The sequence below is a fragment of the Polyodon spathula genome, chromosome 26 (genome assembly GCF_017654505.1).
Source record: "Polyodon spathula isolate WHYD16114869_AA chromosome 26, ASM1765450v1, whole genome shotgun sequence".
In the NCBI taxonomy this organism is placed as follows: Eukaryota; Metazoa; Chordata; class Actinopteri; order Acipenseriformes; family Polyodontidae; genus Polyodon; species Polyodon spathula.
The window spans coordinates 10,795,197-10,867,285 of NC_054559.1; the positions used below are offsets into that span (position 1 = coordinate 10,795,197).

Sequence of the window (72,089 nt, forward strand, 5' to 3'; positions counted from 1 at the left end):
GTTTTTCTTTGCATGAAATAAATAAAATTGAAAAGGAAACCATGAAGGATTCATTTTTTTTTTCTGAAAAATTAGTCTACCTATGGATAGACAAACCTGAAAATGAAAGGACAGAAGAGTAGCTACCCTGGCTATTGGAGAGCTGCTTGTGGTGGGAGCAGAGCCTCCCACAGGGAATTTGAAAACAGGTGGAAGGCAGAAGGTTAGTTAGGACATTAAACACTAAACACATAGCAGGCTAGGGCCCAAGTGGAAACAGGAAAAGAGAGAACTGAGCCTCTGATTTAAGATAAGTAATATAGCATGAGTTGCAAAAGGATCGGTGTGGCTGGGGGTCCCCGCTGACTCATATGATGAGAACCTCCCCTTATCTGAAGGCAGAGGTAAAATAGTCTAACCCAAGGTCGGGGCGGTGATATCACTTGCCCCCCAAAAGAAGGACCCCTGGCTCATAGAAATTTCCTAAAACAGTGCGACAAACAAGAAAAAGACCACCAATGCATAGGAAAAAACACAAAAGACAACGATAAAAGGGGGTTAGATAGATGTATGGATTATGTGTATGTATGACTATACCTGTATCTCTAGCTCAGTGGAAAGGAAACCCTCTGGTGTTCCAGGCAAATAGATTGCTCCCACTCTGGGCAAACTAGCGATACTTTGTTGGGAAATGTCAGAAATGGAAGAGTGAATGCACAAATCAACTGTTCAAGAAGACCAGCAACCCAGACTCTTAATGAGATGCTTGCTGATTCTCAGCTTGGCTGCCGATGTTGCTGCCCGGATCCTGAAGGAGTGAGGGGTGTAGAACTGGGACGGGAGGCCTGCCTTGGAGATCAGGGAGGCCAAGTGGGAAGAGAACCAATGTCTCGATACGACTGAGTGGGAAAGATCCACGAAGAATGGGTCTGATGGGAGGAAGGGTTTCCTGTGCATGAGGTATCTAGACATGGGGCTGTAAGGGCAGAGAGGAGAGTTAATCTTTGACAGCAATTGAAGGGGTGAATGAGGGATTTCATATGTCCTCGAAAATGCTGCTGTGAAGCTTAAAGATTGGATCTGTTTCGATTGAGTCTCCATGATGCTGAACTGCTGTGCTGGGAGAGGAGGTGGCGACCATAACTGGAGAAGGAGGGTGGTGGCGGCTGTCTGTCCTGGGACTCTGGGCAGGCTGAGCTGCAGGATTGATTGCTGAAGCATGCCTGTTGCAAGGAGGGAACATGGATGTAGCAGATACAAAGGTACAGTAAATATTGAACAGTGCCATGCAATCGCTTCCATGGGAGATGTTGTCATGCAGGGTTTTAAGACTTTGACGAGTGGCCAATCCTTGTAAAATAGCTGCTCAGGAGGCATTTTGATCACTGTAATACCGGGGCAGAAGATTTACTTGCTGGATATAGGTCAGCATAAGAAGTAGCAGGTACCGTGTTTCCATCGGTGAGATTGAATGAGAGGGTTTGAGAAGAATCCAGCAGGGAGATTTCCTTGTCTTAATCAGAGTTGTTGAAAATAAAGATTTTAATTTAGGCAACGAATGGGTTGCGGCAGATGCAGAAAAGCAAAACACTTGACAAGGGAGATGTGACTAAGCTTTAAATAGGATTGAGATGATGATTGACATAGGAATTAATGATGAGTCACAGGCCGAACTCTAGCTCCCGTCTCCACATAAAGGTTAATATAAGATGAATTTCTCCAGTAGTCCATGGCCATTAAAACTTCACTTATTAGAGGAGATTAAATAAAGTATTGCAAGAAAAACATGAAACTTACAAATATTCTCATTTTACAGTTTTAGGCAGATGAGCATGGCTTAGCATTTATTCTTGCTTCGCACTTTTGCGGAAACAGGATAATCGCTGGCCAGACTGCATGACATTATAAGTGTGTGTGAAATCGCTGCGTGCTTCACTTTATAAGGCCACTGACAGAGTTCTCACCTGCCTGCCTGGAACAAGAGGCTTTACTCTGAGCGCCCTGGGGCAAGCCATTACTGGAGTTGGTAAAACTGTGCAGCATTATGCCAAGGATATTTAATGACTGCACTCAACCCTAGCATTTTATCTGATGTTTCCTTAACTGTAAGTAGCCTGGGCTACATAAATTCTAGAGGGAGGGGTTGAGATCAGAATCATTGACACAGAAACAGTAGTAAGCTTTAGTTGTAGCTTTGATGAGAGTTAGAGAAGTGACATGATCTCTGAGGTGTATTGCTAATTGATAGCAGGATTATTTGGAAAGATCCTAATCTCTTGTTTGATCTATCTTACTTTCTTATGCACGGGTGCTAAGCTCACCAGTTAAGCCTGTAATTATGCCATATAGATGACTGTCCAGGGTTGTTTCTTAATGCTAAGATAATGGTTCATACTCTTCACTGCTAGAAGCTGTTTGAAACCAGCAGTAAATGACAAATGAAAGAGGATCATTTTCTATTCATGTTGCTTATCGTTTCTCTCTGAATGACCTTTGCTTTCAATTCAAGGAGGAAGATTATATTTGGGCTTTATGGAATTTATTTTACCAAGGAACAAAAATTGAAGAGAAAATGGGTTTGAACATGTGAACAGACTGTAATGCAAAGCAGAATGCTTGAACAAGTGTGCAGTACCTTCAGCTGGCCATGGGGGCAGCATTAACTTCTGGACACCTTCACCACCAAATGTAATAATAACTGGAACTGAGTCTGACTCTCTAGTGAACAAGGACTAGGATTCCAGACAGCAAACAGAAGCAGAAAGCACTTTTAAAACACAGACGACAAAACATTTGCCATATCTTTATTGCACTTTCACCACGTTGCAAACAAATTCCACAGAAACACTGCAAAATAAATTGAAGCCTATGGCTGCAGAAAGCAGCATTTTCGTTGTCCAACTATTTATATTTATTTACATAGAGCTATGAAAATCAGACAAGAAAGACAACCAAGGAGCAACTCTACTGCCACAGTCTAAATGAAACCTGCAACCACTTTTTGTTTCCCTATCCAGATGTACATTTCATATCACATTTAGTGAGCCCAACATTCAAGTATGTGTGTCATTACACAGGCACTATGTTAACTTTCAGTTTTATTTTTCTTTCTTTCTTTTTCTTTTTTTTTAGCATTGCACTCTGCTGTCCAACAACATTGAAATGTACAATGTACTCTCTAAAGTTCAGCATGAGATTGACAACCGGACTTCAAACTACACTAAAAACAAATCTGATCATCTTCTTTATATTTTTATATTTAATAAATAACAACAAAATATATAGAATAAAATAAATGTATAGACATGTTTGTCGTTGAAACGAGTTGTTAACACCCGATCACCTGTATGGGATGATATGATTAGATGCCACAAAATGAGTTTCTTAAAGTATTAAAGGAAATGGAAAAAAAAAAAACACTTGGAGGATACAATATTCATGCATTAGTAGTCTGAAAACATGAAGAAAATAAAGCTTTTAAAAAAAAACAGACTAATTTTTCTCCATGGGTCTTTAAAAAATCTGTTTAATTTCTTACAGTTAATTAAGGAAGTGTCTGGCACATATAAGGAGTACTAGAAATCTTCACTCAGATTTTTGACATTTTGACTTTCTAAGTATAATATTCAAACCTGGTACTAAGGGACTCAAGCTGTCCTTGCCATGTACTAATACTGTACTTACAGTTCATGTAACGTCATCTTATCTCATTGGAGAGGCAAATGGGTCCCTTTTCACAAAGCTTCAATGATTTATTTAAAGTGTTGGTATCTTTAACATACCCATATATGTATATGCATTTAATTTAATCTATTACAAACTTTGGTGAACAGTTCCCAAACTATGTATACAAAATTGTTCACAGGCCAAATCAAAAGTGATGGTACAATAGATTATATTATTAGCACCACAATACAGATGTATGTGAAGTACACTCTAAATACCTTGCCACAACGTGGGTTCAAAGTAAGTACTGTGATTAAAAAGTGTTTTATAATTTAATCAAATAAATCATGATTTTTAACAAATATAATAAGTGAGGCTGCCATTTCCAGTCATCTGGGTTGGAGACCATTGCGATTACTCAAACATCTGGTAACTACCCAGAGCTGTAACTCAATAATAACCACTCTGAATATTTGGAAATGTCATGAAGAGATACTGTAAGAGATAAGCGGAATCTAAATATATTCTTGTTGATAACAGCTTTCATTTTTATGTGGATGATTTTGTTTTCTCAGTTCTTGAGGAGATGCTTTGGGATTTCTGGTGGCTTTCATGTCAACTCACTGCTTGGTGGCGCCGTATTTACAGGAAATTCTACTCTCTTTACACTGTTCAAATTTTTTTGTGACTATTTACTGACAAAACAAAACAACATGGCAGATTACCGGTGCCAGTAAATCTGAAAACAAACAGAAAACAGCTTGCTACGTACTATACATTATTTCCACGTATAGCCCAACTGCGGTCTTTTCTGACTCTTTTAACAGCTATCAAGTAGCATGCCTCAGTTCAGTCAGGAAGTTTGTGGCTGGGCTGAGATATAGAAATGTCAAAGGCAAATAGGATATCTAGCTTTGGTTTTAGGAAATATAAAGCAAAAAGAAAACCAAAAAAAAAAACAACACTAGATGATTAATGTGCATACCTTCATGCATAACACCTTTCTACATAATAAAACATTTGAATAAAAATGTATTTTTCATGAAATATGTGCTAGCTTGCATGCCAAAGTGCAGTCACAGGTAGGTTGTGCAACATCACTATTTTAAAGAGAGGCATTAAACCAGTTAATCAGATATTGTTGGCTTTAATTAAACTGCAGTCACGGCTTGCATGACCATACACTAGTTTTAAATGATCAGCGATAACACAAACTAACGTCCAAATGTATGCATGCCCTGAACTAAGATCATTAACATTTCCATATGTTGCAGGCCTCCCCTGTGCCCAGTTGTCAGCAGATTTATTCAAGTACAGGCTCTAGGATGCTATAGAATCGAGGATGAAAGTTTAAAGAAATGTGATTTTCAGTACAGGGGAATGCAAAATGATATTTGAAATAACACTTGGAAATGTAATGCTGTGTGAATTGTTTCAGCCACTGTGTTCAAGGAAGGCAGTAAGAGTCATTTCCAGCTTTAATTACAGAACTTATACACACCTAAACATCTTACTCAGAAAGTGTGGCTAACTCATTTGTAAACACTGTAATGGCTCAAACTGCTATGCAACATCAGTGAGTATCTATTTTTAATTGTGTCAGTAAAAGGTCACAATTGCAATGATAAACACATAGGGCAAAAGTGAAATAGGTAGAAAATGACCAATAAAAAAGATACAGAATCTGAATTAAATGGTCACAGATTGGGATTATGTCGGAGTCACCATCAGAGCAATGCCATTCCAATGTTCTAAACAACAAGCAGCACCTTCTCACTTTACATTCAGGACCTAGAGCAGAAATGTTTGCCTTTCATCCATTTCAAACAGAAGACATATTAGACAGGCACAAGCCTTGATTCCAATGTGAAAATTGGATTACAGTCTGCAAAATCAACAACTGAGAACCGACATCTTAAAAATGTCAATAGAATTTGGGCAAAACGACCCACTGAATATTGAACATCCACATACTGTTGCAACGGATAAGAGAGCTGATTTTCTGTAGTAGCTAATTTTTTTTTTTTTCTGTTCTTAAAAGGCAAACATTTTTCAATTCACAGAGAAACCTGAAATAACCAAGGACTGGCATTGTTCAGAGCTGTTCCGTTTTTTTCTTCGAAGAAAAGCAAAACTAATGATACTGAAACATCTTTCTGCAAGTCTGGAACACTTTTTAAGTCTACAACAGTGAAGCATAATGAAGAGGCAAAGTGTACAAAAAATGTTATTCATTGAGATGAAGTATCTGAAATTAAGTTAAAAGCATGACATGAGTAGTGTTATAATGAGCAGCTCTGTCATGAGAAGTGCCTTAAACCAGTGGAAGAGCAACTCCAGTAATCTGAGGGTTTACAATACAGTGGCCATTCTCATATATTACAGTAATTTGGGATAAGAAATGCAGGAATTGTATCATTTCTATATGTGGTGCTAATTTCACTCCTCTTGAAGACAGGTTGTCCCTTTGTAAGGTGGATCCAGTGAGTGAGCTTCCTTACAGTTTTATCACTACTGTAAATCATGTGATTGAATTTTTTAAGTTATGGATGGACTGGATTCCCTACAAAACTCCAAAGGTAATGCTTTTGTAATTCTGACTTAAACATTACAGTCCTGCTTGCTATCAGACCCGGTCCTATGTTTGGAATACAAATTGTGGTTTTGTGATGTACTGTGTATTTATTTGTGTATTTATGAAGACTTTACATCATTTAATTTGGATGTATGATTTGTATTGATTATACTCCGATGAGTGCTTGTGCTCATGTGGTTAAAATGGGAGCTGTTGTGTGACTTGTTCCTGCTTCAATATATGTATATATTCAAAAAATACAGAAGAATGGCTGGGGAATGGAAATAAAAAAAAATGACAGAAAGAAACAACATTAAAATCTTAGCAATTAATCCCCCCCCCTCTATGTACTATTAAAATAAGCAATACAACTTTTATTTTAAAACACAATTTCTGTTTTGTTTGTGTCCTACATATTTTACATGGTTAGGGGATAACACAGAGGCTCTGAATTCATTGAATTCAAAAAGTGGCATCAATAGTCTTTTGCAAGACTTTCCTTTTATATTAATCATAATAGTATTCTAGAAAAAAACACACTCCTGTTGGACGCTACTACCTCGTGCTTGTGATCGTGTTAGCAGTGGCACTGTCAAGGTCATTTTCCACCACATTGTTATAACCATCCCTCTCAATGCAGTCACTTAGCACTTTGAGCACCACCCGCAGCCTGCGGTCCATGGCTTCCAAATGGGGTTTTATGAGGATGGGCATCAGCTTGTCTCGCAGTAAAGACTCTTCCACCAACTCGCTCAGCTTGTACTCCTCCTTAGCTAGGAGCTGCAGTCGCAGGTGGGTAGATCTCTTTACTCTGGAAAACAAGACAGTAATTCGTAATTCGTAAGACAGCAATTCGGTCTGACCAAGATCTTTGCAGCAGGACACTTCCTTGTTCCTCCTCATTCTTCATGGATAACAAACATTAAGCTTCAAGAAGACCTACCTGCAGCATTGGCTTAAAGGCACCAGTATAGACATCTCATCATGGGAGTGTTTTCCGAACCTGTGCATGCAGAGGGAAGACAGTGACCACTTTAAAGCTTTCAGCAGCAATAACTATGACACAAAGCCAGATTTCTTTCAACTTTGGCTGTAGCCCTGGGCTACTATTTATTTTAGGTTACGCACCCTCTGCCATTATCCAAGTGGATGATAAAAGTTTCATTTCCAAACTTCTCAAAGGTTTCGTAGTGATGTCGATCCATATTTCCTGAGGGAACAAAGTGATAAAGCATAAAGAGCTGCTTACCCCATCATCATTCCACATGTACTAGAAGCCTTTCGACATTGACATGTGCCGTATGTTACGTACCCATCAAGAAATCAAAGATGGTCATGTCCATGATGTCCAGGAGCCGGGTGCCACTGTCATAGGGAGGCGTCTGTTTGACCTCCTCACAGTAGTCTGGATCTACCTCCCATCTGAAGATCAAAACACACACACACACACATAGATTGTCACACATAGACATACGCGACGTGGCAAGATGTGAAACTTCTAATCCATCTTGTCATTGGAACTAAGTAGCTAAGAAAATGCAGTAGTTTCAAAATGTAATGGCAGCAGTTTAGAAAAGGGAATGGCAGATCTGAATTCACATCCTTTTCTAAAAAAAAATAAAATTATAACCCCCCCCCCCAAACAAAATAAAAAAAAAATAATAATAAAAAATACTGCATTTAATATATTCATCCCTGTAGCTTTGCCTCCAGACAAAAACTGTATTGGGTTGCTCAAATCTTGTTGTAGCGCTTTCTGAATCTTTGCTGCTTAGCATCCACCCCGTTCAAGCTTAGTAATTCAGCCATGGGAGCTGCAGGGATTACTCTGAAATGGGATTCTGTACAGGGATAAGGCATCATCTTAGCCGATCAAATGGCACGGTTATTAAAACTAGTGGTCACTCGGGACCTGGCAGTATTGATGGGATGAAGATTTAGTTATAATCTTGCAGCTTCTTTAATCACACAGGAATTTCTTTGTTTTCCTTTCTTTGTTCTAAGATCCTTGAGTTAGATTGCAAATGCTAAAAAGTGGCAAGTATTTCTTATGCAGGTTACTGGTTTGTTCAAGCTACGGTACTTAATAACTTTTTTTAGTTGGACTTTAATCACCCTTCTTTGACCATCTGCTGGAGACGGAGCAGTAAAGGAAAAAAAAAAAAAAACACATGTAAAGTAATGAAGAGTGCTTTTAGAAGACAGCGTTTGTCAGAGAAAGACGACTCACTCTGCTTTCTTGCGCTTGTGGTAGGAACGCCTCCAGGGGTTCCTCCAGGTTTTCCGCTTGGCCAAGGCCAGGTCTGGGAGGAAAGCAGCCAGCGAGCCCTCAATCTGATCTGGCTTCCCGCACAGAGCGTGCTCCGTAGAGCAGTAATACGAGCACTCGCCGTAGAAACAGATATTATTGGCTATCAGGAACAAAAAAGAAGCAGCGTTTTATAAACCTGATATTCATCCATGAATTTAACTCCATCATAATATATATATATATATATATATATATATATATATATAGACACATAAAGAAACTTGGCAATAAAGCTGGGCAAATATTTCGGTATATACTTTTTATATACAGTACATCAAACGTATTAAGATATTGACTTCTAGTTTAAAAAATAAGTCCCATCTAAATCTAAATCCCTGTTATGAGGTACCTGGTGAGATGAAGAACGTTCTCCACAGTTTTTTGTCCCGAGTCACATCTTTGATTTCTTTAGTCATGTTGACAAGCCTGCCTGCAACTGGAGGCACACGTCGGAAATCCAGGATCCTGGCAAAAAAAACCCCACAAACAATGACAATAACAATGGCATTATTAAAAGGCATGCAGACTTATATAAAAGATGACGACCATGGTGTTGTCATATATGCTTAATTTCTTCTTGGACTCCTATGTTATAATGTATTTATAATTAAGTTCAGTTACAGTGAAGTTAACTGGCCAACAAAATTGTATGCCACTGTTTTCCGTACAGTATGTATTACTATTAGATCCCACTGCCTTCCAAAGAACTTACAGATTCAGAAATGGATCTTGCAAAAAATGAGCGTTGCCTAGCTGACCAACCCCCAGGTCAGGTTTCACTCTCCCACATGCAGCCAGGACCTCCTGCCAACCTGCCGTATCAGGCATTGGAAATGCATGCCTATCAAAGACCTCAATCATCATATTTAAAACTTCAATCATTCCCAGGATACCCTGTTTGTGTTTCAAAGAGGCCAGAGATGAGCACTTACAGCCAGCGGGCACTACTGCTGAAAGATCAGTCAGTTTCCTGGGAGCCATGCAAAGATATTGAGCAAGTGGCTCCGCTTTGCAACTGGACGTGGGAACCAGAAATTGCTGATCTTTATCTCAGGAGAATTTACGGCGTCGACCACCATGAAACCGTGTAATTTAATTTTTTGGTCACTTTTGGTGTAATTAATTAGGTTTTTACCAAAAGGAAATTCTATAAACTTACGACCTTCACTTCCTCCAGTACACGACATGTGTTTTGTTCACCTCACGACCTAAAACTGTCATACCACCAAGATAAATAGAAGACCTAAAATAGGAGTCCTCTTAAATGCTACTGTGGTACTGGCAACTTATTAAAACCAGTGAAAAACAAAGTTCCAAAGTTTTCCTTTAGAAGATATAGTAATGCTGGTGAAGAAGTCATTCTGACCAACAGAGGGCGCTCCTGTTCAATTCTGTCTATGTGAGGGTTGCTTCACCTGCTGCACTTATTTGGCAGCATACCTGGACCCTATTCTTTAAATCATAACCACTTTCCAAGACATGAAGACAAAACATACCATGACCAAATATAGTCACTGCTACTTCCTCATTAAAAATATGACTATAAATATAAGGATATACTCTACACATAGCCTACACCAGGTAACATTTGTAACAATTGTGAGAAGGGACATCCTTACAGAGTTTCACCACAATTGGATGAATGGCTCTGATAAAGCATGTGTGAGTGTGTCAAAGGCTTACTGGCATAGAGCTATCTCCACTAACAGATGTCATTGTAAAGTGAATTACAAAGGCATTTTTGTGCTTGCTGCAATCTCCCCTTGAACCCCCCAGCATTAAAATCTTAAGTATCATGGTATTGAGTTTTGTTGTGACTGCACTGGGTAAAAGTAGGGGTTAGATTTCAATTAAAATGCTGACTTGCATGACTGTGTTTTTTTAGCAATGTGGTTAATTACCACTATTTATGGATTTCCCTTTTGATAGATGGTACTTTGCTAGGTTTGACCAAACGTGAAGTATGAGGAAGCTTTTTGCTTTATGTGTTAGGGACACGGCAGCTCCACACACTGAAGCCATTGTTTCCCAGCCAACCCTAATTTATAACAGAAATAAAGCATGCTTCTTGGAAGTCATGGATAATTCACATAGCTTTACATTTAGTAACATTGTTTGCTTTACACTCTGTTTGCTTTACACTCAATTCAAATTCTACGAGTATTCTGAAATATGTACAGCTCATCTATCTGACAATGACTTTGAGTCTTATTATGACAAAGCATTGTGACAAGTGGATTTGCTTTATATTAAACATTAACCGACAAAGTTAGATTTTAGGTAGGTGAGAAATTAAAAGCACCTTTTACAACAGGCAAGATCAGTGCAACCCACATGTACAGCATACCATGTCATTTGAAGTTTATTTTATTTTATTTTATTTTTTAGCTAGTAACTTGCTAGTTACTTATTTAGGTTACATCTATTATGTGCTGCCTTTTCTCCAGTCTTAACACTGGATTCAACATCTGTGTGAAACGCCTGCAGGAACCTGTCTTCAGACAGTGATACAGTCCTCTCAGACAGGCAATGCCCTGTTTCACACTGTCGGAAAAAGTGATGAAATCCTATTTGAATATACTGTAAATTGCAATAGTGGGAGCTGGTGATACTGTCATATACATATGATTCACTTGCACCTTTTTTTTTAACATGTCTCAATGAAAAGTTATTAACAGCCTACAGTAAACAACAGCAAAAATTCCTCTGGTACAAAACGACAATGCAGAGGTCAACAGTTAATCTATCGGAATGCTATAGTTATATTGTGACATAGCAGCATCTGTTATTCTATACTGGCTTAGGTACTCAACAGCAAATCATAACTAGCCAGACTTAAAGAATCATTGCCCAACTCCTTTCTGCATCATGGTTATTTCCAAATGCAAATTTACAGGGTTGAGCATTAACTATTTCACAATGACAAAAACTGCAGTATTGAAGTCCCCCTTTCATCTCACCACACAACAATATAGCTGTGTCTCTCTCTCTCTCTCTCTCTCTCTCTCTCTCTCTCTCTCTCTCTCTCTCTCTCTCTCTCTCTCTCTCTCTCTCTCTCTCTCTCTCTCTCTCTCTCTCTCTCTATCTCTCTATATATATATATATATATATATATATATATATATATATATACACATACCACATACCGGTGGGATGGAAAGCATTTCAGCTGGCACTTAAAGGTTTCAGACCGGCACTTACCTATCGAGGTGAAAAGCTGCGATCTCCGCATTGTGCCTCTCGAAATCAGAGAAGTAGAAGAAGTCCGGGGGTGTTTCCTGTTCCCTTGTTTGCCTGTAAAATGATAGACAAAACATGAATGCCTCCTGAGAAAGGGTGAAAATGTATTTGTTGTTATGTATTGTTTACACTTTATAACACATTTAAAGATATATTATTATTAATTTAAAGCAGATCCTCAAACTCTACTGTTAACAGAATAGTTTGGGGTATTTGTATTTATTGTGTTGTCCCTTTCTCTCCAACAAAGAAATGTTATCTAATTCAAATAACCAATACTTTCAGACAGGTCTGCAGAGCCCATATCCAGCCAGACTCTGAAATGGTGACTGGTCATAATCTTGGCAAAGTCTCGCTCACATTCCCAGCTAAAGAAGCTGTTATTGTTCCAGACTGCTATTAGCTTGACATATGGACCGATCATTACAGCTCAGCATGGGATCATGCAGCTTTCCTACTTATACATTCCAACTTTCCCTTCTTAATTCCCTCTAGCTCCAGGCTCTGAGACTCAAATGCTTCCGAACTATTTCAAAAATAATAAAAATGTTTCAGTTTACCGACTTAGATTTATAGGTAAATGCAGCCCAATCACAAATGCATAGTACTTTATTCTAGACCACTCTGGTTTTTAAAACTCTAAAACCATTTTTTGTTTGTGATGGCTGACAGAATCAGACACGTGGTGTTGCCTAATGTGTTACTCGATCCTCTGTAAGTTCACCTCTACTGCTCTGTAAATATGATGGAAATGTACTGCCCACAAACTGTTACAGACTGACTGGGAGACCAAAGCTCTCCGTTTGCCAGGCATGACCAGGCATCTAACATGATCCTCAGCTTCGATCAATTGATGTTAAGTAAATCAAGCCAATTCTAAAGAGACACTTTTGCGCAAGGCCTGAACAGAAGCACTGACAGGTACGGTTCCAGTACAATACAGCCCTTGAGGGATTCTAGGTACTTTTTCTCTGAAGCCGTTGTGACTCACTGAAACTCTAAACCCCTAACCTGAACGCTGCTACTCCAAAAGGGCAGGCTCCCAGACAATACACACAAATAATGACTTTAATACACATGGGGGACTGATCCTCACTACAGAGTTTTCTGTTACCCAAACCTACCTGCCTTAGGGAAGCTACAGGCTGGCTCTCAACATGCAGATTAAACTCATATGACCTTTATTACACAGGCTACACTTATACAGTGATGACCTTTCTTAGAATGCACATTCATCACCTCCTTAGAATACATTATGACGATGATAATGGCTGCTGACTCTTAAAGTATGTTAAGGTCAAAACACGTTTTATTTGGATATGTACAGAATAAAAAACTAGAACAGCGTTTCGCTTTAACGGAGGGGCCGAGTTACAACTGAATGACTGTTTCTAAAGGCACTTGTTAGTTTTTTTAAAGACTATGCATTGAACATATGTGTTAAAGTCCATACATTTCCATAAGTATTAAAAAAAAAAAAAAAAAGTATTATAATGTGATTTTTGTATGGAATGTATTTCTTGGCTATTCTTAAAGAAAGCTGCACTGCCTGCAAACTTAATTTCCTTTCCTGATTTTATTTATTTATTTATTTTTACAAACCAATGTCAGTAAGAAGATGTAGCCTGATTCTTTTACTAGAACAAAGGTGTATGTACAAATCTGTTTGGCTGAGGGAACTGCAGCTTAGTCAATGGGGTTCATCAGATTTCAAGATTTCAGTCTTCAAATGCTGAGATCAAAGCATCTCAAATACAATAGGCAGGATAACTCTGACTGTTGTTACACTACATAAAAAGTATTGTATCAATTCAAATACTAACCACTGACTAATACTGGGCCTTGCTATATCTTAATAACAACATATCTAAATAATGCTGTAGTTTTGTATTTTTAGCCTGTAAAAATAGTTCTGCTGCTGTCTAGAGATTGAATATGCCTCACTGGGTTACAGTTGCTTTTGTGATTATAAATTGCCTTATTTTAACAGTCCTTAGGTGTAGGCTGATTTAATAAACAGTGCAACAGAACACCAGCCTGTGGTGTTAAGAGGGTGCACTGTTTTTGTAATTGGAGAAAGAACCAGTTCCCAGACTGAGACGTCTTCCAAAGGATCTTATTACAGAGCTGGGAACCAACGCAAATTTACAATAGCTTGCAAACCGCTTGGCTCACGAGGACTCAGTAACAAGCCAGGAGGAGAGAGCAGCTCTCAGCAGTATGTCAGCCTCGGCTCAGGGTGCTAAAACGATTTCAAGAAGCTGTCTTCATGCCAATTGCACAAAGCTCTTAGAAATGTCCCACTGCTGCAGAAAACCTCTTGCAGTGCACTTTAATCAAGCCAGTATTAAAGGTTTGTTTCTTCTCCACCCCTGTTTCTTGCATCACAGGTAGAATAAAAAGTAGAATAGGTCTAATTGTATCCTGGCTTACAAAAGTAGGCCTGTAATGTGCTCTGAGTGACAATAAGGACCCTAAATCGGTCAGCCGTTTCCTGTTGGTGACCCGAATCCTTTTCTAAACTCCTTTATTGTGCTGACCCTGTGGCTGATCTCTTACTCCGGTATCCTGCAGGGCTGCAGCTAATTTTGCTTTTAGGAGACTTTGCTAATGCTATCCTATCGAACCACTGAACGGATCTGCCAGAGCGGGTAATTAACATGATATACATCTGATATAAGTGCCAATAATATAAAGTAAACATTATTAGTCCGACTGCCAGATTGTGCTATTGAATCAGAACAGGATGCTTATGACAACTGTGTATCAAGCATTAGGCTTACACACATCACCACATCCCTTAGTCTAGTGAGGCACTTGAGAAATAAAAATCCAATTTACTACCATTTAAGAGGGAAGATAGCTCAGCCAGTCAGGCGTCATACAGATCATGATATCATGAAGATCATATGCCAAGAGTTTTACCACAAGAGAAAGACGTAAAATGTAAGGGTGATGTGTACCACTGTACCTCCACTATATCCACACACCTTGGAGGGAAACATTTAAAGAATGCTATTAAGGAATCTCATTTTAAGTAGTAGGAGAATTATACTGTAAATACTGTAAACACTCTTAGAAGAAGGACCACACTGGAGTGAAGCCATAGAACACGCGGTTACTGGGGTCTGGAATAAGACGTGCTGTGCTGGTTTTTCCCCCATAATGGATATTCTGTATCTACAGGTGTAACAGGGGTGTTCTGTTACTGCATGGTTATCCACTGATTGACAAAAGAGAGACACAAAAGTTGAAGTTGAAATGCCAATCAGGCGTTCAGGTTTTATATACAATTACACAGTCAGGTGTAGTGGTTGGTGGCTGCCACTAGGGTACCAGCAATGGTAGCCCTAGTGCGGGAGGACATACACCCAAGAGTACATGAAAATAATAAATACAAAAAGGCAAAACAAAACACAGTGGGATAAAACAGCCAACAAAACAAAAGATGTCCAATCACCGCTCGAGCGCCCACTATAAGGGAAGTCCCACTCCAGGAACCTTTCCCCTGACACACACTGAATAAAGTACTGTGGGATTACAATCCTCTAAACGAATTCCTTTTTCTAAATGCCAAGGATCCTGGTTACACACGCGATGGTTCTCGGTTTTGGGTCACACACCATGGTTCTACACACAGTCACGAGCTTCAAGCTGGTGAATGAACAAAGAAGAAGAACAAAGGACTGTCTTTTCAGCTCCTTTTTAAAGGCATATGGCCAGGGTTAATTGATAATCAATTAGTCAATCAACACCTGGCCACCTGCACATGGATTTCAATTAGGCCAGGAGGGAATTCGAACCTCCCAGCCCTGCTACATCTAGCACAAACTTAATTTCCCAAATGAAACACATTTTATTTACAAACCAAAAAAAAACAGAACGTATTTACAGGTGCAGGGCCTAGGCCTTACCGCAACTGGATAAACACAATACTGGTATTTACATTCTTTCACAATGCAACCTCTTGGTTTACATTCAAATGAGTCACTCACTAACAGCAAATATTCCTGTTCTCTGTACGTACATGTAGCTACAGCAGGCATGCAACAACACCACCAGCCTCTTGCATCAGCAGCTGGTTCTGGACACCCTCACGATGATGTGCATCAGTTGCAAATGTTTTAAACAATTCCTTGTGCAAGAAAAGACATTAGAAATACACCATTCCAGATAAGTTCTGTTATCAGAATAGCTTTTTATCATTTGAGAAATTGCCAAATCAAAATCTGCACTGGATGCAAGGGATTCAGAAAAGTTCGTACATGCATTTATAACGCCTCGTCTTGATTATTACAGTACTTTGTTTGTTGGTTTACCTGCTACTAAACTCAGAAGGCTTGTTCAGAACACAGATGCCAAACTGCTTCCTCATACTCATCGTTCTCAAGACACTACTCCAGTGCTTAGGTCATTGGTTACCAGTGAGTTACTGAATTGATTTTAAAAGTTGCTGTAATAACTTATAAGGCCCTTCAAGGATTTGGGCCATCCTACCTCCAAGAACTACTAACTCTGTATATTACTAGATGTTCTTTGAGATCATAAAATGCAGAACTTTTAATTGTTCCAAAAAGTCATCTTAAAACAGCTGGAGCCACATCTTTTTGCTATTGTGCTCCTCGGTTGTGGAATTCTATTCCGATTACCATTAGGCAGGTTAAAAAACTGGATTATATTAAATCTAAATTGAAAACATACATTTTTAAACATGCTTTTAAAAATAAGTGCTTATAACTGGAGTGTATTGTATACATGAGCTATTTTATTTTGGTTTTAACTTTGTACAGTGCTCTGGGATGCCTTGGCATATATAAAAATACATTTGTATTGTATTGTATTTTATTATTCCAGATAAGGGGGTTACAAGTGTTAATGGTCCTTCGGACTTGTCACTTTTTTCCCCAATTATAACTAATGTAAATGTTATTTATTGTCCTCCTAACAAGAATATAATGCTCAAATAGTGACTTATTTTTTTTATGACAGTAGGGTTTTTTACATTATTAGCAGGTTTTTAAAACAAATGAGCAAAATAAATTAATAACAATAACACGTCTGAAAACCGCCTTCTCTCACACAGCGGCGCTGTTGAGCTACTCTCTGTACTTGTAACAACAGCCACATAGATAATGCTTGATTGCCTGCCAAAAACAAGTTAGTGACAGACTCAGATTAGTAAAATGATCATTATATAAGTAAATAGAAGTGTCAAAATACCCTGAAAACCCCTTGTGTGCAAACTACTTGGAGAAAGTTTGACAGTGTGGCAGTTGTTGCCTTGTTGTTCTCTAACACATTAGCACGAGTGTTTATTGAAATCAGCCATGGATTTCCCATTAGGAACCTTTAGAATTCATAGCAAATACACACACGCTCACACACAAATCAAATGATTCCTTTTCTATGGACGATGAATCTTTGACGCTGAAGCATAATTATTATTTTTACTCCAGCTTCAAAATCCAAAACAAAACAAAAAAAATGTTGGGCTGCTCAAAGAAAACAGTGCTTAACAAGACCAGGTTTTGATGTTGCTGATTTCCAGTGATGATGGAGGGGAGTGAAAAATAAACATATTTGTATGCTCTGTGTTAGTCATTACTAAGTTCCAGTTACTTTAGAGTTTGCACCTCAGCAAAATGGGGATAAAAATGCAGCTGCAGTTACTCTAAAAAGCCACATACATGGCACAAATTGTGAAATACAGCTGAATTGTGAAACGATGTGAATAGAATGTTAGGTGTTGCTGGAAACAGGGAACAAAACCCTAATACATCCAATTCAATACAGTGCCAGTTCGGGCCAATGCATGGTAGGAGTCAGTGATGGCATCCGTTTATAGATGCTACTTAAAAACAAAAACAATTTGTTGCTTGTGCTGGATAAATGGTTGGCAGCATTTTCAAAAGCAGCAGCTTTGCTTGCAAGATCCCTGCAGTTTTAGAGCCTGCTGGTTTGGAACAGATACCGTTTGTTATGTTTTTTTTTTTTTTAGCTAGTTTCAGTGCTGCAGCTGGGGGTACCTATAATAAAAACCTAAAAATCACCCAGCTGCCTGTTTCTCAACTTTCACTTTACAGCTCCAAGCTGCACAGGCTCACTTCGGAAGAGGGATTTGTACTGGTGGTAAAACTAATTTTAATAACGGTGTAGTTAACACATGATGCTTTCAGAGTCGCTCTGAAAGAGACTACTACACATAGCCCTTTTATGCTGACAACTAGCTCTGGCTATCTTGTTGTATCTGAAATGTATTTTAGTCCTTGCTGTTATTGATCACTAATGATGGAAGACCATCAGCAGTATAACTTCTTGCCTATGGTTTTCATCTAAGACTATCAATTTACTGAAATAGCTGGAATGTAAACAATATATTAATATACTACGATACAATACAGTGGTATTATTTAAAGAGATGGAGAGAACTTTACATAAAATAAAATGTACATACATTAGAAAATATATACTTAGACACGATAATACATTAATGATTAAATGAAATACAAAACATTTCATTTAAAGTATCAACAAAATAACGTACCCAAGGTGATATATAATTTAAAAGTAGTAACCATTTGTATTTTAATAATTAAGACTAATGCTAAAATCAAGAAATAACGCAGCAAAAACGGATACCCAGTTCCCCTCATGCAGTTGCAAACTGAAGAGATGGGTTTTTAATAGGCGTTTACATTTATTTAAACTGTCAGCTCCTCTAATGCTTATGGGCAGGTCGTTCCATAGCAAAGGAACACCCGCCCAAAGTCGCACATTAGAAGCGGGGAGGCACAAGGTAGTTCTGTGCACTAGATCCGAGACACCTGGCAGGAACATGGTTCTCCAGAAACAGAGAGGTAAGCAGGGCAAGTACTGTTTAAGCCCTGCATGTTAACAAAAGGGTTTTAAATGTAATCTGAAAGAAGACCGGAACCAATGCAGATCCCTGAGCACTGGGGAGATATGCTCCCAGCAGTCCTTGCCTGTCATGACTCTAGCAGCTGCTTTCTGCATTAAATGGAGACGATGACTAGGCGTACGAGACAGTCCAGCATACAAAGCATTACAGCAGTCAAGCCTAGAGGTTATACAAGCATGACACAGAATCTCTGCATCCCTTTGATTTAAAAAAGTGGCATGCACGGGCAAAATTTCTTAGGTAATGAAAAGCCGACCTAACCACCAAAGAGATATGCTTCTCCAGTCTATTGTAAGACTAGTATCCAGGGTGACCCCCAAGCTTCTCACAGGAGAGGAAGGTATTATAGGGCAGCCAGCAGAGTTAAGCACAAAAGTGTCCAAACTGGCCAGCTGTTTTTTTTGTGTCAACAAGAAGTAGCTCTGCTTGCTAGCACTGAGCTGAAGAGTTCATCCAGTCACGACTGTGTATAAGACAGGCTGCTAAGGAGCCACCAGTAACACTGACAGGGTAAGACATTCAGACACTTGCTGATTATACAAATAGACAGTAATACTGCTATTCTGCCATGCAAACATACAGTACATTACAGACAGTCTGGAAGACAGGCAGAGGGATAAATACAGAGTATACACCTCAGCTGAGGCACTTGAAGATAGAAAGGCCGGATAAAACACTGTACATATTATAGATAGAGCACAATGACTGATGCAAGATAGTCATGTCATATCTATCTATCTATCTATCTATCTATCTATCTATCTATCTATCTATCTATCTATCTATCTATCTATCTATCTAACATTGAATATGTGTACCGTAGCTACATTAGATACATTTTTGTACAATAATCTTTTATCACTTAATAGATGAGAATGAATGAACAATGGATAAATAAACAGGCAGATAAACAGCAAGATCAATACCATTTTGTTATCTACTGCATGACGTTTTCCTGGATTGGCTCTCTCTGTCTCTCCATATACTGCTTAACACAACAAAGTAGAGATAATGGAGAAGATGGGCTCATCCATTTAGTGCATTAAAGTCACTGAAATAATAAAGAGCAGCAGCAGCAGCTCTCAGAGCCCCAGACAGATTGCCATGGCAGCGGCAGAAAAGCCTGATTGAAGGACATAACAGCGCTCACTCTGATAATGATGCTGCGCCAACTGTAGTGCCGAGGTCAATATCAATATTAATACCTTGCCGGAGCTCAGGCTTCACAGGTCTTAATATGACCATTCACTCATTTCTTTAGAAATTTCTTGAACTCTTCCAGAGGTTTTTTTTTTTCCAATTACTCACATCTATAATAGGTGTGAGTAATTGATATAATTATGTATGACTAAGCTCCAAATTCCAGCTGCAGGAAGTCAGAATCAACCAAGGGAACATTACCATGTTGGAAAACAGAAGAGATTGTTTCGTCCATTGAGACCTGTCCCTTGCTCCACTGTGCGCACACTGTTAGCCTCGGGGCAGAATATAATCGTTTCTTGAATTACCCCCATCGTTTAGCTGTCAAAACTTCACCTGGTAAAATATTCAATGCGTTTCAACCTCCTGTTCTGAACGTTCTGCTCAACTCAGCTTCCCCCTAGTCCTACAGTACCTCCAGTATTAAGTTAAAAAAAAACACGATTCACAAGCTCATTTTAGAGACCCTCAGCCCAGCCGGATATTAATCCTCCAGCTGGTTGCTCAGTATCACCTAGACAAGAGTTTACATCCTCTTGATTATTCATTCATCACCTCGAGCACATTGGCTGCCCAGCCTGTCTTCTGTATTCACACTGGCTCTGCGCAGAGACAGATTAGGAAATAGGTTTCAGCTACTGAACCAGACTTGATACACATCAATACAGCTTATTGATACACATCAATACAGTCGCTATTGAGAAAGCCTTTTGGAAAACGGCAACACTTAAAATTAACATTATCATTCGTATAGTGTGTATATACACGGTATAAACATAATTTCAAATACATAAAAAACAGGTTTGTTCTACAAGGCTGACTTTCACACTGATTGACAGCAACTGTGTTGCGATATGCTTATTGACTTTGCAAAAGAACGTGTCGTTCACCTGTCAATATCTGAGGATGCAGTAAAACTCTTGAGCTGTGAGCAAGGTGAACATTTGTGACTATTTCTACCAGAACTTTTAAAACTGATAACGATTGCACTTACAATCCCAGTGTCCTCTTGTACATCGGAAAGGCCATTCTCAACCCTTGTTAGGATTAAGACCTACCTTCGATCAACCATGGGACAAGCCAGATTGAACCATGTAACCTTGCTACATGGTCATACACACCTATCTTGGGAAATTAATCCAGCAATCAGCTTCCATGCGAGCCACTTTCAGCATTGAAAATTAAGCTTGTACCTCATATTAGGTAAGCACTGTGTAGGCTACATATTATGCAAATATGTGGGATTGTTCTATACTTTGTAGTAATATATATATATATAATCTTCACTTCACTGTCAATCCTGCCCCTTTTCAAAGGAACGCCTTTCTCCCTTGCACTCCTCACAAGAAAAAAAAAATGACTGAACACTGATTATGTGACTTAACAGAAAATTAATTATAAAACATACTACAAAAGAAAGATACACCAAGCACTAAAATGGTGATTAAAACGCCACTGTCGCTGTTTTCTGACTTTCTGAAATTCAAACGAATTCAACTCGACGAAAACAAACATGATGGACGGGATATAAACTGGATTATGGAGCAGTCAGCAAACCAGATGGAGACAGAGAAAAAACTATGATAACTATAAACATTCAAAAACAGTTTTTATTACTTAATTATGTTATTTATTTATTTACTTATGCTGTATCAGCTATATTTAAACAAAATATATGTCAGTATTTATTTACATATGTTGTATCAGCTATATTTAAACAAAATATATAAAGTCATATTTACTATCCAACCCTGCCTCACTTATTTTCTTGACTTATTCATATATTAAATAAGTACTGCTGACAGCCATAGTGGAAAATTAAATACCCCTCGGGAAGACTATTGTTACCTCCAGGGTGTAATGCCCTCATAAACCTTATAAACCTTTGTCAGTAACAGTAGAAGACAAGCATTGAATTGAAAACAGAACTGGCACAAGGCACAGGTGTCATTGTCCATCAAATCAACAGTACAATGTTCACTCTTGAAATCAAGAGTTAAAGGCTGTGTTGCAGTAGGTATACCCCTGTTAAGAAAGACTCAAATATGCACAAGAACTCAGACATTGGATTATGGAACAATGGTATGTATACCTTGTGGTGCTTTGACCTTTCTGTGTTTCCTGGTGTGCAAAAAATGGGGCTACTGGGATCTGTAAAAGCATTTGTAGGGATATGGTGGGAGATTATATTTCTGAGGATGAGGGTTAATCACACTAGAGCTTTACCAAACCTTGAGATTTGCTTATTTTGTTTACCCTGAGGAAAATTCTGAAATGTCTCACATGACACCTTCAAAGCAGCAGCACAGTTTAGCACCTGGCATGCAGGTCCCTGCTTGGAGAACACAGCAAATTTCAAAGCCAGTTATTCAGGCCAAAATGAAACTTTGCACTATCGCTGTCTCAAATCTCACTGCATTTTCTGCCTTAGTGGATCTTGGCTTCATCACCAGGAACATTGCCTTTGGGACATGTAACACAGTGGGGTTGGACAAAAAAAAAAAAGGAAAACTCTTTCCACAATACTGACACTAAGGCCACCATGAGGGCAGGCAGTACACACACACACACACACACACACACACACACACACACACACACGAAAAATAATGTGGGTGCTGTCTTATTGTAATTTTTTAATTTAATCTCCCCCTATTATCAAAATGACACGCACCTGGAGGAAGCAGCCTTTATTACAGAATTCACGTTTTCTCTGCATAACAAAGGTATAGACCATTTACACAAAAGTACATGCTATACATTGTATGTGTTTCTCAGTGTTTCGTCCAGATACTCAATTTTAAATCATACTGCTACATAGCCCCATTCGTGATTTAACAGCAGTCAGGAGATATAAGACAGACATCATATAAAAATGCAATTGTTTCTGAAAAGAAAAGCAGTAAAATGCAAGCAGTGTAATGCTGTCTGTAATAGCAGCCCACGTAGCTGTGGATTGTTTTCCTCACACTGCAGCCTGCGGAGTGTGCAGAATGAGCACTCTCACAGAACTGTAATTGTCTAGCCTGTGCACAGCGCATAATTTATACCTCCAGTCTTAAAATGGCTTCCAAATAGATTTCCTAGAAGGTATTAACAGTCGCATCTTCTATCTGATCTGTCACAGCTGACTCGAGAAGACAAGGGATAAAACACATTCCTGGTTTCTTTAATAAAGTAGAAATATCTTTTATAGATAAAAACAGGCCCTGGATTGTAATTATGTTATGCTGGCACAGATGTTTTGCTGATAAGATGATTTAACATAATTGTTTTACAATACAACTGTACTAAAAAAAAAATGTGGGGCATAGCCTAATTATGAGTTAATAATCTAATTCCAAACAAAGACAATTACTTTTTTTTTTTTTTTTTTAATAGATTTTATGCATATCTGGTCTTATCTTATGAGTAAGATAGGTATCATATCATGCTATCATCCAGAATAACATGCAACAATACAACACTCTTTACAGTGGACCACAGCCAAATGCATTATAAGTAAAATTACATCTTTAGAATGGAGAACTGTAAAAATGTCTTTTGACAAACACAATATATAATATACGACAAAAACAGTGGAATGCCTATAATAATTATATTGATTTTTTTTGACAGTACGTTACATTGTATGAATTAGGTTGACTTCTAGATGCTGTTTTCACTTCACTGCTAGCAGTTCAAGCTAAATATGCTCCAGATTGAGATTTCTTAGTGGTCACAATCAAAATGCGTGTTTTTGTTCAAGCTATATGCCCAATATTGATCAGGATTAAATTGCAAATACTTCACTGATTGAATTACGACTGTAGAGTGAAAGATCTGAGGCAGGCTTGGTAAGACTGATGACCTGAGCATGAGCAAATAATACAAAGCAGCGTTTAACAACCGAAACATTTAACTTGGACCAGACCTGTGGGTTTTCATTTGTATTTCAGTAACACTGGTGTACTGACCTATAATCTAAGCACTTAGAGCATTACTACATAACCTAATTCTTAACCCATCAAGTAGACACTAATAAGTACAAACACATACCTGCATCACTGCCTCCCCTTCTGATTTCTTGCTGGGAACCAGAATGGTTTTTGACCCAAATTGATAACTTTTCCCATCCACCCACTAACAAGCATCTGTTCGCTGCAGGAGGCCATGTTTTGGCAACATTTTTAACCAGGCATTAAAAACAACATAATGCTTGGTGCGCCATGGGGAGAGTATTAAAGGAAACGGGATAGACAATGCCAACAAAGTATCCTAGAATGCCAGTAGTGATTTATTCTTTTTAGATAATAAAGTATCAACATACAGGAGATGCACACAATGAAAGCTTCCTTTGTGCCTGCTATGGGAATGGGATAAATACTTTATAGGAAAACAGGACTGTAATATTCCAAAGAGAACACCATTTTTAACAGCTGGCGATTTCATTCTTGTACTAATTAAAACTGCATGTTATACAAAGAGTTAATTCTGAAAAAAAGTCAATTCTGAATGTTACATTTATGACAACAATGATAACCATGGGGATCAAAGCAATTCTTTTAAGCCTTGTTTCTGCAGCATAAAAAATCTTCATTTTGATCAAATATTGTGTCTCAAAAAGTCCATGCTTCCTGTGTGGTTTGAAAGCAAACTAAACCCCACTTGTTTTGGTTTCAGATCCATGCTATCTGGATGCAGTAATGTAACTTGCCATAGGTGCCCACTACGGGGTGCCCCAGGGTCCCCAGCCTCCGCTGGAACTGGGACTTTGATGAAATTTGATGGATTTTGATGAACTGTACACTTTATTGGATGGAAACCATGCTGCAGTAATTAAATACTGGTTTAAAAAAAATCAATTCACCATATTGGTGTTTTAAGTGCTTATCTCAACCAGAGAGTATGAGCGGAGCACAACAAGCTAATTTTATATGGCATGGGGGAGCGGACTGGGGTAGTTGCTGGAGCAGAGCGCAGAGTGAACATTTCTGGTCTGCACTGTCAAGAACTCAGCACAGTTTAATTTTCTTAAATAAATAGAGTTTGCACAAGAGAGTTATAAAAAAGGTGACAGATAGTCACTTTACAGTATTTTCCATCATGCATAATTTTCCAGTTTCAAACCAAAATTAGGCACTTTTATGTTTTGCACTTGACTTGAGAATTGCATTTTTTTTTTTTTTAAAAACGCTATTCTTTTCTTTTATATTCATTGGCATTGGCATTGTACTTTATAATTCATTATGGGTGAAAAATATATATTCTCCCGATTGCAGAGCTGCATTTGTGCCATATAAAAATGTGAGAAACATCATCAGTGTGTCCACCTGTCTGTGGTTATTACATAACCTAAATTGTTCTTATACAGCTCTATGGTTATGCACCCAATACAGCACTGAGAACAGGATTTATATTTTCTGCACTCTTAAGGTTAGTTCAGGGTGGTCCGTTAGCCCCGTTGAGACTCGTGGGTTGCTTTGAGCTCCCTATGAGATATTCAGATACAAAATCTAATTTGATATGAACCACATGCAAAGTCTGAAGTAGGTGAGTACACCATACAAGAAATCGTAGGAACCTGTTAATTGCAAGATGATATTTCCTAACTTTTACTTTATTTTCAGTGTACTCATTTTTTTCGGAACCAATCAATAATAATCAGAAAGCATCTTCGAATTGAATTAGATAACTTCTTTGGGCACTTTATGTTGGATTTTTTTTTTCACAGCTGGGGATCTTTTTATTATGAGTGGTGAGAGGAATTTGGTCACCGTTCCGCTCTGCTCACATTCTCTGATTTCAGCTGACTGATGTCACATCAATCGTTAGTTTTCTTAAATATGAAAGAAAAACTGAAAAGGCACTTACCAGTTTCCAGAATCTCTTGCTATCTCTACTATAGAAGTTTTAGCGTGTATTATCAACATGTACTTCAAGTAATAAATTCAGTGTGTTAGACGTCGGTCTGACTGAATTGCAACGGATTCATGTGTCATTCCATCACCATATTTTATTGATAACCACATCATGTGACAAAACCCATTGTTAGGGGTATGTAACATAGTGATGTTGAATGGCTATACTAAAAAGTGAAGCGGTGTAAGGATCCTCCTGCTATTCCATTAAAAATAGTAGTTTGTTAACTGTATTCATCACGGATACATTTCTAATTAAGAAGCCAGGTAGAAGTTCTGCAGTTGCCAAAGGAAGAACTGGGGTTAGTTGCAGCAGGACTGAATCAGCTTGGTCAGTTATTGCCTGGTCTACTGAAACACAGAGATATCGCCCCAGAGTGAGAGGGAAACGCCACAGAGCGGGAACATTACCACAGAATCGGGTTCAACTACACCAAACACCAATCTTGGTAAGGGTAGTACTGTTGACAAGGCTCATAAAAAAGGGGGAGACTGGATCAGTCTAGTTGAAGGAGTTGCTTAGATTAGCTTTCTTACGACCAGAAAAACAACAGTTTTTTGCGAAGTTTGTTGTTCCGCTGATAAAATGAAACTCCCACTTCCAAACACCTCTAGAGAAAAAGATTCAAAAATTCAAAAATTCATTGTCGATGCTGAAGCATTAGAACGTTCATGTTAAACAGCAACAGTATGTTAATGGTATGTTACATTTAAGTTCCCAATTGTGTTTTCAGTGGTCATTTTGTGTCAAAAAAAGGCTTTCATTTGCTCTTAATAGTAATGGATAAAGTGAGTCCTACTTTTTGTTTAAGGCAGTTTGAACATTGCAGTCCAGCAGACACAACTTGCAAATATTGTTACACTGTTACCGATATCTGATTTGTAGAAGAAAAAAGCAAATCCTCACGTGGCATAATTCTGTTCAAAACAATAATCACATTTCATTGCTCTCTGTTTACAATTAGTTTTATTTACACATTTATTTACACAAATAAAACAGAAAGCTAAAAATATCAAAATTCAGAACAAAAATGATGAGGGTAATGGTAAACATTATTAATACAATCTTATATTTACAGATTTAAGAATAATGTTTAATTTATTATATTGAAAAACAATTTATCCTGTTGTTGCGGATGAGACTGCAGACATTTCTGTCAGGGAGCTGCTGTCATTTTGCTTTTGAATAGTTAAGCAGAATCTTGAGGAGGAGGAGTTTAGGGGCTTAAGGCGTTCCGTGTGGAGTCCAGGATGCGCCCTATAGCCTGGAGATCACAGGTTCAAATACAGACTTTGTCATTGCCGACTGTGACCGGTTGTTCCTAGGGGCTTGCGCACAATTGGCTGAATGTCGCCGGGGTAGAGAGGGATTAGCTCAGCAGACGGCTGATAGGACGCCCGCAGATATGTAGTGGACCCATTCAGATCTATGCTGTCCTCCAGCACTATAGGTCTGGTGGCTTCGCTGTGGATCCACAGTATGAAAAATGATGGCTTGGCAGGTACATGTTTCGGAGGACGTGTGTTTCAGCTTCCGTTTAAAAAGTCGCTGGGGAGTTGCAGTGGTGAACTGGAATAAAAACAATAATTGGGCATTCCAAATTGGGAGAAAACCATGGTAAAAAAGAAGAGGAGGGGCTTTTCTTTGGCTACAACTACAGCTGATGCTGTTTTTGCCATGCTTAAATATGTACTTCTCCGATTCAACATTCCAATTGAAGAATGTCGGGAACAGTGCTATGATGGAGGAGTAAATACTGATGGAAAGCGCCGGGGTTGCAGGCACTGGTACCGGAGAAGTAGCCTCAGGTTTATATGTGCACTGTTTAGCACACAGTCTGAACTTGGTTGTGCAAGATATACTACAAAGCGTTGACAATTGTTGAAATTTGATGACAATAATTCATGATCTCATTAGCTTTGTCGAGAATTCTCGCTTGCTTGGCGACTGCGCCCATTTTGTCCAACAAGATGGACACTCTGAGCATCTTCACTGCAGTCAGTGGTCTCCAACTACAGTGAATTAATTGGGTTTCTTGAAGATCTATCAAGTCATGATAAAAAGTAATGCTGGAGAGAAAGCAAGTGGATTCACTATACATCTCCTCAAGTTTGGCTCTTACTTCACTCACCAGTTGCTTTTACTCATTTTTTCACATGTAGAAACGGTAAATACGGCCTTACAGAGGTTTAACATGCAGTTTCATCAAGCAGAATGAGCTAATAATTAATTTAAAGGTAGTATAAGTCAACTACACAATGGAGTTAATAAGTTCTGGGTGGAAATAACTCTTGAGGCAGATTTGTTGTATTTGGAAAGCCCTACTTTTTCAAGACGTAAACGGTTCCTCTCTAGTTTGGTGATGGATCTAACTTGCATTCATTTTAGTCTCCTGAGGAACTCTACTGGCATAGTTACCACTGTGTTATAGACTGTGTTACAGCTGCACTATGCAACAGGTTTAAGTCTACTGTGTGGGAACACAAGACAAGCATTGAAAAGTTTGTTACTGGGAGATGTGACAACAATCACATTGCAGAGTTCTATAAGGCTGACTTTGACACTGATTGACAGCAACTGTGTTACGATATGCTTATTGACTTTGCAAAAGAACATGGCATTCACCTGTCAACACTTGAGGATGCAGTAAAACTCCTGAGCTGTGAGCAAGGTGAACATTTGCGACTATTTCTACCAGAACTTTTAAAACTGATAAAGATTGCACTTACGATCCCAGTGTCCTCTTGTACATCGGAAAGGCCATTGTTAGGATTAAGACCTACCTTCGATCAACCATGGGACAAGCCAGATTGAACCATGTAACCTTGCTACGTGGTCATACACACCTGTCTTGGGAAATTAATCCAGCAATCAGCTTCCATACGAGTCACTTTCAGCATTGAAAATTAATATAATTAATAATATGTAGCCTACTTGAAAAGTAGGCTACATATTATGCAAATATGTGGGATTGTTCTATACTTTGTAGTAATATATATATATATATATATATATATATATATATATATATATATATATATATATATATATATATATATATATATATATATATATATTATACTTCAATGTGGACAGGCCTAAATGTTTTATTTGATTTTTTAAATGCAATGATTAATGGAAGTACAGTATGTAAACAATTAAGAAAGTCACAGATCAAAACTGGGTTTTTAAAGAGTAAATAAGAAGTTATCCAGTAGAATGAATTTGAGCTTTCATGATTGTAACACTACATTGACTGGAAGGGGTGGAATTGTGCCGTTATATTTTGTATACAAAAAAATAATAATGCAGCGGAACCTCTGTCTCACAGGTTTATTTTTACTACAAACTAACTAAAAGTGATATTTCTAAAAGACTGGCCTGGAAGGGGTCAATTGTTATTGGTCTAAATAAAGGGTAAAAGACCAGATGTGGTTTATATGAATACAATGGGTTAACTCTGAATTAAAGTATCTGTGGTTCATTTTATTGTTTGTGTTACATGCTTAAATAAACTTTTTAAAACTTTTTAAATCCTTTAAAACTTTTTGGAAACAGCTTTTTATTAGAATACTAAAATACTTGATGTCACTGTCAAATAACAAAAACTAAAACTAAAGTGTGTTGACATCCCGCACTTCCTAGGCTCAACTTAAAGTGATGCCTATTGGCTAGACAAACCAACAGATGTTCTTAAATGTTCCAAAAGTTATGATAAAATGTTCTAACAACCCCCCCCCCCCACCTGTCTATGTAACTTGCAGTACTATTAAGATGGTAACTTATTTCAGTCTCAGCCACATTTTCTTTTACTCCTGTCTTCAACGAACAAAGAACTTGAGATTGCTTTTAACCTTGAATTCCATCACTGAATTTTATTTTTTTTCTAAGGAGAAAAATGTAAAGCTACAGAAGGAGGACCACAGAGAGTTGAAAGACATATAAGCAAGCATTGAATAAACAAAGAAAAACCAATGTTCCTCAGTGCAAAAAACACAAATCATATTTGTAAGTGAAGGTTCAGAAAACAGAGAAGCTCCTTGCTTCCATTGTAAACATGGACAGAGTCAGATTTTCCAACAGCTCCCCTCAGGATAAGAAGAGTCAGGATGAAAGAAACATCTGTACAGCTCACAGGCCCCAGTCATAAAAGTCTGAAATGCCAGCCTTGTTTGGGTAGTCACGTCAGCTGCAGCAACGAGCGCTTTGAAAACTTTTTACGGCAGTTTTCTGCCTTACATCTGTCCCTAGTTACAAAATCCACTAAATGCCAATATTATTTACAGGACTGGGAAATCTGGAGCATAGTTTAGTCCAGATACTCACTGATTTTTTTCTGCATTCTCTCTCTCCAACCTGAATTCCTGCCATTTCACAGACACTTTGTGACAGTGATAAGTCTGGATTTGTTACCAAGCTTTGCAGACCTTGTTTTATGCTTCCAGTTGTAAGAAAGCCTTTATTTATTTATTTGGCTTATCAAAGCTTGCAAAAACTACGCAGATCTATGGATCCAATGTTTCCCTTTGACAAGGACCTGGGGTTATTTCATCTACACTATCCGACAAGCTCCTTATGAATAGGACATGTTTGTCCAACTTAGCTTAATTAGTCATTAAAAATAAATCCTGATAATGCCACAGATATGCTACTGCCGGTGTACTGCTTTTGATTTGGCAGTGCCAGGCTTTTTACTGCCTTGCCAAAGACTGTGTTGCCTTTGCTTTGTTTATAGTAAAGGCTTTCTCCTGTAGCACAATGGGAATCAGTAAATACAAACAGCCATCCATGTTTTAAATAACAGGCACTTCATTTGTTACTTTTTCCATAGTCATAATGTCACCTGGCCAACTATACCATCCTAGCAGCAGCCACATCCTTAACAACAGAACTAATGATATTCATACAGCAATTTCTAATTTAATAAGATATGCTCCTGGAAAACCTTTTTTGCTCAGACGTCTATTGTCCCAGTCTAACATTATAACAATTCATCAGTGTAACACGACTGTTCCTACGATGTTGCCTTTGTGATGTGCCATCAGTGCCAAACCATTTCCAGTCAGTGGCCCAGTTCTCTTTCTCACCATTGTACCATACTTGGGAGGGTCTGGTTCATTATAATTCAATGGCACGTAGTGGGGCTGGGAAACACCTTATGTTGAAGTCATTGTAACACAGGTGTACAACAATATGTGGTCACAAGAAGCTAGCAATGCCTGAAGGCCAGTCAATGTCTATTGTTTTGGGATGTAATGTAGTAACTTGGAAGGGTTTTTGTTCATTTTCCAGTAAAGTTAACAAAGAAGATCGCTTGCTGTTTTCACAAGAGGAACATTTTTTAAAGGTCTTTTAATCTTTTAATAACATGGTTTTTGCACAGAACGCAATTGGATAATAAAGTCACCTGATGATTTTGATCTCTCCTTCCCGACTTCAAAACACATATCACATTACTAACACTGCCTTAGGGTATGTATACAAAGCGATCAGATTGAAAAGAAAAACAGAATACACGGCAACCCTTGACGTATGCCGGTACAAGTACGCTCTTTCAATGAATTAGCTTGCAGATAAAGGCAAAGGCTGGCCATAGGTAGCCATGGGCAAAGGGGCAGGATACCTGCCCTCCCCTGTTAGATGAAGCCAAGAAAACAGGTGGAGGCTGGGGAGCAGGAGGCAAACTTGTGCACAGTGGGGATGTAGAGGATTGAGGTAAGATGTAAATCCTTTCCTGATCATTGGACATATTGTTTATTGAGGGACGAATAATGAACCGGCTGTTCGATTGACGATTTAGTCTGGTACTGGAAGCGCCTAACTTGATAGTTACGCGACTAGAACCAAGGTTAAAGTGAGTTCCCTACCAGAACCATCGCTTTACTTAATGACTGACTCTGGGGATTGCTCTAAAGTGAATCACACAATTACAACTTAGGCTTGTACAGTACAGCACCTTATTAAACCCAGACATCCTCTTTACAGAAAAGTATACTTTGCCTGGCTGAAAACATGCCCCCTAGGCAGTAACACTTAAGTGGCATGCAGTCATTTTTAATTATTTGGTTTAGTTATGCCCTACAGATAAAGAAAACAAAAGCAGTCAGATTTTGAAAGTTTAAATACAGTGTTATTCCCTTCAAATTAAGGTACTGATGCTAATTATAAAGCAGTTTTGCAGCATGTAAGCAGCACATACAATTGATGTTTTAAAATGCACACACCAGTGCAATCCAGACTGCTGGCACTATAAATACTAGGAGGGGGGAAATCTGAGCACACTGCATGTGGTCCATTTGCAGCAGCCCTTTAATAGCTAATGCAGCTAATGACCTCCAGCCTTCCTCTTTACATCATTTAAGAAGTGTCTGTCTGAGTGGAGGTACGGTACAATAAAATCAGCCTGCAAACATGAACGGTGAAAGAAAACTCTCACTTAGCCGATTAAATTGTTTTCGGATAAAAAAAAAAAAAAAGAAAACGCGACCTGGCTTACATAACTGCACGGCTGCACTGTGTGCCTAGGGTAGGGTTTTTCTTTTTTTGTACTCAGAACACTCTGAGGCTTTCAATCTTCCTGATACATCGTCAACATCAGCTTGCTGTCGATCTGTTGCTGTGTATTCAGTGTAATGTAATGTAATGACTGGCTGTCTAAGTGATGCCGTTCTACACTGCAATTGGGTTTAAAACAAGGGAGGTGTAATTAAAAAGTAAACACAGAAGATGGCATATCAGAAATGGGGATAATTTGATAGAAATCCACATTTATAAATAATACAGTTATTAACTAGAGCTAAGGCTGACAGTGAGTGACAGCGTTTGGAGGTCACCTTTTTAATCAATGAGCATCGGTTTTCCACTACAAGGTGATGACTGCAGTCAATATCTGTATTATTATTGTTTTGTTACACATTTTTGGGAAACTTATTAAAAATGATTCAACCATGGAAGTCTGTTATGATGCAGGATGGTGTCAGAGGGCAATATTGACTGTTTTTGGGCAACGGTGCCAATCACTTAAGATCATGTGACCCTGCACAAAGTTTAAATTTCAAGATTTAATAAAATGTGTCAAATCCTTCTCACCTATTCAGAATAATGACGACATGTTGTATGTTTTGAAGGCACACAACAGTTCAATAACATATGATTGCAAAGGATGTCAAATATGAATTGATGTCTTTATGAATTGATACCTGGCAACATCAAAGGTCAGATTGATGGTTAAACTGCATTTACATTTAACAAAATGGACTGAGACACTTTATAGCAGCACTTCAGTGGCATTAAATAACATACCAGTCGAGAATAGCATGGCTGAAGTGGTTCTATAATCCACATCTGAAACCTCACACTCCCCTGGGTGTTCTAGAAACCTGACTTACAAAAAATGGTTAAAAATGACAAACATTACCACTGTAAGAGATTGCTATTACAGAAAATGCAAGACAGCTGCAAACAGACGTAGACTCATATCTTATTAAAAGATACAGAAACAACAGCATGTTATTAAGCTTTTGCAGCACTGTAGACAACTGCGGGGGATCTCAGGTATGTTCTTTTAGAACATTTCTACACTATTTTAATATAAGAAATATAATCTTAATTTTCAGAAAGCAACTTAGGGTGTTGCAGGGCTACGGCAAGGCTATCTCTATCTCTGTACGGACACTAAGTGTTGAAAGGTTTGAGGATCATGGGGAAGTTGTTCCAGCCATACAGTGCTGAGTAAGCAAACACAAGTTTACCAAGCACTTTTTATTTGGGGAAACATTAAGTCAATAGTCAGTATTAACAGATGGCAACAGGTTCCAAATAAGGTTCTAACTTGAGGAACAGCTAGGCATTTTGCCTGCAAGAAGAGGAACAGCGTGATCTAATATAATTTAGACGTTCTTGAATGGGAAGTCTATAATACTGGATGGAAACTCATTCTAGACAGGAAAAGGATTAACAGTTGCACTGCTGGTGTCTTCCATACATTCTAAGTTTTTTTTTTTCCTGACAACATTGCTGGAGGCTGTCGACTGTACTGTACAGTCATGGAGAGGCAGAAGCTGTCAAATTGTGTTAGTTTCTCTATTTTACTTTCATTTAAGTTCCCATGTTGCATCCTTACTATCTTCCAAGCCTTCCATAAGATCCCTTTCTCCCCTGGCCAGCTTTTATCCAGTTATCCCATTGCATCCTTTTAGGGTACATCTAAATACTGCCTGTCTTTATAGCTATATTAATCCTGCTGCCGTTACCTCTCGGTGATTTATGGACCCCCTTATTACCTTCCCAAAAGACAATACAAATAGAGTGTAAGAGATCTGCAAAACAATAGGGTGGCGATAAAAAGATCTGCCAATGCTGAGATAATTTAAAGATTATACAGTGTTCCCTCCTGTATTCAAAAGATAATTTAGTTGGGTACCAAGCTTCTATTGAATTTTAGATATGTCTATACTAAATACAATGCTATGCACTACACTACCTTTGAATAATATTTTGAATTTGAAAGCACATTCAAGCAATGCTAGTTTTTGTTAATTTGTTAATTTATAAATTTTTTCCATATGGCTGCGCACCTAGCACTGTAGGTTAAAACAAGGTTTCGATTTCAATTTTAAATCTCCAGTGCACAGCTAAACAGAGATTTCCTTACCACCTTACTGGGAGTTAGCATACCACCTGACTAGCAAAATGCTGATGCAGGCTAGTACAGTGTAATATGTACACTGACCCCGTACCACATGGGCCTGTATCAAACACAGCTGCCTGAGTGCTTTAAATACTTTTGCTCCCTCCACGCTATTGCCAAATCAGACCTAGCACTCCGCTTCCTAAGATTCCACATTTACTCTGCAGGAGAAGCCAGCCATCCGTTGTTTTTAAAAAGAAGATGCACAGGAAACCACAATACAGTGTAGAACTAGCTAAATTCCACGCATAACTATGTTTGTTTGTTGTAGTTTGGTTAAAGTTCAGTTTCAAATTTTCCAATGTGTTTTTTTTTTTATTTTTTATTTTTTATATACTACAAACCAGGCCAAACAATGCTCGGAAATGTTTTTTCCTTTATCAAACCATTTAATTCCACTGTTCACAGCATGGCAAACAACAGACCATTAAATACATACTGTAGCCAGTATAGTCAATTAAAATTGGGTGCACTGTAGTATTTTTGGCATCACTAAATACTACGGTAGTATTTTTGATATGGGATTGAGTAATAAAGTTTACAAAGCGTGTTTACAGAATTGGGCACAGCTTCCGAGGCCTTCTGTCACCCCTGCAGTGACAAAAAAGGCATTTTGCAAACTCCAAAGGGGTTGTTTATATAGCTAGAGTGATAGAACTGTTTACACAGCTTGTTTGTTTGGAAAAGTGTACTGTAGATGAAAGCGAATTTCATGGCCAGCACATCTATTCTATGAGCTGTAAATATATTTGACACTCCCAAAGAATCTTGCAGTAACGAGGATGGCCCTATTTGTGACACTGCTCACAAAAATCCTGAATTCAATAAAGAGCTGGTTTGGCCTCTTCAAAGACATTATTAAATGTCTCTGAGCTTTTTGTGTGGTGGCTTAGCTACAAGCTTTAATGCACCAATGTGCTGTGTTCTTCGCTCTCCTCTCTGCTGCAGTGGTTTGTAGGTCTAACATGGTAAAAGAAACAGATGCAGTTCACCTGCAGGGGAGATTCAGTAAATGGGTGTATAAAGCAGCAGTGTGTGGGTTAAGTTCACAATATAGAGTACTTGGCTTTACTGCATTATCCGGAACAAACTTTATTTTCATCCAAGCCATTCCACTTAACCAAGAACTTAGGTTGAGTGACTCTGACTGACCTTACATCCCTTATAAAAGTTTCCAATTGTAAAAGTACAGAAAAGTGTATTACAGCATAGTGAAAGAAGGTTAAAGCATAGGTAAGCATTGCAAAGCACAGAGTGATACGGTAAAGCATATTAAAAAAGCACGACAAACCAGGATAACCCATGGTAAACGTATAGTATAACCATGAGAAAAGCATGGGAAAAGTGCACAAATACAGTGTTAAATCACTGTGGTAAACTTTAAGGAATGGGCTTACAAAAGCCAAAATACAAAGTGTTGAAAGACACAAGAAGGCAACAATAGTCCATTCATCTAAGATGGAAAGATACAATACAACTGGCTTTAGCAGGACACTACAGGTACTTAAAGGTATTCTGTGTGTTTTTTTTTGTAGAAAAAAAAAAAAAAAAAAAACTTCAATAAAGAATGCAGTATTCTCCTGCCTCAAAAGGCACATTTTAGTAAGAAGAAGCATTCCTTTTAACCAAAGATTCCTTGAGTGTTATACAAATTTATTTTAAATATCAAAACAAGCAACCAATTCGGGGAGTTTGCAATAAGCCAAAATCAAATAGAAAATACAGGGATTAGTGCTGCAACAGTTACTCAAAGTATTTAAATATATGTTTAAAAAAAAATATGTTGAATAAAATGTTATGAATCGAGTATTTGTTATATTTTCAAGATGGCGGATGCTGCATGCAGCTGCATGCAGCAAGTTCATAACTAAAACCTCAAAGGATGGGATTACTTTACAAACCTCTTGAATTATAGGGTGTCTTGCAAACTGTGCAAAAAAGAACTTTCTTATCACAGCACAAGCTCATTGTTGGAAAACCTTAAGAGAAAACACCCCAACGTGTTAGCCTGCATCGCAGAAAGTGACTTTTACTTTTCTTCGGTTCTGTTAAAATTGAAATCTTTCTTTTGCCTGACATTAATTGTCCTAAAATGTGTTTTTTTTTGTTGTTTTGTTTTGTTTGTTTTTTAAAAAACACTTTATGGTGAAAATGAAAACAATTAGCTGACTAGCTGAATGAGCTGAAATTAGGTAAAAAGGTCCAATTAAGCAAATTATCAGTTTAATTAAGAGTATAGTTAAGTAACTGTGTGCTCAGTAGGAATGAAAACAAGCAGGCTCAGGGGGTCCCCAGGACCAGGGTTGGGAACAACTGGTCTAATCCATGCACATATATTGAAAATGCATTGGAATCAACCTTAAACCTAAAATGTCTAACTTTGTTTACATGTTCCCTCTGTTTGACAAAATGTTTAATATTTTCAAATAAACACACATCTCTGTTAAACTATGGTGTAAGATAAGAGAAAGCATGGTAAAACTGCAAAATGTAACATAGTAAACTAACTTTTCTATTTGGTTATGGGAAGGTATACCTCTGGACTGGGAATTCAGTTTGAACAGTGAATGGTACTTTTGTAGCTGGCAAAAAAGCTCATTACTTTCACAGAAAACTCAAAATGACTCCTACCATAAAGTCAGGAATATTTAGAGTTTTATACCTTTCCGTTTGTATTTTCCATCTCTCTATTTCCCTTTAATAGTCTTAGCCTTGTTGTGCTTTTGATTTTCCCCACCAGTTTAACATAGGTGCCTTGACACATTTAATTTTTTACGAAAATAGTCAATACGGAGTTTAAAGTAAATTCACCATTTAAAAAAAAAAAAAAAATATATATATATATATATATATATATATATATATATATATATATATATATATATATATATATATATATAAACAAAAGCTATATTAATAAAACCCTAGATTGAATTGAATGAAAGGCTAATCAAAAGGTAAGATCGGGGATAAACAATTAATGGAATTTGTCAGCTGTGTTCAAAATAAAAAACATAATGCGAAACAGAATGACAGGCTTTATCAAGATATGAAGGTAAAAACTAGGGATCTTGTTTTGTAATGAACCGCTTTTCTGAGTTTAAATGCACTTATTTTGAGCCGATTCTGTATCTTAAAATGGCGTCACATGATCAAAAATAAAAGTCGAAAACTTCCAAGCTCGAGGTTAGGATTATTATAGTATTTATCATTAATTACACATCACTGTATTAATAAGTGTTGCTTATAATGTCCCATTACAATTACTAATAGGATTCATAGCTTTGCTATAGCAGTCATGCATAGTACCAAATCACATATAAGTGTTTTATGCAACCTTCCTTCCCCCTCACCAGCTGATCGACATGCATTTTTACTGTGCATAAATATACTCGAAAAACACATTTTAAATATTTATGGTGATGATAGACTTCTCCATACTCAACTTATATAACATCCTGTGTTTTGATTGCAACACCTTAATGTAGTCTCCGGTTCTTATCACTTACTATAAAAGATATTTAAATGCAAAAAGCACACTACTTTTCTTTTGCTTATATATACACACATATATAGTCTACTGTCATTACTGTCTACTATTAACTTTACCTGAATAGGGTCACTAGTCTAAAGTAGGCATGAAAGGAAGAGAAAACTCAAAATAGAAAAATCTAATTTTGTCAAAGCTGGTGGCTTTAAATTGGATGCATTTAAAGATTGTAATTATATTAAAAATACTTGGTAATTTGGTCAAGCCACTGAGTCTGTATCCCAGACGTCAAAAAGACAGAGATAATTAGCATATTTTGCTGAGCTAGTACGCATTTTGGAATCCAGTTTGAGTTAAATGATTTACACATTTTAAAAGAAAACGTTAGTATCTGCAGGCAACAACAGGTTGCTTATTGCTGAAAATAAAATGTTTTACTTGTAGCTTTGATAAACCAGTATAAATACACTACACTGTATTATGCAAGCTTGTCAAGTAACTTTGTCATCTGGGGCACTGTACAATCTGCAAAACAGTAATCAGGGTAGCATCCAGTCCCAGCATCTCATCCCGATTGTACACCATGTTCACACTGCACCAGAGGCAGACTAGGCAGGAAGCTTCAGAGGCAAGTTTATCAGTGCTTTCCATTGTCAAGTGTGAAAATATGTTTGTCTGCCAGGGGAGATTGAGGTTTTGTTCAGAGCTAAATAATTATATCCTGTTGCAGCAAGCTTGAACCAGCAATGATCCCTGATTTTATGCCTTGTGTGAATTCTAGCATGCTTTTGAAAAGGGTACCTGCTTGTCCTCTTAACATCTTCTTGTCATACACAAGCAGGAGCACACTGTGAAGCTATCGATGCCTTTGAGCTTTAGGGACACAAAAGGAGTATGTGGCATGTGATGATCACCACTCAAATACCCAGAGGGGAACCAGTTGCATCTATCATGGTAAACATATCTCTGCCAGTGAATCAAAGGGAAACACAACACTACAGACGGCAACATAATGCTGCAAATGGTTGGATCAACTGCATTATTCCATACATTTACTGGACTAATACAGCAAACGCATTTGTGTCCATGTACAAGTGACAGCTGCTCTGGAGTAATCAGTTAAATAAATATACTATAAACATGCACATCCCTACACCATCATACCACATCACATATACTGTGTATATATATCCTACAATGCAGGACACTTCAATACAGCTATATACAAGTCATTGTTATGTTAAATAAATGCTGATTTACAGAGGCAGCACATTAAAATATCCCCAAATAGTTTGTTTCCTTCATTCCAGAACTGAATGGAAATATTTTTTTGTTTGTTTATTTATTTATTTATTTCTGTGTTTGTTTTTGTGAACGAGGAGCCTTGTTTACCAAATATCTGCACATGTGGGCCCCCTTCTGGTACAATGTACTGTAAACGTAGCCATTCGGTCTTTCTCAAGGGTTTCTTTCTCCCATGGAAACCCACTACATCTCCACAGTAACATGTGCCTGTTTGTATTAGATTAAGTGAATTATACCCTGTCAGTGTGTATTGGGATCCGGACGCTTCAGTTCAGTGTTAAAGCAGGCCCTGAGCTCAACCATTTATTTTCAGGAATTTTCATTCATTACACCTGCATTATATTTTTGTATACAGAACACAATATGGCTACTCTGGAGCACTGATGCAAATGGCTAGATTCTCAAAGCCATTTATTTCAAACAGTCAGTGAATTTATTTATTTTTTTTTTGAAAAAAGAAGCCTCAATGACATCGTCGTTTGTCACTGGCAGGTGCCAGCTTTGTGTTTTTGTCTGTGGGGCCCCTATGAAAGAGCCCTTGCACACAGGCACAATGCAAAGCACTAGCTCAATGCAAACAGTACACACAATCACACGAGTCAGTCTGATAGGCTTTGTTTTGCTTTATTGCAGGCAGCTGAAGAAGGCAGATAGCCTGTCTGTCAGTGTTGACCTATATGCTCCAATATCAGCAGTATTTTAATTATGTATTACTAAACTAAGGAAGGTTATATAACAATTACAAGGTTATCAAATAATTAAAAAAAAAAGATGTAGAAGAAACATAAAACATGCCACCACCAGTAGCTAATTCCACTTGAATCGCTGAGACTTATTTTTAGCCAGCTCTGTGCTGTTTGGGTTCTCTTGCCTACCCAAACAGCACAGAGCAGCTTATTGTAAATTGATGGGTGGGGGTGCTCAATCTGTAGTTGCCTGGCCCACACCCTCTCTGTGGTAGGTTGTCAATTAAACTTTAGGAGCATGAAACATTTTCTTAAACAGCATGTAGATCCCACCCTCCTATAATTTCATGCTATTGTTAGCCGTACTTCCAAAGCAAGAGCTACAGTGTTGCATTGATGAACAGGGTATGGGTACCCAGACTTCAGGACTGTGGCTTGTTTTTATTAGTCTTACAGGGGCACAGAACGTTGCACTGATATTTGTAATGAGATGCAGTACATACTGTATTTATAGACCACTGTTTTACCAGCTTTTTGCTTCAGTGAAAACCTTGCACCATTTTAAAAGTAAGGACAACTTTCAATGTTGCAAAACTAATACAGTAGCACAAATAATGTTGTCTAACGAATAGCAGTTAAGTCAGAAATTAACAGATGCTTTTCATTTGCTGAAAAAAAGGACAGTTGGCTGTATACCAGACAAAAAAAGGCTTTCAAAATCAATTAAAAAAGAACATGGATTTATGGTTTCTTTGGGATTTAATTAAGGAAGCATGTACAATATAATACATAATGAGGAGAAGTTCATGACACTTTCATAAAATGTCTTTGTGCTTGTTTCAAAATAGGACCTGGATACTTTGTTTAAAAGTTCATGACAAGACTGATAGCAGATTCAGCACAAAGCCAGAGATAAATTCACAGCCCTAATAAAAAAAATAAAAGAGGTAAATGAATATAACCCAAGGTTACGGAATTATCTCTAGAACACTGGCATGGCAAGAATGCAATAATAAATCCCAAATACAGTTAAAAATAAAATAAAGGTCTGGCTCAAATATAAAGAAACTGTCACTTTAAATGTTAAATACAAAGCAATACCAGTGAATAAGTAAATGGCACATTACTGATAAAAATCCCAGGAAACAACACTGAGCAATTTTACGCAAACTAATGCAAGTGTATTGCACTGTACAATAAGGACATCGATCACGCATTGTTTTGAGTCATTCTTTGGAGAGAGCAACTAAGTGGACCATAGATTGGAAATGGTCTAGAATAGAAGAGTTTTGAATGGGTAACTCTTAACAATTGAGCCTAATAAATTATACAAGGTCCTGCTACAAGATAGTGGCTTGACTAAGATAGTTGGGGAAAACACAGGAGAGCGTTGTGCATCAAGGCCATAGAAACAACTTCTGATAAAGCTGCTGAGATCTGTTGTACTGTATTGCAGAGTAGGTAATAATACTTCTGTTGAAAATCAATTGGAGCCATTGCAGATTATCTATTATCTTAAACACACACACACACACACCTGATACTCCATGCATCTATTGTAAGCAAAACAAAAATTAAATGGAATTCTAATTTCTAATCCTGCTATTGTTTATGACTTCCGTCACTGTGCTTAACAACATTTTCCAAGTGATGTCTGTGACATCTTAATGCTTTATGACATTGAGCATTGCAGAGAAGTAATTTCCACCTCCACAGCCATGGGGTAATGCCATTACAATATACACAAAGCAGTTGCTGGCATGCCATTATAGCCTCAGTACCAACTGAGGGTTACAGCTCGGCAGACCATCAATTATCTAAAGTACGCTTAATGGATCTTACTTACTTCATCGGTTTGAAAAGCGCTTGTCCATAGTTTTGGAATGTCATGATGAGTTTAAGCTGGGTGCCTCCCGATTTCATAGCTGTCAGGAAAAGACAAAAATAGGTAATTTAGGATAATGTTAGGGCAATAGTTCATCAGCCACCCAATAGTAACACAATGGATATGAAAAAGATCTGTGACATTGGTTTTCCAGCGGTTAAAACAATTTGGCAGTTAATAGTGCATTTTCACTGTGTAGACATGGTCATGGAACTTAATTGAGAAAATCACAGAATACAGCTATACCACACGTTAAGATAATAACTAAAAGTATACTGTCTCTAAAGTATATCCAAGAAACGTAAAATGTAATCCTGACTATAGCAATGGGTTTTTAGTAACTATAATTTTATTTGATTTGCTCATTATACAGAGACACTGTGGTCAATCAGATGATGTTCTTGTAAGTAATCAGTTAAATAAATATACTATAAACATGCACATCCCAAAGACAGAAAACCAGTTGAAGAAATATAGGGTTCTGAAAATGTGTTGTACAGCTTGGTATGGCATGGTGGAATAAAAAAAGTACAGTGTACATATGGGGTTTAAAAGAGCGAATCTCTGGGCATGTGCTACACCAAATGTGTGTTTGTTACAGCAATGCTACTGAAGGCACAGGGCCTGTCTGTGTTGAGACCAAGTGATGGACTGGGAATGATGTTCTTCTTTGATATTGCAAATATAGAGTGCAAGTCTCTCATAAAAGCAGTTTCCTAGCTTCAGTCGTTACAGCTTTGATGTCAGTGAAATCACCAGACCCTCTTCATTTACTTGTTTGCGTCTTGCTTCTGTTAGTGTTTGTCTGCTGATTATTGAACTCAAAGCTACTACTTCTATTAAAGTCAGCCATTATACGTATAATTTAAGAAGTCAAATTAAAACGAGAAAATTGCTTCCTGACCAAGGCTGGTTGTTGCTTTTTTATTATTAGATACTTTGTAAAACTAAAAGGAGAGCAGGACGTAATAATGAAATTGTTATCAGCAAGGATATTAGGAATCTGGCTGCTGAGGAATAATGAGTGAAAACACAGATTTTCAATGCTGTCAGAGCACTGCCACATTCATGCTGAAACACAGCTGCAGTTTACTTCAACATCTATTATGTTGTTACTACCAAAAAAGCTGTTTAAAGATGTTTAAAGATGCTGAAAATGACAAAACGCACCCCTAAAGGTCGGGTCATTGAGTTTGGCAATAGCCATCTAGGTAACAAACACTAATTCGGAAATAAACTAATATGGATACTATTTTTTATTATTACTACACAAAAGTATTTGTAATGTTTAAAGTAAAATGCTAACTTTGTTTTTATTATTGATTGATGGCACTGGTGAGTGTGTAACTTCCTTAGAATTGAAAAGTGTACCAATAAATACTTCCTGTGTTAAGTTTTATTCAATAGTATTGTTTGCGTATCTTATAATGTGACGGGAGGACTCAGTTTTAGTCTTTTATTTTAATTGTGTAATAACACAGATTTTTTTTGTTTTGTTTGATGTCTTTTTTGTTTATTGTGGAAAACTATGATCCCTGGTTATCAGCACTAAAATGATTACATGTTTATAACAATCTACCTTTTGTATTGTCTCCCGTGATTCTAAAGCACATATATTGACGTTGCAGCAGGGAGATTTTTTGCATGTAACTTAGCATGAATCTTTTACAGGGAGAAATGTAGTGAACTTGCTTCTGAGGTAACCACATTGAGTTTCTCCTCTATGTAAGCTGTTTTCATGTTGCTGTATATAAATAATAATTTGTTCATTTTTGTATGTGTGCATGTTTGGGTGCATTCCAACTATTTCTTGGATACAGCCAAATTCTCTTGGATTTAACCAAAATCCATGTACTGTGCAACAATCCGGCACACTATTCCACCAGTTTCATATGGGGAAATATTACTCTGTTTTGTGTATTTTTCATATTGTTTGGTAGCAACTCAGTAAACATTGCAACACTGTAGGCCTCACAGCTCCAACAACAATGTATGGAATAACGCTTGTTGTTTTACAGTTAATAACTATCTAAAGTATAATCTTTGATATTATGTACACTTCAGCAATTTAGAATTTAGAACCAAGCTGAACTAGTATTTTTGTTTCCCATACATACACTTTGAAAATATACACAAGGAATGCTATATGAAAAATAAATGCTGTACTTATGTATTTCAAGGTTACACAAGACACCACTACGCTTAACATTTTGTTCACTCTTCACTGGTAACTGTATACTGTATATCTTGGTGTAGAAATTGACATATTTGACATTGAATTCTGAAATCTTCCCTTCTTTGGGAACATTAAATATGCATCGGCCAAATTATTAATGCTACTTATAGACCAGACCTATAGACTAGAACAGCAAACTTCCCCATTATTCAAATATTTCAACCTAATGGAGCTTTTTGAATGATTTATCAATGATGGTCGCCATAACAGCTTTTAGACGCTGATGTTATCAACTAATGAGAGGACATGCTGGCTCAGTAGGGTGCACTGTTAAGAACATAAGAACTTAAGAAAGGTTATAAACGAGAGGAGGCCATTTGGGCCATCTTGCTTTTTTGGTTGTTAGTAGCTTATTGATCCCAGAATCTCATCAAGCAGCTTCTTGAAGGATCCCAGGGTGTCAGCTTCAGCAACATTACAGGGGAGTTGGCTTCAATGTTGGGGGTACTCAAGCTGCTGTAAGTGCTGTCATTCGGATGAGAGCATGAACAAACCAAGGTCCTGTCTACTCTACTGTGGACATTATAGTTAAAATTGTGTTATAAAACCTTCCTATCCTACAACTTCAACAGGTTTTCAGTTCCCATAACCTCTGTATGGAGGGTGGACAGTCTGGAAAACCAGATACTGCAACTAAGCAGATCTCTCTGGTGTAAAATATCTTCAATATTACATCTGTGTTAACCTGGCAATATATATTTAAACCATAACCCCCCTTCTTGGTTTTTAAGTACATTATTAAGCCTCTTGCATTGTCTCAAGCTCTGGGTTTCCTTTATAATTATAGCATGAGAATCCTTCCTTTACACAGCACCCACTGGGAACGTCAGCACTGGAACCAATCCACTTGCCCCCTGACCTTGAGTTAATGTCAGCCTGGTGCTCACGACAACTGGAGAATTATAAGACATAATTGCTTCAGACCTCGAGTAAATTTCAGCACTGGTTTCTTTATGAGTAAGAAGCTGAATTCTCCCAGGGCTTCTTTTACTTTCACTGCTCTCATAGCTCACTATCACCAAGAGAAAAGCTGGCGATCCACACAAGCAGTGCAAAAGCGACACCATACGAGTTCTAATTTATTACAATAGCAACACCATGCCATGACAAAGATCAGTCAATAGGTGATTATAAACATGTAGCCAAACTCAAAATCAGAGATAAGACTAATAAATACAAAAGAACAAGATTCTAATATTATTTTCTATTTTTTATCCAACTACCACAACTAATTTAACAATACTGCCTGTCCAGCTATTTTACCACATTAAATCTTGATCCTTGTGTAATTAAAGTTTTATTTTTTAAGCGTCACAGAGGGAGGCTGTTAAAGACTTTAAGTGTAGGAGCACAGCCACTGCTTCACCAGCACAGAGCAGCTGGAGGATGCTAAGCTCATATGCTCATTTATCACAGCTGCACATCAGCGACCTTGATAAGATTAAAATAAAACATTAATAAACATAACTTTAACTACAAAGCGGCTGGAAGAGGATTTAAAATGGAAATTAAGCCAAGGATAGGACAGTAATGTATATTTAATGCTAATAGGGCTTTAAGGTTACTGTTCTCGGTTTTCTTTCATTGTTTTAAAGTTTTTTTGTACTGGATGATCCTTGTTGCAGAAAGCTTCCTTGGCTTGTCTTTGAAGCACACTGTAGACAATTAACCTTTAGTGGCTCCACATTAACTTATTTTTTCATGTATGGAGAAATGTCAGCTCATTGGCACAGTCATTGGGAATGAGGAAATACAGACAGAACCAAACGGGATAGAACCATCTGAACCATACTTTGGAAAAGTTTGAGCTTACAACATAGAATTAAATAAAACAGACAACAAACTCCACAAACTCACTGAGATAATTTCTGTTTTGTTGATACAGTATGACATTTCACAATGTATAAAACATAAATGCATATAGTGTGTATGTATGTATGTATTGATTCATGAAGCATCTGCATGTACAGAACATTAACTATCATACAAATCAAACATGAATACGTTAATCCAGTACACATATTTGATGAGGTGCAGACTTACCAACGCTGGTAATTTTTTGCGAGACTAGATCCTTTAACAAAGAATCGATCACTGGATTGTGCCGAGAGTACAGTTCATATCGATTAATCCCAATGTGGAATTTTAACCAATTTGGATAGGAATCTGCGGAAGGTTCCCCAGTTGGAACATACACCTCTTCATCATTCCCTTCATTTTTCCTAAGGATTAAAAAATATATCATTAAAATGAATAGTCATTAAAAATAAAGAATTATATACAATTGTGTACAAATGTTAAACAGTAAACAGCATTAAGATGAGTGGGTAAATATTTCAGTGGCCGTGCAACCACAGTATTGTGCTGTGTAAGCTGTGAAAGAAAGCCAAAGACATCACACGGGCCAACATTTTGTCTTTTTTTCTTGTGCTTAAGAACTGAATAATTTCCAATAAACTGTACTTCTCATGGCGTTTGTGCAATTGTATGATAAGTGTAGCAATTTAGCACTGAAGTCATTAAGGGGAGCTCAGTTACACTGTATAAACATTCACTAGTCCTTTTGTAATGCAGGTTTTGCTTAGCATGGTGAAATTACTCCTGATAAATAAGGATTTGTCCTCATCATCTAAAACATAACCTAATATGTGAGATTGCAACATTTTAGTTGCAACATTGTTACACACCTGAGTGACTCAAAACTGCTAAAGTACATTTTTTTAAAATAGATGCAAGGTAATCAAGAATAGTGATGTACATATGTTCTTTAATTAACATTACAGTACCTTATAACAAATACAGTATTTATTATTCCACATTGGTATAAAGCAAAACATGCTTTGTAGTTCCCTGTCTACAGTGGACAGAATTGTATCAAAAGTACCCTTTACAAAATTGTATGCATAAAATAATATCCATACTGTAGTAGAAACATGCATATATCTAAAATGTTATTTTTGCACTTGTCATATATTTCTATATTCCAGATTCACTATATATGATAGTTGCGTTCCGTGTGATGGTTACAACATCTTTGATTATTAAACGAATCCGTATATAATCTCGTTTTTAACCTATAACTGGTGAATTAGTGATTCACTAATTATTTATTATTTCCAATCCAGATTAGTAACAAAACAAAAACAACACCAATTGTGATAATCTGTTAACCCCTTAAGGTCCATACATTTTTTTTTTTTTTGTCTGTTGACGCTGGACTTTTTAAAGGTATATTTTTTTTGGAGGACCGCCTGGGACGGGGACGGGGGGGACGGGGGACGGGGATTATTTCCAAATAGCTGCACCACCAGACAGGGCTCAAAAGCGGGTACAGTGCTCATTCAATAACCACCTGTAAGTGCTGCCCATTTACCACTTTAATAGCACATGTATTTAAGCGTCTAGACATACACGAATACATCCATCAATTCTATCAACTCTACTTATGATTACTAGGCTTAATACATTATACCAATACTACTACTGATAATAATTACAAATGATACTGAGAAAGTGAATGGAACACAAGGAGTGTGTTCCTGACCTCAAATGAGAGACACCCTAAACATCCACATGTATGTGAACTACAGAGCTATACACATTCTAAAATACGAATGTTTTCCATATTTTGAAGGAAAAAAAAAACAAAAAAAAAAAAAAAACACTGTTAGTGCATATAAACGGCCCACCCTTTCATTTCCAGTATATTATTATCAGATTAAACACATTGCAAAATAATGTCAGCAAACTACAATTAAATGTGCCAACCCTGTTAATGTACATTTTGCTACTATGTGATTTGATTCTTCTTCGTATTTAATCTGAACATATTCATTGTATCTACAGTATTTAAATTCAAATTATCACAACACATTAGATTCGGTAAACGTAACACATTCTAGAATTGTTCATGAGACTTAAACCACTCCAAAATGGTGAATGTGAATATACACACACACACACACACACACACACACACACACACACACACACACACACACACACACATATATATATATATATATATATATATATATATATATATATATATATATATATATATATATATATATTCAGAATGTGTTATTAGAGCCCTGATTCTTTACAACATTCAACATATTTATCCATTCAATAATGCATGGCAAAATAATGTTTCGCTTACCATTCTGGATTCTCAGCTGCTTTTGGGTTAAATCTGATATCAGTATTGACATTAAATAAGGTGTCCTCTTCAGTGAGCCCCGGGACCTGAATTTTGTAAAGGGAGTGCTCAAACAGGACGTTCAGTTTCGAGTATCCCATAACGGGTTGAATTTTATTGGTATTCGTTTCCTGGATAAACTGTTTGCTGTCAATATTCCCATGCTGGCTATATTGTTCAAGTCGTTTAAAAGGCTCGGTTTTGTCCGCTGATCCTGTATTTTTTTCTAGTGAATGGGAGGACAGGTTAGAGTTCGGCTCATTGCTAAAATCCTGAAGAATCCGCAGGGTGTGCTTGTTCGGCCAGCCAGATTCTGCTCCGGTCCTGGAACGCTGCTTGCCCCAGTTCTGAGGCTCTTCGCTCGGTCTGTTTGAACAGGAACATCCGCTGTTCCCTGCAGTAGCAGGACCCGCCGCCCGCTTCTCGAGCTTTGGTAATAAATCGATCATGATGTGCATGGTACACGCGATGAGAAACACCATCAGGATTAGTACTCTGAATTTGCGAAACAGTATCATCTTCATTTTGATAATATGATTAATTACTATATGTATATATGTTTAAAATAATACATACACATAAACTAAAAGTAGCACACTTTGTTTTCCAGTAGCTGTTTTTATATGTATAAAATAATAAGCACTCGGTCAAAATAATAATACTAATACTAATACTAATAATAATAATAATAATAATAATAATAATAATACATGCATATATGCATATGCTTGTTTAAGTGTTATTTAGCTTATGAAAGTGACAACGTATAATTAGTAAAGGCTTAATTAGAAAAAGGTCAAACAATGGGGAGTTGTGATTCTTTTTTTGGGTGGGTAGGTGGGGGGATCTCGACTAGAAAAAAACAGAGCCAGGTGACATGTACTTACTATACTAGAAATTTAAAAAAGAAAAGCAAAAAAAAAAAAAAAAAAAACAACCAAAAAACCCAAAACGATTTACATACAGCTCTGAAGCATCCTCGCTACCGCTTACTGGACAAGAGATTTCTTCATATTGTGCATACGAATATTATTTAACGATAGTTATATGCAGAACTCAAAGCACGGTTTTAATACCACAAAAAATATCCATAGCACTCAGTGCATGCGAGATTCCTACAGCGTCTCTCCATCACCATAACCTGGACACTGCAGCCCCTTGATTCGCTTGCTCTTCTTAACGTGCACAATGCATTTACCCAACTTGGATTTCTGAAATGTTGTTCCCAAAATCTTCCGCAAGGCCAGATGCTTTAAAACGCTCACATTAAAAAAAACAAAAAAACAAAAAAAAACAAAACAAAACAAAAAAAAAAAACAGCCTCACAACCGCTACACCCGAACAGTTCCTTTCTTTACCTTTCTCTTCTGTCAGCAGTGCGCACTGTCTTGCCTGGTAGTATATCACAGTACCTCTACTGCCGCTGCAAATGCAGGATCAGATATGGAACATTTTGGCAGTGCAAAAAAAAATAAGATCAGGCTTCTTGAACAATGAATCAGATGACCCCGGTCCTTCCAGAAAAGCGTAGTCTGTGTGATATGCTCAGATAAGTTATTTCGGCTATTATTTTAAAATAAAGAGGATAGAAAAGGGATATTTGACAGGTGCAGACTGTGAATACCCCCGCAGCTCTAACGATTGCTATATAGACTGGTTTGGGCTAGTGTTCTTGCAGTTTAATTCTGGGTGGGTGTGTTAAATATTACGATCGAGTCGTTCTGAATCCAGCCTCGCCAAACGTCATAGGGAAGAGATTGGCTGAATTGACGCTACAGTGATAGTAACAGAAAAGGGCAGCTACAATCTGAGACTGCATTTTACTGCAGCTCCAATCAGCACAAGGAGAGGGCGTCTGGCTCTCACTTCGCACGCAGACAAACAAAAAAGATCGGCAACAGCAAGCATTGCACAATATATTGGCAGGCTAGATGTCTAGATGAAAATTACTAATGCATGTCTGTGCTTAAACTCCTGCAGCATATACTGCTTTTACTGTATGGATTTAACTATTTGTTAGGTGCAAGTGTATTGCTGACAATGTACAATCACAGCTGTACTGCATATCATCTTTACATAAAACAAAGATTGAACTCATATCATCTGTGGTACAGCTTTGAACCAAAGTTTTTAGATGAATGGGACAGTACAATTAAATACTGTACTCATTATTACTATTTGTCCTTATACTGCAGGTGGCTGAGCACAGAATTGTCTTTATTTATTTATTTATTGTTGGAACCATTACAAATTTTAATTAGTATATCAGATGGCTGTGCAATTCCCTAATGAGTTGTGAGGGTAGGCATAGAAATATTGCAGAATATTAGACTGTGATGGCAGTGGTCTGCTTATAATCTCACACCTTCACTTACTCTGCATTTTCTGTGTAAGGCGTCAGACATCTAATTCGGAACTACCCAGGTTTTGCAAACTCAAGCTGGGCCAACACTAATTAACCAATGGTCAGTGGAAGAGAGATCCTGTAAAAGTTAAATGGGGAAGAAGACATTTTCCTGACACTGTACACTGCTTCTTTCAAATTAACTCAAATGGCTTGAAAGCTGCACCATGCACTGTTATGCTATTCAAGCTTTGAGGATAAAACATATAAGAAAACCACATTAGAGAACATGTTAGATATAGGTGCCAGACAATGGTGGACAATGTGATTCTAAGAACTACCATAATGGTGCGATATAGGTAGAGTTTATAAATGCAGACAATGTCCTTGAACCCAAAGGATTAATATAATACTAACATTAGAATACTGTTTCCTCTCGTAAAGTGGCCAAGTGGCTGAATAGCTAGGTTTGCATTTATTTTATCGAATTTACCCCAAAAGTATATATACAGCTCTGGAAAAAAATTAAGAGACCACTGCAAAATTATCAGTTTCTCTGGTTTTACTATTTATAGGTATGTGTTTGGGTAAAATGAACATTTTTGTTTTATTCGATAAACTACTGACAACATTTCTCCCAAATTCCAAATAAAAATATTGTCATTTATAGCATATATTTGCAGAAAATGACAACTGGTCAAAATAACAAAATAGATGCAGTGTTGTCAGACCTTGAATAATGCAAAGAAAATAAGTTCATATTCATTTTTAAACAACACAATACTAATGTTTTAACTTAGGAAGAGTTCAGAAATCAATATTTGGTGGAATAACCCTGATTTTCAATCACAGCTTTCATGCGTTTTGGCATGCTCTCCACCAGTCTTTCACATTGATGTTGGGTGACTTTATGCCACCTGGCGCAAAACTTCAAGCATCTCAGCTTTGTTTGATGGCTTATGACCATCCTTCTTCCTCTTGATCACATTCCAGAGGTTTTCAATGGGGTTCAGGTCTGGAGATTGGGCTGGCCATGACAAGGTCTTGATCTGGTGGTCCTCCATCCACACCTTGATTGACCTGGCTGTGTGGCATGGAGCATTGTCCTGCTGGAAAAAACAATCCTCAGAGTTGGGGAACATTGTCAGAGCAGAAGGAAGCAAGTTTTCTTCCAGGACAACCTTGTACTTGGTTTGATTCATGCGTCCTTCACAAAGACAAATCTGCCCGATTCCAGCCTTGCCGAAGCACCCCCAGATCATCACCGATCCTCCACCACATTTCACAGTGGGTGCAAGACACTGTGGCTTGTAGGCCTCTCCAGGTCTCCGTCTAACCATCAGATGACCAGGTGTTGGGCAAAGCTGAAAATTGGACTCATCAGAGAAGATGACCTTACTCCAGTCCTCTACGGTCCAATCCTTACGGTCTTTTGCAAACCTCAGCCTGGCTCTTCTTTGCTTCTCATTGATGAAGGGCTTTTTTCTAGCTTTGCATGACTTCAGCCCTGCCCCTAAGAGCCTGTTTCGAACCGTCCTCGCCATGCACTTCACTCCAGCTGCCGTTTGCCATTCTTTTTGTAGGTCACTTGATGTCATCCTATGATTGCTGAGTGACATTCGAATGAGTTGGCGGTCATCCCGGTCAGTGGAGAATTGTTTTCGCCCTCTGCCGGTCTGTAGCTTTGTTGTCCCCAATGTGTGCTGCTTGACCTTGTTCTTATGAACTGCCGTCTTTGAAATTTTAAGGATGGAAGCAACCCGACGCTCACTGTATCCTTCTGCCAGTAAAGCCAAAATTGAACCCTTCTTTTCCTCACTCAAAACTTTCCTTTTCAACTCTTTGGGCATGGTCAATAGTTATTTTTTGATTCCAATTACTTTTGAGATACTACTAGCACTGTTTTGCCATCCAGCTGGTCCTATTGCAAGAGGATAGTGATGACCTGTGACAAAGTGCCCGCCCCTGTGTATATTATCTGTTATGTGTTGCGTGTGGTGTGTTTAAATGTTGGTGTATAGACATTGGTACACGGGATACAAACGGGTCTGTGTAACACGAGTGTTTAAAATGTATATGTGTATTTAAGCACGAGGATTGCACAGCACCTCACGTCCAAGTAAAATGTAGTAATATGTGAGCACGGGGAATTGCACTTTATTAATTCACGTGCTGGGATTCAAGTGAATAATTAATTAGTAATTGAATCCCAGCACAACAGTATATATAGATGCACGTTGTCACATACTCGCGGTTGGGTGTTCGGTGAGTGGAGAAGGGGATAGGAGACGGAGGTAAAAATAATCATCATCATATCATAATAATAATAATAATAATAATAATAATAGTAGTAGTTTGTCTGTCACCGTGTTTGTCTGTATCGTCTGTTTTGTTAATCTGTTTATTTTGGCGAATGTGCCGTGGCCTGTGTTTTTGTTTGTTCCAACCGTTTATTTTCTGTGCCTGTTTACTCATTAAATGCTGAGCGAGCCCATTCGCTCAGCTCCACCAAACTCCACCTCTCTCTCTGTTTATTTTCCTGCTTCTGGTCTGACGCCACCCACTCCGGTCGTCTTTGTGACACGTGGTGTCCAAGTGTCAGACCAGGAGGGGTGTTTTGTTAAAAAAAAAAAAAAAAAAAACGCAAAAACAAAAAAAAAAAAAAAAAACATGGAAGGCTGGGACTGGAGAGATGGCTACCAGGACCTGGAGGAGTTCCTCGGTGGTCTGGAGGACCAGGGCTGGTGCCTTGCCTGTGGGGAGTTTGGTCACCCGGTGGTGCGCTGCCCCTACCAGGAAGGAGAGGAGGAACTGCGGCAGGAGAGGAAGGTGAGGAGGTGGTAGAGAAGGGGAAAGGGGAAGAGGAAGGCAGAGGTCCCACCGCTGTCTCCAGAGCCGCACCAGTCTCCTGCAAGGGAGGGAGAGCCGCACCAGTCCCTTGTAACAAGGGGAGACTACATGCCGCTCCCACCTCCACCGCCAGGAGACTACACGCCGCTCCCACCTCCTTTGGCAGGAGCAGAGCAGCAGGAGCTGCTTCTGCCTCCGCCACCTCCACCGGCAGGACCAGAGCAGCAGGAGCTGCCTCTGCCGGAGGGTCGCCTCGAGCGAGACTCCTCTGCCTGGTCTCCCACTTTAGGAATGACCAGGGGACCACCAGTAGAATGAGGTGTGTCTGTGTTGGAATTCAACAGACACTGGAATGGAATGGCTGCCATACATGTAGAGGTGCTGATTTAAGAAAAATTTGCAGTGGTCTTGCAATTTTTTTCCAGAGCTGTATATGGCAGTGCCATAAACTTGATTGAATTCAAGCCCAAGCAATATACACACTGGATTTTGTGTGTTACACAATCTAGAACAGAGGTTCTCAAACTAGGGATGCGGACTGTATCCTGGGGATAGCGCGGACTGCATTCTGGGGTGGGGGGGTGGACTGTATCCCTGGGGAGGGCGTTAGAAGGTTCAGAGTTTTTTCTTTTTGTAAATTGGAGAGCACATCTTAACATAGACTATACCGTATAACTGGCGGATACATTATTTGGGCTTTATTGGCTATTTTGATTGGATCGCCAATAATACTTCCACCAATCGGAGGGTTGCGTACAGTACCTGTAGCGATCCCACCCTCTGTCAGACTGGGATACAGAACAGGTTAAAGAAGCGCTGGACAAGAGAAATAATGGCCCCCCAAAATCAAACCGTTTGTGACGGTCAGAGAGGGCTTTTTTGGTGGAATTATAGCTTTCTGACTGTTTTTAGTGATCCGAACACCAGAAATGGCCAGAGAGCACCAGAACAGTGGGAAACCCCAATTCTGACAGTCCAGGGAATGATAGGCAATGAAGGCAAAAGGGTTGATGAGTCTTTTCCATCTAAACGAGTTCTGCCTGTTTCAAATTGCCAAACAGTTTCAAAGCTTACACTTTCGGGAAGGTGGATAGGGGTCAGCCTCCATTGCATTAATGTCAATTTTGATACAGCCCATGTGAAATTGTCAGTAACACCCTATCAACTTGTTAACTGGAATAAAATAATACCATTGACAATGAATTATTGGAAGTATTTATTATTATTATTATTATTATTATTATTATTATTATAAAAACAACATTTTGGAATTATATTTATTCATTTGATCACATCATATTCATTCTTCTTGCTTTAAGTAAATGTTTATTTTTAGCACAGGATGCCTCACTCTGGCAATGCCTTCTTGCTGAAGGATTGCCTGTTCCTCGGGATATGTTATTTTCACAACTGCTAATGATGTAAAACCTGTCATTTGTGTTATTTACATACAGGTTTCCCATTTAAATACAGAACAGTGTTTCTGCCTTTTGAACTGTTGGGAGACGCATTCGATTGTTGGGGCCAATGTGTCAGATATCAAAGTGGATATGAGAATGGCAGTGATGAAGCCAACTTGCTTGAAAACATTTAAAGTAGACCAGACATTTCTATCCATGGATTTAAAAAATCTTGAATTGATCTGATGTGATCAGAAACCCCAGAGGCACTGTAAACAGCCTGCTACTGGAGTAGATACTGTCAACTACCAAAGTTAAAGGAACGGGGTGCGGCCCCAAAAGTTTTAGAATCACAGATCTAGAAGAAATGCGCTGATTTGTTAAACCGACAATTTAGCTGTGTCTCACCTATAAGTGATTCAGCTATTCAGTACAGTTAAATGCTGTAATTGTTGTTCTGCACCTGGTGGATAATGCCTGTGATCAGGAACACTGAAACGCAATTGTGAGGATTAACATTAAACAAAGACTAAGCCAACTCACACCAAACCCAACCCTGTTCAAACCAGGCCAGCGCTGGCACCTCTTGTGTTCAGTTATTCTGATCAGGGTTCACTGCTGTTATGAGTATGGTGGATGCAAACACTTAATATCCTTAGCATTCTGATAAATACATTTGTGGGAGGATTTTAATTATTTTTTTTTTTGTTATTCTTAAGGTGATTTATTTGGAAGGTTTCCAAAACAAGAACTAGTAATTTTCTTCATGTGATAATAGCCGTTACTGATGTGTGTTTACAAGTTCATTTAGAGTTGGCTTTGCTTTGCATTTTAATTAATAAGTCTGTGCGCCTAATAGCAATACTCAGTACTGCCTTCTAATTGTGTTGACATAATAATGGAATACATAGGTAGATATTTAATTGAATGTTTATAGAGCTTATAAAACATCTAGCATTATTTCATGCTGTTCAATTACCGTAATTGAAAGTATATATCACCTATTTAAAGGTGTTTTTAAATAAAAAATACTTATGCAATGCATGGAATGGAAAAACAGTGATGTATTAATTCAAATAAATACAGCTTTGCTGTGTTTATTGCATACATTCCTGGGCATTCTAATGTTGTAATTTCACATTTCTGCATAACAGTTTTGTCTTTTTACTGCAGCTGCCAAGTCAGTAGCCACTTATTTTATATAAAACATATATTTATATGTACTGTCCTAAAATTATACACAATTTATTTGAGTACAGAAAGATATCCAAACGACACTTGTTTAAGTCAACACTATATCAACGCGTGTGCCGAAAGTACTTTATTAAATGTTGTTGCAGTGCTCCCTCGCTATAAGCCTCTCGGCTATAATGTGCCTTGGTTATAACGCTCCTACAGCATGTTCCCCAATTCTCTAGTGATTCATGCAATATTTCTACAGTAAATAGAGTAATGGTGTTCATACTGTAAACACATTCTCAGTCTAACTTCCGTTTCAGTCTTTTCCTTTAATACAATATCCGAACTGAAGAAAAGCTGCGCTGGCACTTTATAACACATCTTATTCAGAATTTGTTTTATAACTAAATACATATTAGGCCTATTACGTGGTTATCTTTCCTAATATATTTACTTTTTTGAAGCTTCGCTTCAGACCAGCTTCGGCAACCGAAGCCCATTCCCTTTCCTTCTCGCACTTTGTTTGCTTGTCTGTCGCTTCGAACTGAACTCCCAACCGCCGCTTAGCCAGGCTATTTGTAGTTTAAAAACTGCCAATTAAAATGATACACGAGTGGGAATGTTACCCTTTTTTGTGTAAAAAATAGAGGGTTGATTACATTGTGCTTTATGCATAGTTAATTCACAGAAAGTTATATTTTTGCTTCACTATATGACCATAATATAGAGAGGGTTATTTTATTTTGTATTTTAGTCAGATGTCCCGCAGTCCTGCCCTCCCATTAACGCTGATATTGTCCCCCGAGACCCGCGTTATCATGAGGGAGCACTGTATTTACAAAGTTTTCTATTTTGTTTGAAACAGACCTTGTTCTTACTTGTGTTGTTTTTTTCAGATCTGGGATGTCAGCCAGGTGTTATTTTTGGAAAATTATGTTACTCGTTTTTTGACATAATACATACGTGTGGTGTGTCCACATACCTGTGGGATTTTCAAAGATGATCAGCTCTGTGGGCAATTTACTGGTGACCAGAAAGAGATTGGAGTTCTGACACATTTTTTTACAACCAGCATAATCACCCCCCATACCTATATAATATTATACTGCATGAATATCAAAACACACCACTGCTTCAAGTATACACAGAGAAGTAAATCGTTTCAGATTCCAAACCAGGCCTGAATATACCTTATGTGATAAAACCCTTGGCTTGATTGTCACCTTGCACTGTGTATTTTTTTCTGAAATAAGAAGAAACAAGTTATTCAATGAAAAAAAGAAAAATATTTGCTTGAAAAAATACCATGACTAATACCAATATTAAAGAAAGAACTTCTGTAAACTTAAAAAAAAAACAGGTCTGGTATAAAAAAACCCCAGCTTTCTAATGAGTGTAAAGTGAAATTTAGTGAACATTTAACACAGCCTGCTACTAAACACCCACTATAACATTTCTGTGGTTTCTACCAGTGAACTATCACTATAATTACATGGTTTCCTTTTACTGCCCTCTTTTTTTCTAACTTTATCAGGTGTTTGTCGAAAAGGTTCACCCTGTTGTGTTCTCAAACAAGTCCAATTAGGTAAGCGAATGGTTGAACTTTTATAAGACCAAGACTGACCACTAATGGCTGAGCCAGGTCAGACTCTTTTGGAGTGGGAGATCATGGTATTGTCATCCAGTTATGTTTCACCTCGTCTAGACACCAGTCTAAAATGAGAAGCCTGTGGGAGGTTGGCAGCCGCACCAAGGGGTTGCTAAATTTGATTTAGTCAAGAAATAGAGCTATGGTGACCACAGTTTACAGCCTTGGCTCTTAGTTTCTGTAGAAGCATACATTTCTGTGCTTAAATTTAAAGCCTTTTTTTGGAGGGGGGGTTAAGCCAATCAAATTCCTCGTCTAATTGTCTTTTTACAACATAACAAATTCTGCAATTCTGGGTCCAAATTCCATGTACTTTTCAAACAACTCCTTTCTTGGTATTTAAAATTATAAACAACAATAAGTAAAGTGAGTTGATACATTCAACCTTCTTAAATCATAGAATCCTTCAACACTTTGCTCAGGTGTTCTGGAAGGGATTTCTTGGAATCACATGTCAATAGCACCATAGGACCTAAGTGAATAAAATATAAGGAAATATATAGATTTCATCTGCAGAAGATGTAGTTGTTGGGTCTGGAAACCCTCCCATCATTAATCTGGGATTGTCAGTTTATCTTGGCACACACACTGAATTTATAGCCACTGCCTCTTAAACCACAGAGTGAGATATACTTCCTGCAAGGAAAGAGCTCTTGTTATTGAAAACACTGCACTCAGTCTGAAAGAAGAGGATTGTCAGTCAGGGAGAGGCTGGCGAATCAGTAACACCGGTCTATTCTCTTTGAAAACAGAATGGAACATACTGCTTTACAGGAAACTGTCTTTATAGAAAGTGGAAAGAGATTGTGTGGTCCAGTGGTTAAAGAAAAGGGGCTTGTACCCAGGAGGTCCCCAGTTCAAATCTTAGCCCACTCATTGTGTGACCTTGAGCAAGTCACTTAACCTCCTTGGCTCTGTCTTTCGGGTGAGACGTTGTTGTAAGTGACTGCAGCTGATGCATAGTTCGCACACCCTCATCTCTGTAAGTTGCCTTGGATAAAGGCATCTGCCATTTTGTGCAACATCATGTCAGCTTTGTTATTGAAGGGTGACAGATTTACCTCAGCTAATACTTTTTTTTTAGAGACTGTCTCATAAACTTTATTATAGTATTGTACAGAATGCCTGAATATTTATATACCAAATTACAAATTACTTATGTGATATTACTTATTACTTATGTGATACAGTAACATACCTTTCTGTCTTTCTTTTACCTGTCACACACATATCTTCTTTCTCCAAGCCAGGTAGAGGGAGATTTAGAGAAAAAATTATAACAATTAAAAATGGGAGCAACAGAACCATGAAGCACTGGGATTGATGACAAACATCATAAAATAGGAACTGTAAAAATATGTACTGACATTTGAAATCTAGTGGAAACTATGTTATGGTTCTGAAAGGAGGCTCTGCCTTTAATCACATACGCAATCAAAACTTTCTTATAAAGAGCCCTTTGCCAACGCTTCCATGTCATTTCTTTGGTTGTCCTCCACCTTGCATCATGCCTTGTCCAGGGTGCCTCATGCTGCCCGCTGGCCATAGCTGTCATAATCAATACATCACAGTCACCCACCACATGGGGGAAAGTTGCCCAGAGTACCACTGATCCTGTCCCTGGCAATAGCTGTCATCAAGCAATAATTATTTATCTCACAGTCAACCAGCAAATGGGCAGCTTTAGGGCTCCAATGGATAAGGCCATGGGCCAAAAAGTATATTATGTTTCTCTTGGCCCTTCTGTCAAAAGCAATAAAGACTCGGTCAAATCAATCTGTGGTGGATATCTCCTTTCTGAAATAACACTTAAAGCTATGGCACTGACAGACTTAAGTGACTTATATTCTCAGGCTGGTAAGAGATTTAAGTGCAGTATTTAAGTCTCCATGGAACTAGGGATTGAAGAATCAATAAATATTGCTTTGAAAAACCTTATGCTGATTACCAGTATTCACCCATCAATACATCCGCCGTGTAAGAGAAACATCAATATGCAGAGATAAAAAGCAGTTCTCTATGGCAGCATTTTTGTTTATTAATGAAAAATATCTAGTCGTCAAAGATGACTTTGAAATCTTGACGGACTAGAGGGTACAGCTCTTGTGTTGCTTATACAAACAGCTATGGGAGAGGCTGAGGAGAAGGTTCGAATTTATAAGTTTAAAGCACCCTTATGTGTGCAAACTGGCGACCCGCACATGGCAAGTCAGTATTTTAACCACTATGCAAAAGAGGCTGGCCTCAGATTTTGTCTCAGCACTAGCATATGATAAAACATGTATGGAGCATATACCATAACAGACACATGCATCATTCTATACGAAATAAATATTTATTTTATAACACATCCTGTGTTTACAGAAGATTGAAGATGGGTAACAAATAAATAACATTGTTTTTTGTTATCATAGAATTCAGGACATGCTAAGATAAAGCCTGTATTTAAAAATAGATTTATACAGTCCAAAGGAGAAAATTGAATGTAACTTAGCATCTAGTATATCTTACTGTCACAACAGTATCTCTACCAGCTGCAATATAAAAATCAGTAAATTCAAACTGTGTCACATGATCCTCATACTGTAATCTATTTAAATCTTTTGAACCAACAAACAGCTAAAAACATATGCAGTATCTGTGCATATTAATAAGGAGGAACATACATGTTTGTGACAGATGACAACACTAATTCAGTTGACAAAGTTGTTACTTATTTGAATGCCTCTGTCAACATTTTCACAAATGAATATATGTGAGGTTCCAAGACTATTAACAACTATCAGCATGATGAATAGGTTGACATCTGTCATCTGTCTTCATTACCTATTTATTAGATATTGTATTTATGAAAGAGAAAATATTTATATATATATATTATATATATATATATATATATATATATATATATATATATATATATATATATAATATATGTCTATGTGTGTTTATTATCAGTAAGTTATTAAACACGCATGAAATCTAACTGAAGAGTGAGAGACAGAATGTAACACAGCATCACCTTGGTACTCCTCTGAATGTAAAGGACTGTGAACAAACACAGTACTTTATAAAACAACCACATTCTGTACTGTTCATTACGTGGAACACAGTTGCCTCCTTAGATAAGTGAAGGTGCCCTGGTGTTTGATGACAAAAGTGCAAACAACCACGTCAATCTGTTGAGATTTCATGAGATAATACCAGACACCTCCCCTGTTATCTACACCTCATACTAATACACTTAATGACCGTCACAAAATTATCTGCTGGCAGGACCATGAATATCTTTTTACAGCCAAGGACTAGTTAGTAAAAATCAGTCACATTTCAAAATAGGTGTTTGTTTTATGGTTTCATATTAAAGTTTAGCACATTTTATATGGATAACAGCTAAATATATTATGGGTTGACATTTAGTTCTTATGGAGCCAGTATGAGTTCAACAAAAGCAATAGCACTGGTAAGTTGCTGTTAATTAAAGATTCTTATTGTTACAGAACACCGACGTGAAGAAAGTACACAGGTGTTAGGTAAGAAACTGTCTTGCTAGAGTGTATGTGTGTATTTATGTTGCCACACAGCAGGGTAGGTGTTCCTTCAACAGCAGGGCTGAGCTGAAGGATGAGTCTCAGTAGACTCATAAAGCTTGCAATACAAATTCCCTCTTCAGCTGGAGAGCTCTGGGACTGAGCTGCTCACTCCAGGCCTCCGAAAACATTATGCTTAAGTATAAGTCTCCCACCTCCTACGTGACAGCCACCATCAGAGTGTTTTTACACAGTGGAGTCACCAGGATTCACTGCACTGCTAAAGAGTCACACACCATAAAACTCTAACGCCAATGTGTTAACCAGTATTATTAGAGAGAATAGGTACAAGCTGTAAATAACAACTTTTACAAATGCTTTTTTATATACTTCAAATATATAAAAAGTACTGACCGATCTATGTAATTGTAATTGTATTTGCTGTCATTTTAGGGATCTTGTTACAAAATCTTCTGCTGCTACGAATCCAACTTAATTTCACTATTCTAAAAGCACCGCTGTGATTAATTTGTTTATAGCAGCATTGTTTTGACTGGAATAATAGCTATAAAGAACACTGGATGGCTCTAAAAAGAATACATTTCTTCTGCTCTAGATGTGCTTGCTGGACAACAACAGAATTTGGAGAGCACACGTGACCTTAGTGCTTCAAAAAGAAATAAGAAACCGATATGATATTATATCTTTATATCTTTCTGGTGATCCTGCCAAACCGAGAGTAATAGAGTGTACAGCAGCAGACCCGGTGACTCATTTATTTTAGAAGGTAATTACCACGCAGTGGAAACCTCAACCGGCTTGGTCCATCTGAAGCAGTTTCCTGTCTGTCCACTTTCCTTTTCACTGAGAAAATATTTTTGTTGGTTTATACAACTATACGTAGGTGGGGATATTGATATATATTGAAACCACATTAGAGGTTTCAAGGGAAAGAAAAAACACACACACACACACACACACATATATATATATATATATATATATATATATAATATATATAATCTATATTTATAATATATATATAAACACACAAAGCTCAGAGAGGGAAGTTAAACCCAGGCAGGTGTATTTATTTAATTTGCAGAAATAAACACCCCACACGTATAAAGTGGACAGAGAAGGTTTTCTTTTATTCTTTTGTTTTTTCTTTCCCTTGAAACCTCTAATGTCCTTGGCACCAAGAGATAATCCTATAATTACTCACTCAAAGATGTGATTAGTGAATTTAATGGTTCGGAGATGAGTTAAGGAAGATTTCATTTTGAGAATGCTTTAATAGGTAGGGGCAGAGCCCTTGCTGTGTACAAATATGTTTTTGTTTTTTTTTAGTTATTTTTGTCTCAGCATGGCCTCTAACTGATTTTCAATAATAAATAAATTGATTACCTGCAGGTGTAAGAGAAAATATTGCATCATGTTCCAAACCTATTTCATGCTGCATACACGCTTTAGTTTAAAGATCCACGTATAAGTTAAACAAAATGTAACACATAAAAGTTTTGATGATTGTTAACCAGGTATAACTGCTTTAAAAAAAAAAACAAAAAACATTAATAGAGTCAAATTTCAAATTATGTTTTAAAGAGAAAGTACAGGGCTGATGAAAAACATAGCATTATACTTGTCCCCACGTGTTGCTACAACTGTTTAAATAATGTTAGCTGTAATTTTTCTTTTCATTGTTAACATCCTGACAACTTTTTACACTTATAACTTTAAAGTCTGTTTCAAAGCTCTTTTCAAAATGACTGTTCTATTACACTGGGGTTTGAGCTGTCCTCTAAATCACTGCAGGATGAGCGATTATATATATATACATAAAAAAAAAAAAAAAAAAATAACAACAAGAGGTCTGGCTTTTCTGTTCTGTACCACATTATGGATCGTTATTGCTGTGTTACCTGTTTGACCATGTGGGTAATAATCCTTACACTGTCAGTGCACTAGAGCGGACATTTTGAAAAGAGCTTTGAAACAGACTTTACAGTTCTAAGTGTAAAAAGTTGTCAGGATGTTAACAATGAAAAGACAAATTACAGGTACATTATTTAAACAGTTGTAGCAAAAGATGGGGATGTGTAACATTATGTTTTCTGGAACCCAGCTAATTACTCTTTAAACTGTGGAGTATTTATAAATAACTTAATTTCTAATTCTTATAACACTGTATTTATATTCATAGCACATTTATCAATGGCTTATACTGTTTTTTTATGAAATGAATAAATTGCCTAAGCTGTTGGAATGCTTTCTATTATTGATGGTCTGGAAGGAAAAACATGTTTCATCATTTGATTGTAAATTTTTAACACTATGACATAAAAATGTAGCAATAAATGTACGTTTGAACTGGAAAGTAAAACCAGTGGTTTAATTATTTAGATATTATGTTTTCAAATGCAAGCATGCAGTTTTATTTCCTTTCATAACATTCCCCTGACATTAAATTATTCATTAAGAAACAAAAAAATGATTGCAGTGTTTTTAGGATGATGCTAGAGTTCATTGGACGCAGTCAGCACTCACATATCCAACCCTATAAATGATGGTTAAACTAGTGTGACACATATCTGATTATTTCATTTTGGCCCATTCTATTGTCAAAAATACATAGCTGAAAGGACTGTGTTTTAAAATAAGTAGGCTTCCATTTAGATGTACTATAGTTGGTTTTGTTTGCACAGTACTATATATTCAACAGAATAAGTATTTCAATTCACAACTATATGATTCTGAAAATATCACTTGGCAAAACAGACAGCTGTGGATACGTGCTGTAATACAGCATGTACTTTTAAATCTGGTATGTAGCAGTATGCAAAATTTCCCATTAATGACCCAACAGCAAAATGAAATCAAAATGTTACCCATGCACAGAACTGCGTAAAGCATAAAGGCAATGCAATTTAGCAAAAGAGTAAAAAACAACAACACAGTTTCCAATTAAAACATTATCCAAAATCAATATTCAAAAGTGCATAATATAGTGATCGAAAAGGCCCTAATGTCACTTGCAAATGAAAATGCACAAAACCAATTAAAGATCACTGATTTTTAAAAAAAAAAAAACCTAATGGCCAGTATCTAATGCACAATAAAGACAGACTGGTTTATGCATACAAAAAAAAAAAAAAAGTGGTCCATGACAGATAGCGCATTCATTTGTCACACACACACACACTCACATATATATATATATATATATATATATATATATATATATATATATATATATATAATGGGGATTGATTTTATTCTTAATACAGGGTCGGTAAAACACAACAGACGTGTATCTGGGTTTCGTATTTCCGAGTGCTGATTGTGTTTGCATTCAGAAACCCATAGGCTTCATCTTGTTCCTCACAATGTAACTGTGGAGTAATACTGTCCAGCATAACCTCTGCCTGTTCTGTCCTATGGCTCAATTGCTATTGCTGGTCACTAGGGCTGCCTTCATCACTGATTAGATTCAAATCCCTGTCAGGTCCAATCATAGTCAAGCAAGTGACCATTGTAAAGTGCCATGACTTTTACTCCATTAATTCGGGGTCTGGCTGTCATCAGGCTATCTTCTTCACTTTCATTAGCATGCACAAAGTGAGCCCGTAAAACAGACCTGAATGACCTCCTGTCAGGAAAGTGTCAAATGTTCATGTTGAAGGGTGCAGTAATTCTCATGGTACGACTATTTGTATTCCAGGGAACCCAGGGGATAAAATGTAAGCTGTGTATAAAAATGTTGGGCACCTTGTAGAAAATAAACCTTACTTTTCCAAATCAGCACGCGGGTTTTGGAACTAGTCGATGAGTTAGTAATCATATTCAGGTGTATCACCCTATTTCCATTCTGTAGGCTGTGCTACCAAGAACAACTGAGAATAGATTGGTGTAGGCCATGCATTTCAACAATGCAAAGACACAAGGAAACGCAGTAATCAAAACAGTGTTATGAAGGCGCCACAATCAGCAATAAAAACCACATAACAACATTTAAACTCATTTAAGTGTAGTGTATAATACTGTCCGGGGATGAAACTTTGAACAAAAAAATTGAGGCACTCATATGCGCAGCTAGGTGTAAACATAAAAAAAAATTGAGACAATTTGAGTGACAATGAATAAATACTTTTAAAATGTATACATTGGTATACAAAACATTCATGAATACAAAATAAGCCTTACAAAATAACTGATAAAATATAACCAATTCACCATAAACAAAGAAGCTGAAAATACTGAAAGCTTTGTACCCTCTGCTTGTATCACTCAGTCACGTATTGTAATGTTACACTTAAGATAAACCTTAAATAATAAGTATTAAGAAATATCATACTAATCAGTAATTGCTGTAGAGATGGAATTTTGTTTCAATATATCCTAAAAACAGGCTGACGTTATAAAGAAACTGGATACAAAAAACAAGTGTGCTATGAAGAGAGTCAAACAATGCACAATAGGGGCTAAAATACCCCTCTAATTCTTTATGTACTAGCACTGCTAAAAAAAAAATGATGTGCTTGGCCATTTTAATCTCCATAGTATTCTCTGAAATCATCTCCATCCTTTTCAGACCCTGGGTACCCACCTACAACAGGACCTGACCATGCTACAGTGTTAGCCCTTGATTAGAACATATATCCCTGGTATATATTTCATTTCAATTTTTTTACTTATTACTTATCCTACAAAAATATATTATGTGTGCTTCTCTGTTGTGTTTATGTGTAGATTAATTACCATGATCTAGTCCAGAAAAAGCTGAGTGTATTTCAGGTGGTGCGTGTTTTAGTGTATTTTTTAAATCCCTGTCATTGTGGTTCCTACACAATAAGTAAAGTGGCAAAAGACATATTTTCATAAAGTAATATCATTACTGTGGTTTACTTGTGCCTTTAGATGTATATGCAAGTAAAAACTGAACTGTTACTTAAAAAAAAACAAAAAACTTTTTGATATAACTTAGAAAAGGGGGCATTGTACAAAGAAAAAACACCTCACCGTTTTGGGTTTCGTTTATTACAGTCAGGTTTTTAAAAAAAAAAAACCTCCCCTCTAACCACAAATTAATCAATTTTAAAGTGGGTATGACTTGTGTGAGCGGCTTCAATAAATGTGTTGAATTGTCTAATTGCGGTGGCTGCTCTGTCCGGAGAGCATCTTAACAACATGTATTAAAATCATATTACTTGAAATGCTGTGGTAAACAATATCTATCAAAATAGTGCAATTCCGTAGTTAGAGAATTTCATATTCACCATGCTCTCTTTCTTTGTTTAATCTTGTGATTCAGGTTTAATATTTCTTCCTGCTTTACACAGTCCCATCCCAATCAGACAAATGCAGCAAATCAGCAAGCTGTAGAGGTCTGATTGATTGAAACGATCCTCACAGGAGGTAATTCTTGTCCCCAGACAGGTGTGTGCTTTTGGTAACTAGTAAGCCAAACAATTAAATTAATTTAGCGACAGTTCACACTCACTCTATATGTTCAATAAAATCAACTGATGAGCTGTTTAGAGAGGCAAGTTGAAAAACCTGACCTGTCTTAAAGTGTCCCAGAATTATGGAGCCACTTGACAACCCTAATTACAGTCCTCATAACAGAAAATACTAGGATCAGAACAAAACAAAACAATCACTATACTTAACATTTACCTTGCAAGTTGGGCCAGTGTTGGAAAACGTGAAGCACACCTGCATCTGTATCACTGACTTGCCAAATCCTGAAGCAACACTTTGTTGATCCTTTTATTTTTTATGTTAATCCTGACTGTCTCACACACCACTTGCCATTTTAGAAATGTTTAAGCAAATTCTGGCAAGGAAATCTGTGCAAGGCAAAATATGTGTGATAATTATTTCTAGTACTTATCAACTATGTAATTGTAACATGGATTTTGTGCCTTCAAATTCATGTGCAGCAACGTTCACTGCAATATTCAAGCTTCTCCGCACTTAACAAGAAAATAACTGCTTCATGCCGCTGTTTTCATGTCGCACTGCTAAAGTCTTCTTTCGTTGATCAACCAATGAGCACCGACACAAAGCTAAATGGGTGGAGATTTGTGACACAAATTAAATCTGATCAGAAAGAAAGCTCGGCCAATCAACATGCAGTGATTATATTGACATTAATGGTGGCCAATAGCAGCTAACAGAAACAGTATGAGGAAACAGAATGCAAGCTGCATGAACTGTGCAGGTACCCAGTACCAGCATTAAGTCCCGGTACGGAGTACAAGTGAGTACCGGCAGAATTTCACCCCTGGTACTGTCCATGACACCCCCTGAAACCCAAGATACTTATATACTTTTCTACTTCTACTTTTGCAGAGACAGGTCTCCTACAGCCATCATCATTACCTGTGACATGCTAATGGAAATGTCATTGTAACTCTGCCAATGTAACTTTCGTTCTCCTGCCTGGATTTATGAATCTACCAGCAGTGTCTGACAATTAGCTTCATATGTTTGAGCCTTATTATCGACAGTTATCTTCCAGCGCCTGGCTCTGTTTCCAATGTCAGCAGGGAGTTTAAAGGGTTTGGATGTTTAAGGGGGTGAGGCTGTGGGATTATCTTCTACAATACCAGCCCTCACTTCGGACAGCCCATTTCATTTTAAATTGGTTCCAAGCAACAGAGACAACTCTACTTAATTGTTCCAGCAGTAATATATAATAAAATGTCAGAAACATGCCCTTATTCCTGTTAGGCCCTTGTCAGAAAATCTAGCAATGGGTAGCACTGGTTGAAACTGGTCAGAACTTTTAGCTGTATGAGTTTTCTGCTGGTCAAGCTACTTAAAAAAACATGTAATGCTAATTTAAGAGAAATCTTTCTTTCACCAGGAATATAGTTAAGTCTGTTCTGGGTACAATATTTATAACCCAGCAATTGTTGCTGGCTACCAGAAATACAGTATATGTTGGGGTTTATAGCTGGGTTGTGCAAGGCACCAATGGAAACAAGTTATTTTCTCTCAGTGAGTTTTTCTTGGTAAAAAAATTAAGATAAATAAAATAACTAAAATTCAGCAGGCTTGGACCACTAGTGCCATATAAACAGAACTGGCTGAGTGAGAATAGTGCAAAAGTGTGCGCTTTGAAAAGGGCGCCATGGAGCATGTATAAAAGTTGCTAGGACAGTGGGGATCTCAGAACTTTGCCCTCCTTCACTACAGTTGATCTTCAAACTACTCAGCTGTCTGCAGCTCTGCCAGCCTGAAGGCTCCTGGACACAGAACCAAAAAAATCCCAACAGACCACTATTTCTGAACACTGGGGCTGCGGTTGGCAGGACGCACACTCATTATTATCATTGTTAATAATTATTAATAGATAAGGCCAGCCTTTGCAAACAGTGTTCAATTGGAGAGAGCTGGTCCTGCTTTCAGGAATACGGAGTGGTGTGGTCTAGAAAAATCCACTTATCCAGCTATCTGTGGATATTACAAACTTACCTGGGTTCAGTATTCATTCGTATTATGTAGAACTTTCTTAATGTAATGGCCTGTCAAAGATAGTCCCAGGGATATACAGCTCCTTACCCTGGCCAGCCATGCTGTAATTTTTCTACTCATGTTGATCACCATGGAAACCCTTTCTAGGGTACCCTAACCAGGTTACAGTAGCTTTTTATTTTGCCTCTCGGTTTTAACCATGTCCTTCCTCGCACAACTTTAGCTTCAGTATACTATAGCTGTAAAAAAATATCTTCAAAACTGTCACTTTTGTTTGATTCTTATGGCAAACATATTAAACTGATTGTGTGCATACAGCTTGCTGTAGGGCTACTGATTAGGCATTGGGAACGGAATTAGGCATTTTGGAAATTTAATTTAGCATTGTTGTCTTTTTCTCTTCGGAACTCCAGTTTTCTGATTTTTTTGGTTTTTTGTTTTTGTTTTTTGCACTAAACCCAGCCAAGTTGAGTTAATTCATCATGTGACTTCACTCATGCTTCTCTGGTGATATTTTGCGGCTGCACCAATGAAGAATAAAATCAGTTTTTCAGCAAAAGACAGAACTAAAACATTTTCTGTCTCTATCAGGATGGTGGGATAGTATTCTACAAATGTTGTTGTCATTTGATTGATCGTGTACGAGTCAATACCATTAAAGATTATACTGTGAGTCGTAAACACATAGAGAACAAGAAAGCGAAAAAATTGCAACAAATTGGCAAAGCACTTCTGAAAAATGTAGACCTAAGGTACTGCGCTCAAGGGTGAAGCTTTCCCAAAATAAGTAAGCCAAATTAATTGCATATTTAATTATTGTTTAGTTTATTTCTTTTCACTCTACCTGCCTTTAATAAAGATATAGTTATCAAAGTTAAACCAAGTTATTTTTCTAGCTATAGACATTGAGACATTCTATCTAGAGGCACACCTCTTGTTAAAATGAACAAATAACAAGAAGGCAGAATTAGCAAAGAAACAACTGGGAGGATTAGTTATGTATTTACATTAAAAGGAGCGCTATTTAAATTACAGTCGGGTAATACACAGTAGTGAACCTGTGTAGAGCAACAAGTCAGCCAACAGTACACCTTTTTTTTAATATAAAGTGTTTTATATTTTATCCTGGTTATTGTAATGCCAGTAAAACGCTAAATTTAATTTGTGGAGTCCTGTAAATACTATTAACACTAATAACATTGTTGGACTGTTACTAAACTGTTTACTATGTTTTATTGCCATTGTAATGCCAGCAATAAGACAATAAGACTGAAATGCAGTGTTAGTGGAAGACTGATAATATGATTCTCACAACAGTGCTGGACAGTTGTTTTCTGAACTGCTGTAATATAACAAAGTTTTTCTGCTTATTTTAATGCCAGCAATGAGCCAAGTGGTGTTTATAAACATTATGATATGTCTGAAGTGTCTTCAGGTGCTTTACTTACTATTACAGCCGTGAGCATGTACCATACTAGAATGCTATTCAATGTACTGTAAAGAAGTGGTCGTGCCACTGCCATTATAAACTTTTCTACTGCTGTTTCTCTGATGCCGTGGAGTAGTTCATAATACATAAAAAGATACATTTGAATTACAGGAGTGTAAATATTTTATAGACAGTGTCATGCCTTACTGGGAGCAATATATCTTTGTGACAGTACCTTGGCTGACCTAGTCTTGCAAAAAAATAAAGATACAGTAACTCAAATTGTATGGTCTAATACAAGATGCACCATTAACCTTTACATAAATAAAACATACAAGTATAAAGAATGAAGACAAAATGAGAGAGCGAGAGAGAGAGAGAGAGAGAGAGAGAGAGAGAGAGAGAGAGAGAGAGAGAGAGAGAGAGAGAGAGAGAGAGGAGCGGTTTTAAAGTGTTTTGTTTGGATTTGTTTTTTCCTGTGGTTATTAATAAAAGTGTGCATTGGCTCTGAATTGGAGTTTTCCGACTCTGGGTTGCTATTTGTCCTGCGGACCACCCTGACCACTGGATCACTGTTCCACAATGCCGAAGACCTCGTCTTGTTTGTAAATTTATTATGTTCTTATGTTTGTAATTATGTTTTTATTACTAGTAATAAGATCATTATAAGAAAGCTAAAAAAAAAATATCTGTTTTTAAATAAGAGCCTTTGACATATCAATTACTGGCAGTGTTTTTTAAAAACAATTGCTCACAAACTTTATAATGATTATTTTGCAGTTTGTTTGCATACCCAAACAAATAAATTTAAATGCAATATATAGAACAGAGAAAATTCCATTCTGAATCAGCAGAAGTGCTTTCTTATTTTAACAAGGGACAAACTTTCATATACAAGCAACCCCCCGCCCCTCCCCCCACTTCACTCAGTGTTACACATTGCCCATTTTCTTTAAACCCCAGATAAACACACATATCCAACCCCTAGTTAATTACAGATCACTTCTTAAAAGCAAAGCAGTTTAAGCAATTATTTTTTTCAGATTTCAAAGAAGGGCACCTGAATTGATTAAAAAAAAAAAAAAAAAAAAAAAAAAAAAAGGGTTTTAGGTATTTGGCACCAAGGTTACTTAACGATAATTACTTATTTTCTCTTTACCATTCACTTTTTTCTTTATCAAGTTGTTAATAAATCACTTAGTTTGAATGCTTGATTTATTTACTGAAGTATTTATTTCCTCCTGTATCTATCATGTCATTTCCTGTCATGAACGTGCACAGCATCTCCACTTCAAAGCTAATGTGTTTCTTAGGAGATTAATTGTGGGTTCACTGCTACAGTGTTTGGTACACACCCAAGCATAATACATTGAGGTAATTAGAGATATAAGGCTGCCTGTATACTTCATGGTTTAGGAACACATCCGTCTTTACTTTCAATGGAATTATCTTCAATGGAGTTGCAGTGGTACTGCACAAAATCTGATATAGGGGGCAATGGTAAAAAAGCAGCAGTAGACGTATACTGGCCTGATGGTTGCCAAATTACATTTTAAAAACGTTTCTATAGGCATGACAAAGTACAATCTAATCAGCTTCATTGCCATCTCTTATTTCCAAGCTATGCATGGAGGCAATGTAAGAACCAAATTGAATATATTTCTTTGAGCAGGTTAAAATACAGCTTTATTAGTTCATATTGTGTTTGGGTAAAAACTGTGAAGACCATAATGTGTATGATCATGTGTTATGTAACTGCAGGCTGCTCTCAAGAAATGAAAGGCTATGTGAGGCGTAGAAAGAGTTTGCAATAAGAGGTAATGATACAGATGTAGTATATGGGGGAGGGGGCTAAAATTTAGTACATCTGTTTGTAAAGCGTTACCTTGGGGACCTTGTGTTTGAAAGCATGATGAATTAGTCTGGAATATTTATGACTGTTTT

General features: G+C 37.5%; 1 protein-coding gene across 1 annotated transcript; it reads right to left on the minus strand.

The window, feature by feature from the left end:
- Nucleotides 1-2,769: 2,769 nt before the first annotated feature.
- LOC121300895 (extracellular serine/threonine protein kinase FAM20C-like) lies at nt 2,770-48,926 on the minus strand. The gene is made up of 10 exons (XM_041229864.1): nt 48,245-48,926; nt 46,126-46,304; nt 41,808-41,886; nt 11,733-11,825; nt 8,881-8,996; nt 8,451-8,631; nt 7,533-7,642; nt 7,349-7,430; nt 7,164-7,223; nt 2,770-7,031 (listed from the first exon to the last, which is right to left on the minus strand). The coding sequence occupies exons 1-10, from the start codon at nt 48,805-48,807 to the stop codon at nt 6,776-6,778; spliced, it is 1,719 nt and encodes a 572-aa protein (XP_041085798.1). The 5' UTR covers nt 48,808-48,926; the 3' UTR covers nt 2,770-6,775.
- Between the last annotated feature and the right edge of the window lie 23,163 nt (nt 48,927-72,089).

Coding starts and splice junctions, on each gene's coding strand:
- LOC121300895 (XM_041229864.1), bottom strand. CDS start 48,807: ATGAAGATGATACTGTTTCGCAAATTCAGAGTACTAATCCTGATGGTG. Junction 46,305..48,244: donor GCAGCTGAGAATCCAGAATG/GTAAGCGAAACA, acceptor TTTAATCCTTAG/GAAAAATGAAGGGAATGATG. Junction 41,887..46,125: donor GCAAAAAATTACCAGCGTTG/GTAAGTCTGCAC, acceptor TTTTCCTGACAG/CTATGAAATCGGGAGGCACC.